This window comes from Mesoplodon densirostris, chromosome 13 (assembly GCF_025265405.1).
Source record: "Mesoplodon densirostris isolate mMesDen1 chromosome 13, mMesDen1 primary haplotype, whole genome shotgun sequence".
Classification (NCBI taxonomy): domain Eukaryota; kingdom Metazoa; phylum Chordata; class Mammalia; order Artiodactyla; family Ziphiidae; genus Mesoplodon; species Mesoplodon densirostris.
This window is the reverse complement of record NC_082673.1, coordinates 73,887,993-73,960,081: the sequence shown is the minus strand read 5'-3', so window position 1 is coordinate 73,960,081 and position 72,089 is coordinate 73,887,993. Positions and strand designations below refer to the sequence as shown.

Genomic DNA, 72,089 nt, shown 5'->3' with positions numbered 1-72,089 from the left:
ATGACACCTTTATGACGCTCTCATTAGCAATCTCTCTTTAATTATCAGTGCCTGTGTAGTGTGCCAGTGTCATCCCTCACTCATTAGGATACCCTGAGCGTAAAGAACATTGTAACAAACACACACATGCCCATCAATCATATTGAAAAACTAAATAGTTCTAACTTAGTTCTTTGTGGTAATAATTCTAGGTCTCATCTTTCAAATGATGGCACGCATGATATAGTCCTCAGTCTTGTGGAGCTTCGCTCTGACTGCCAGCAGTTAAGCAGCCACTCAAAGTTACAATTATTTTGAAGATCAAAGAATTTCCCTTTTTTAGGTACCAGGGATGGGGTGTTATAAATCCACTATGTTGTGTAGTATTTTTTTAAATAGAAGTATAGTTGATTTACAATGTTTCAGGTGTACAGAAAAGTGATTCAGTTATACATACATATATGTATATATATATATATATATATATATATATATATATATATACACATATATATTCTTTTTGAGATTCTTATCCATTATAGGTTATTACAAGATATTGACCATAGTTACTCCCTGTGCTAGACAGTAGGACCTTGTTGTTTATCTATTTTATATATAGGGTATTTATCTGTTAATACAAAATGCCTAATTTATCCCTACCCCCCTTCCCACTTTAGTAACCATAAGTTTATTTTCTATGTCTGTAGGTCTATTTCTGTTTTGTAAATTAGTTCATTTGTATCATTTTATTAGACTCCACATATAAGTGATATCATATGATATTTGTCTTTGTCTGACTTACTTCACTTAGTATGATCATCTCTAGGTCCACCCATGTTGTTGCAAATAGCCTTATTTCATTCTTTTTTATGGCTGAGTAATATTCCATTGTATATGTTTATATATATATATATATATATATATATATATATACACACACACCTATATATGTGTGTATATATATGTGTATATAGATATATTAAAAACCACATATTCATTTTTTTGGTGGATGACTAACATTTATTTCATACCTGCAGCTGCACATTTTTAAAAATTTTTATTGGAATATAGTTGATTTACAATGTTATGTTAGTTTCAGGTGTACGGCAAAGTGAATCAGTTATACATATACGTATACATATATCCACTCTTTTTTAGATTGTTTTCCTATATAGACCATTACAGAGTATTGAGTAGAGTTCCCCATGGTATACAGTAGGTCCTTATTAATTATCTATTTTACATATAGATATGTATATATATGTCAATCCCAATCTCCCAATTTATCCCCCCCTTACCCCCTGGTAACCATAAGTGTGTTGTCTACATCTGTAACTCTATTTCTTTTTGTAGATAAGTTCATTTGTACCCTTTTTTTAGATTCCACATATAAGCAATATCATAATTTTTTTTTCTTGCCTCTTGGCATGTGGATCTTAGTTTCCTGACCAGGGATCAAACCCGTGCTCCCTGTAGTGGAAGCTTGGAATCTTAACCTCTGGACCGCCAGGGAAGTTATACCACATCTTCTTTATTCATTCATCTGTCGATGCACATTTAGGTTGCTTCCATGTCTTGGCTATTGTAAATATTGCTGATATGAACATATATCTTTGCAAGTTAGAGTTTTTGTCTTTTCCAGATATATGCCCAGGAGTGGGATTGCTGGATATGCTGTGTAGTATTAAGGTGATCAAGGATGTCACACTGGTGCACTTGCTGAGAACAGGGGTGGGACGCTTGTTCATTGTTTATAAATGTACCTTTTTTTAAATTGCCTGAAATCAGGCTATAAAAACAATGCTGTACTGAAGCAAGACTACTGGACTAGGAATCTGAAAATCTGTCTTCTGAGAACTATGTAGAGCTAATGGTGTGATCCATTAGCATCCGTTTATTTCTTGGTAGAATGTGAATAATACCTGTCTTCTTAGAAGACTATTGTAAATAAATTACACTTTTGAAAATGTCTTGTTTAAATTGATAGTTTGATTTCTGTCTGCAATTTGCACATATAAAACATAGTGTAATATGCAAAGCATGTTAGAAAGATTTTCTTTATATTTGTGGTATTTGCTGAAAACATTGTTTCTTCAAGACCAAATTAGGTTCCTTTCTAAGAAGTAAGTAACCATTACACTCAGAGTCAACTGCAAGTAAGTATGGAGAACGTTTTTCATTATTATTTCTTGTTGCTTTTGCTGTTGGTATTCCTGAAGGGAAAGAAAGCATATGGAAGAAAGGAATTTTATAGAGAAGAGGTAATTTGAGAAATATGACTATTTTGGGGTGCATGAAAACAAATTTGAATTTTTCTCCTTTATATTGAAAACTGACTTGTTTGATAAAAACCAGATTTATTTGGGCTAACGTCTGTGTTACTAGAACAATGCAAAGGCTGCACTACCTCTTGGAGGGACGTCGCAGGTCTTTACCCATCTAGTTTGGTCAAATAACAGTGGCAAAATCAGCAGCAGCAGCCCCTGCTTCAATTCTTACTGCTCAATAAAATCAGAGCACTGCTCATCTTCCAGACTGCAGAAAAAACTGACCCAGAAATTACGAGACTGGCCCCAAATCTCACGACTGAGCCAAAATATGAAACAAGTTCTACCTGGCTCCCAGCTCTGTGTTCCTTCCATGGCACCACCCAACCAAGCTGGTTGTGAAAATAACTGTGACTTCAATCAAGAGGGCAAAGACAAAAGTAGAAGGTTACTACAAGATGCAGCATTTTTTCTTTTTACTTTGCTTATTACATAACACGCATGTTGGCCTTAAATGTGTTATTAATAATTCAATCACCGCTAAGGCTGTAAGTGAAGGCTGACAGAGCAGTGCCCATCCTCAGTAGAAGGAATGGCCAAAATTTGCAAACGGGGAGCCCAGTGACTATGTTCCCAAATCGTATTTTGATTAACCGTGAAAAATATTGAAAGGTGTTGAAAAAGATGATTTGTAATTGTAATACAGTGAGTGTCTCAAGGACATGAAAGGCACTGATGTTTTTAGCGTCTCCCCTCACACCCCTACCCCCACCAAGTGGAAACAGGCATTATGATGACATTTATTGCTCTCTATGTTTTTAATGATTACGTTTTGGCTTAATGACTTAAAAGGAGCCGTTAACTCTCTAAGCCCTTACTTACAACAGCATGTTACATATGGCCTGAAACTGTGGGTTTACATGTTACCTTGAGGCAAGGGACTCAAGAGTAGGTCATATTAAAATGGAAAATCTTTCTGAAATTTCCCACCCTTAAGCAGCTGCCTATCGTCTCTAAAATGTACTCGGACTGCCCTCTCCTGGTTGGATGGGAGAACAGCGAAAAGAAAAGATGATGAACCTTGGTTTCAGCATTGAATGCTCTTTGATTAATCTGAATTTAATAGAAATGGAAACTACCAAGTCGTCAAGAGAGAAAAAGAATTCTCACTTGTCACTTTGCAGTGTAAATATAAACCCAGACTCAACAAATTGCATGAAAAAGCACCCCAATGTTGGACTGAAGTCTTGCTTTAGGGTCATTTGATCAGTAAGGTTGTCCCACAGCTATCGACTGTGAGTGACCAGAGCTCATCTGAGTTCTGAGTAGATTTCTCTCAGGTCCCCTAAACTGTAGGACAGGTTGCAATGGAGCCTCGGGACACCAATGTTGCATTTGTTTTCATTCATTTTTTCACTTCATAGCCTGGTGCCCTTTGTTGAACCCTGATGGCAGATGAAAAGATTGGTATCGGGGTGGAGTGCAAAAACAGAGGTAGCTGAAGATCCATGGAAAATGTTATGTGTTTGACTGTAAAATACTCTTGCATTTCTCCAGTGTTTATCTACCAAATTCATGGCCATGATAAGATCTAAAAAGTATAAATTTACTCAACTCATTGCACTAGAATTGTAAACTGTCTTAGGTACCAGTACTTTCTGGCTTCTTGGATCATATTGCTTGGGTTGGAGGTGTGGCTGTGCTCCTAACTGCATGCCTTTACACAAGTCCCCAAATTTCAGAGAACTCAGTTTCCACATCTGGAAAATGGTGGTCATAAGGGTATGTCTTGGGTTATTTGGAGGGTTAAGTATGATACATCCAATATTCTTGGATCAGTGACTAGCACATAGTAAATGTTCAATAAATGTTAGCTGCTAATATTATTCTACAGTCGAAAGAGAGGGAACTTCTGTTAAAAGCTTCATTCACAGAGGAGCCATAAAATCATTCCCTAACATTAACATGTCTAATATTCAGAGAGCAAAAAAAAAAAAGAAAGATGCACATTCAAATTGGTACAGCCACTATGAAGAACAGTATGGAGGTTCCTTAAAAAACTAAAAATAGAGCTACCATATGACCCTGTAATCCCACTCCTGGGCATGTATCTGGAGAAAAACATGGTCCGAAAGGATACATGCACCCCAATGTTCATTGCAGCACTGTTTACAATAGCCAAGACATGGAAACAATCTAAATGTTCATCAACAGAAGAATAGATAAAGAAGATGTGGTATGTGTGTGTGTATATATATATACACACACACACACACACACACACACACACAATGGAATATTACTCAGCCATTAAAAAGAATGAAATAATGCCATTTGCAGCAACATGGATAGACCTAGAGATTGTCATACTGAGTGAAGTAAGTCAGACAAAGAGAAACATTGTCTGATACCCCTTATATGCAGAATCTAAAAAGAAATGATACAAATGAACTTATTTACAAAACAGAAACAGACTCACAGACTTAGAGAACGAACTTATGATTACCATGGGGGATGGGTGGTGGGAAGGGCTAGTTAGGGAGTTAGGAATCGACAGGTACACACTGCCATATTTAAAATGGATAACCAACAAGGACATACTGTATAGCACAGGGAACGCCGTTCAATGTTATGTGGCAGCCTGGATGAGGGCAGAGTTTGGGGGAGAATGGACACATGTATACGTATGGCTGAGTCCCTTTCCTGTGCACCTGAAACTATCACAACATTGTTCATTGGCCATATGCCAATATAAAATAAAACGTTAAAAAAAAATGGCCAGGTTGGGCTTCCCTGGTGGCGCAGTGGTTGAGAGTCCGCCTGCCGATGCAGGGGACACGGGTTTGTGCTCCCGTCCGGGAAGATCCCACATGCCGCGGAGCAGCTGGGCCCGTGAGCCATGGCCGCTGAGCCTGCGCGTCTGGAGCCTGTGCTCCACAACGGGAGAGGCCACGACGGTGAGAGGCCCGCGTACCACAAAAAAAAAAAAAAAAAAAAATGGCCAGGCAATGATAAGTACCCCTCAAGGGCTTCACTTATACACATGGACAGGAAGTTGGTCCCATATGTGCTTGCCTTTCATCTTAGCATCATTCCAATCGTTTAAACTAAAGAAGACTTGCCACGTGACTATACCACATATCAGATGTGCACATTTGCTCTCGAATCTGTTAGCAAAAATTGAAAAGGGAGAGGGATTTCTGGCCATTCTTCATTTCAGAAACAAAAAAAAAAAAGATAGTTGTGTGCTAGGTGAGGTTGCCATGTTAGAATACCAGGACACCGGACAGCTGGCAGCCAATCAGGGGGTTAGGAGAGTGAGTTAGAAGAAGAGAAAGGAAGATGGACTTCAAAAATAGGACCTGCTATAAATCTGATTGCCAGAGGATGCACTGCTGTATGTTCCCGAAATGAAGCACTAAAATTCTCAGACTAACGTGGTACAGCCAAGACTTTTGGACAAACTTCCAGGGCAACCGGGAAAATTTCAACAGCACTCGCTTGAGGCAGAAGAAAGTTCTATGTGTGAAGAAAGAGAATTTTATGACAAGGTGCCTGGGCAGGTGCAATTTGGTTTAGAGTGGGCTTAAGCCTCTTGGGGCAAAGCCCAAACTCCTTAGCATGACACGGCAGGACCTTCATAATGGGAGCCTGCTAACAGCTCCAGCATCATCCTTGCAACCGTCACTATCTCACATTCCAAGCTGCCTCCACACCGAACCACTTTGCTTCCTGAACACAGCATCTCTTTTTCTGTTGGACCTCTACACAAGTGAGTCTGATACCGAGCAGGACCCTGTGGGGCTCCAGAGCACAAAAGCCTTTCTCCATCCCCCATTTCTTGATTACAGGAAATAGGCTTCATTCAGCCTCCATGACCTTCCATGAGTTCCAAGGGCAGGTTCAAACAGACACTAACTAGGGAAGGGAGAAGACGCAGAGAAAAGGGGAGGAACAGTCAAAAGAAACAATAGTGCAGTCTTGGGTCAGGGTCCTGGTTCCCCCTCAAGGGATATACATAGCGATATCTTTGAGCTGTTTTGCAGGTACTGAAACCTCCACCAGGTGGGAGAAATTAAGGGTATGGTGCTCACCAGCATGTAGACCCCAGACCTGGTGGAACCAGAAGGTTGATGATGCTGACTCCCACTTACCTCACCATCAACCAATCAGAAGACTGTCCACAAGCTGATCACACCCTTTTTGAACCCTTACTATAAAACTCCTCACTACGCCCTCCAGGTTGGGACACACAGTTTTTGAGGGCATTAGCCTGCTGTGGCTCCCTTTGCCTGGCAAATCAAAGCCATTCTTTTCTACTTCACCCAAAACTCTGTCTTCAAGATTTAATTCGGTGTCAGGGTACAGAAGCTAGATTTGGCTTCAGGTCCTTCTGCCCGGAGTGCCCTTCTCCTTATTCTCTTGATACTTTCTCAACTAACTCAATTCATTCTTCAGACCCCTTGCATATCACTTCCACCAAGAAGCATTCTAACACCTCTCCCCTTTGCAACCAGGTTAGTTAGCCTTCTCTCGTGCTTCCACAGCATCCTGTGCTTATCTCTAAAATTAGCTTTTTCTATCTTTATTGCACATTTATTTATAGACCCCCCTCCTTATGGACAGTTGCTGGGTCTTACTCATCATAGTTTCATCTCTTGTACAATGCCTGTCCTAAAATAGGTTCTCAATGTATATCTTGAATGGTTGAAAAGACTCTCTTACTTTCCTTAGGAATAATCCAGAATTTCTACTTGAGAGGTTCATCTGGTGGTTGATTTTACCTTAGTGGTGAGGTCACCCTTTGGGCATTGCTTAAGGAAATGTCAACACTTTAAAAGCCCTGACGTCAACAACTGCTCTAGAATTCTTCTCTTTTATTTTTAAGAATCTCCACCAACGTATAATTTATCATTATTTGTATACAACAGCTGCCCTGAAGCAAGCTGACATTTTAGCTTTAAATACAACCAGTGATGTACTAAAGCATGTTATACTCTGAAAATACTTGTTCCAACTAATGATAGCTGCACGCAGAGCTATCTACAAAATACGAGGGGCTTTGATTCATTTGCTCGGCGGTACTTGAAACGTCTTAGAGAGCTTCACATTCACTGTCCTATTAGACTCTCACAATAGCCTTTTACAGGAAGGGATTGTATTTTCCAATCTTATAGAGGAGGAAATTATGATTACTGTACAGTTTTCCCAGACTTATTCTGTAAACGAGTGGGTGCCAGAGTTGACAACCCTTATCATCTCTAACTTGGATCTTGCATCTGAACTCCAGACGTGTATATCCAACCACTTCTCAACATGGATACCTAAGGGATCTCAAACTTAGAGAAACAAACTTGACGTGTCTGTATGGGTTAAATTGTGTCCCTCCCCCCTGAAAAAAATTATGCTGAAGTTCTAACCTCCAGTATACCTGTGAATGTGACCTTATTTGGAAACAGAGTCTTTGCAGATGCGATCAAGTGAAGCAAGGCCATTAAAGTGGGTCCTAATCCAATGTGACTGTGTCTTTTTTTTTTAACATCTTTATTTGAGTCTAATTGCTTTACAATGGTGTGTTAGTTTCTGCTGTGTAACAAACTGAATCAGCTATATGTATACATATATCCCCATAGCCCCTCCCTCTTGCGTCTCCCTCCCACCCTCCTTATCCCACCCCTCTAGGTGGTCACAAAGCACAGGGCTGATCTCCCTGTGCTATGTGGCTGCTTCCCACTAGCTATCTATTTTATATTTGGTAGTGTATGTATGTGACTGTGTCTTTTTAAGAAGAAGAGACAAACATACAGAGAGAATGCCTTGAGATGACAGAGGTAGAGATTGGAGTGATGCAATTGCAAGCCAAGGAACCTCAAGATTGCCAGTCACCACCAGAAGCTAGGAAGAGGCAAGAAAGAACTCTATCAGAGTCTGAGAGAGCGCAGGGTCCTGCCAACATCTTGATTTCAAGCTTCTGGCCTCCAGAATGTGAGTGAATACATTTCTGCTGTCTTAAACCACCAGTCTGTGGTACTCTAACACAGCAGCCTTAGAAAACGAATACAGTGGCCCAAACCTAACATTTCATTCTCTTCTAAACCACTTGCTCCCATAGTCTCTTGTAAAGCAGAAGATGGCAACTTCATCCTTGATCTCAGTTTTGTTTCCTCTCTTGCTCACACTCCAAACCCAAACCATCAACACACTCTGCTGCCTTTACCTTCACAGCGTGCCTAGAGTCCAGCCACTTATCACCACCTCCACTGCTGCCACTCTGGTCTGACCATCAGCATCTCTCTCACCTGGTTTATTGCAATAGTCCCTTAATGAGTGGCTCTGCTTCCACCCTTGTTCCGGTACAGCCTGTTCTCAGCCCAGCAGCCAGCATGATCCTGTTAAAACTTAAGTCAGATCATGCCACCCTTCTGCTCATGACCCTTCAATGGCTTCGCGACCAACACAGAAAAAGGTAGAGTCTTTTCATTTGAATACAAGACCCTATATAAGCTGCATCCGCCAGCACTGCTTCCTGCCTCATCTCACCCCACTCCTCCTGTTCACTTCTCTCTGGACCCACTACCCTCCTTGCTGAGTCTGGATCACACCAGACGTGCCCTGAACTCAGTCCTTTGCGGGGAGTGTTCAAATCTCTAAGGCCTTTTCCCTTAGACACCTGCTTGTATCCCTCCCCTAGCGTCAGGATTCTGCTCATTGCCTCTAAGCTAGGCTTTCCCTACCCAACTTATTTAAAATGATAACTCTGCTTCCTCTGACCCTCCTATACTCTTTACCTTGTTTTGTTTATCTCCGTAGCACTCATGAATATCTTAACATTTCATATATGTGCTTTGCATTTGTTTATTGTCTCTCTCCTCCCATTAAAATGTGCTGTAGAAAAAAATAAATTAAATTAAATTTTAAAAAATTTTTAAGAAAGAAAATAAATAAATAAAATGTAAACCCTATGAGGACAGGGACATTGCTTTCTTCCCTGTCTCTGTAGCCTCTAGAACCATAGCTGACATGTAAAGATATTCAATAAATATGTGTTGAATAAGTGGATGAATGAATAGTCTCTTAAATCAGGCTGCTACTTTTTCCATTGACACAAATGACAAAAAAGAAATCCAGTGTCAGTGACATAAATGACCAAACTAGGTTAGCTTTTAAAAAGCTAGTGAATGCATTCAATATACTAACAATTTATTTGCATTCCCCTGAATTAACCACCATAAAATATTTAAACAATTTAAATACCCTTGTCAGACTTACCTGAAATAACCAATAGATTCAAAAGTGGAAGAGGAGAAAGAAAAGAGAGAAGAAAGAGGCAGGAGGAGACCTTTTATAATTTATCAAGATGAGTGTGCTCACTATCAAAACAAAATGAACAAATACCATAAGTAGATTTAAAAGTGAAAGGTTTCAGGTGACATAGAATTGTCTGAAGGAGATTGATGCTAATTTGGGGAAGCCCTTATGTCTTTCCTCAACTTTGTTTTAGCGAGTCATCTGGATTTCTTTACTATGTTTGGAAACCAAATCTACTCAAATCTCTGGACTAAAAACATGTTATGGTTAGTTATTGGAATCTTAGCAAATTTAGCAATGATACCCTAGAGTGAAATAGTGCTTTTTTGGATTAGTAGCAAGCACAATTATACATTTATATTCAATTCTGTAAGGATAGTCAGTGGTGCTGATAAAATAAAAACACAAATATCTTATTGGGTAAATATAATCTCCCTAACATAGGAGAATGTCCCAATGGAGAGGAATACTCTGGGTGATATGATAATTCAGGCCTTTGAAAACACAGAGGAAATAACACATGGAATGAAACAATGGGAGAAAAACGCAGCTAAAAGCACACACTCAAGATCTGACAGGTTTACTGAACTTCAAAGGAGGCTCCACCAGGGCAAATCTGTAACACTAAGGTCAGCATCCTGGTGAGGAAAGCCTGGGACACTGAAACATGGGATGGGCATGTTTGAACAGATACTGTCAAAGACTGTGGGCCTCTGGAATTCCCTGAAATACTTGGAGCTGCAGAGGTGACTCATCTCTCCTTATTTAGAGTTAGTACTTTTCCCTGCAGAGACCTCTGGCCGAGGACATGTCCCCACCCTTCTCCTGGACATCTCCTTCAGGGTAGCCCAGCTGAATTCATGTTGGGTCTGATAAAGAATAAAGAGATTTTTACCCCAAAGCAGTTGCAAAAATTAACTAGCATGTGTTAGCAAGAGCCAGTGTACCAATGGCACTGGATTTGAAGGATGCTTGATCAAGAAAAGAAGAACATAAGACTGTATAAGAAAGAATCCCTTAACCCCAGGGGATGGTGCAGACCCCTCAGAGATGAGGATTTGGGTCCCAATACTGGAGAGATGACCAAGATCTGGAGAGGAAGGTGATAGCTGCTGGGGGAATTCAAGGTGGATAATCACAGAGATTACGAGCATCGGTTATGGTCCCAAGACCACCTGCAGTGCTGGGGTTAGTAGTTTGTCTGACTTCCTTGCTCTAATTCTTCCCTTAGGACAAGAGGCCCACAGGAACCCTGGAGAAGTGGCTCCTGTGACATGCATGGAGAGGTGGATTTATTTGGCACAAGGAATGGAAAGTGGCAGTCACCAAGGGTGCAGTTCAGAATTCCAACAAAGAGCCATCCACAGGGAGAGCAGGTCTCTGACAGCCTCCACTTGCAGGTGCCTTCAATCTTCCTCTAGCTTTTAAGGCAGTGATCTGAGGTCCTACTCTTTCTGGGCAATCCACAGCCCATGCCTGGAGTAGGTACAAGGGCTCATCTCTTCTAGCTAGTGTGGGATTCCTCTATGGGCAACCTTGGTGCTGGAGCTCCATAGTGCGTTTGGTTGAGACTTTCTCAGAGCTGGAACCCAGTCTGGAGCTCCTCCTGCCTACTGTTACTTCCTTTTCCCTTTCCTCTTTATCTTTCATAGGCATTACTTCCAACAATTGCTTGTACTTTTGACTCTGTCTTGGCTTCTTCTTCCCAAAGGACCAACTGCCACAGGTCTGTAAATATGCTCCCCATTGATCGATGAGAATGTAGGCTTGGATAAATGGACTCACCTCAAACCATACAGCTCTTAATTGAACATTTTTTCCTATTTGAATGTTTATTTAGTTTCATGCTGAATAATAACCATGAAACTATGCCTTTGATGTGCCAATTATACTTTCCTAATCAACACTGAAAGCATAACTATAAAAAAAACTGTCTGCGGCAACTCATACTCAACTAGCATTGGGAGAGAACGTAGCATATCCATGTGCCGAGAATTTATTTGTCCCATAAAAGTTTATTTGGCCTAGAGTTAATTTTTGAGATTTAGACAACTTTTCCACTCAGAAGAAATGGAGTAGCTATCATCTCACCAGGAAACCAAAGCAAACGTATTGATAAAAGTCAATGCCTATGGCTGCCAGACCCTAAAATAGACACCTTCTCTCTCTTATCTAAATAAGTGTCTAAATAAGACATTTATTTAACACATCTTTCAAACTAGGAAAGGAGATAAATCCACTTTCCTGACCTCCAAATCAATGATCCATTTCTGTGGCCTCTAAAATGAGCATATGCACCTTAAGAAATATTGAAGATAACATCTTACACAGAATGATGAAAGAAAATATTTTAACTATGTTTTATGATTTAAAATTAAAATGCTTTACTAATATTTAATATAGGTTGACACTAGTTCATACATTTCATAGACATAAATAGGGTATTATGTTCAAAAATTGAGACAACTGTTAAAATAAATTGCCTAAAAGTAACAAATCTTTATTCAACCACTGTTAAATATTTTATATGCTTATGTATATAAATAAATGAATTTACTCACACTTCAAAAACTTTCCACACAGAAGTTTTAATGTATTCAGCAAGATAGCATATTTAACGATAAATAACATGCATAATTTCATGAAAAAGCAATGCGGCCCAGTATACTGATGCATCAGAATGTCATTGCTTCAGCTAAACTGTACATTGACTCAGGACATCAGGGCTATTTAGAATGGCACATTAAACAATATACAGGGAATTCAACAATAGCCTTCATCTAGAATATCTCTCATACATACATATCCAAGGATAAAGCTTGGGGTTGGGAGACATGAAAAATCAAAATGCCACATTATACAGATACCTCCACCTCTTGTTAGGTTTACAACAGTAACTATCATAATTTCTGGCCAAAACTACTAGCCACGGCCCTCCACTCCCATCATAATTATAGAAAAATGACAGTCTTTGACAATTAGTTCTTAGTTCTGATGATGCTTTCAGGATTATCTAAGTCAGTTGAGTGCACAGTGACATCTGTGAAAATGTTTGAATAAAGACCTAGTGAGTTTACATGGAATGTTTCACTTTTATATGTTATTATTTTCTCTGCTATAGAAGACTGATTATATAACATTTTTGTAATATATTGATACATATATTTAATTAGTAGACAACCTATAAGGGTAAGATTCACTTGAAATAGATTCAGAGCTAGGTGAAAAACACCTAGCCATTTTGTACCAGAAATTTTCAAGTGCTGATAAGATCCACTTTTATAGAATATATGGATTGGAACACAAGAGTAAGGTATTGTCGTTAATATTCATTCATTCTCTGATTCAATATATAATTACTGAGTACCTGCTATTTGCCATGCTCTATTCTAGGCACTGAGCATAAAGCTGTAAACCAAACAAATAACTCCTTTCTGTAAGTCTTACACTCCAGTGGAGGAGAAACAAAATAAACAAAATATATATGTTATACATGCTATATTGAACATATATAAGTGCCATGGAGAAAATGCAGAAAATAAGAACAGGGAGTGCTGGTGTGAGATTCAAGTTTAAACTCAGTTCTCAGGGAGGGCCTCCCTGCAACGGTGACAACTGACTTCAGACCCAAACAGGGCGAGGAAGCAAGCCATGAAAAACTCGAGAAAACAGGGCTCTGGAGAGAGGAACTTGTATTGACCTACTGCCTGGGGCACAGCTTAATACATGCTCCCTCTAAAAAGCTGAGCTTTCAAAACATTAAAATACACACGTACACACACGCACACACACACACACACACACACACGTATGTTCTAATGATCACCTCTCTCCAAAACCCTGGACCCCTCCCCCATGAATACATTAAGTTGCCACCTAAGACACTGGTTCACTTAGTCACAAACTTGAAACATGATGTTGAGGATAGAACCTTTGTGATTATGACCCAGAATTCCAGATTCTGACCTAGACAGAGGTGTAAATTCATACTCTATGTGTAAAGGTCTAATGGTATATCTCAGACTAGAGAACCCTTCTGATGTCAGTTCCAGGGGGTGATCAGAAAGCCAAGCCCATTCAGGAAAGGACTGACTTGGTGCAAGGCAATGGAGCAGACTGAAGCCGCATAGTCCATAACCAGAATTAATGGACCAGAAAAATAATCCAGGCAGCTAAGCGCTCTGGAGAACTTTGCAGACCAAAGTGGCCTAACTTTTTCCCTATCATGCAGGTTTCGCCTAAGTTCTTACAGCTAAACTCATGAGCCCTTGGCTGTGACAAAAAAGAAATTCTAAAAGATGACATCTGTCATAAACAGTTTTGTATATTCAACATTCTTCTAAAAACTTCTTTGGGAGAAAAGGGTTATATTTTTGGATATATAATATACGTAAAATCCGGGAGAACTGAGTGATACACAACCATGAAGAGCCTGGACTTTGCAGCCAGACTGCTGAGTTCTAAATCCCAGCTTTCCTACTTGCTAGGAACGTGACCCTGGGTGTTCTTAAGGTCTCTGTTTTGGTTCCCTCGTCTTTAAAATGCAACAATAATATCTATTCCATAGAGTTGTCACGATGACGATTAAATGAGTTAATATTTGAAAAAATGCTTAGAACACTGCCTGGCATATATTATACCTATATAAATGCTTTTTAAATAAAATAGAGTAAATTTAAACTTCCTTTATAATATTACCTCCAAAGACTCACCTCCTGAACCTTCACCAAAGAAAAAAGATTTACTGGCATTTCCTGAGAGACTTTCTTTTTACATAGAAATGTTTAAAGCAGAACTCTTATATATTATGAGTCTAGAAGCTCCAAATCTGTCAAGTTCATATCAAACCTTTAACTGAATTTCAAAGTAAATTGTATAAAAAATAGATGACCCCAAAAGATTAACAAATGAATACTTTATTAGAGTCATAACACTTATAAAATAAATTTCTTTTCATCATGGAGTTACCAGATTTTAAAACCAACCAACACTTCCTCCTTTTTACAGCTAAGATATATAAAGAAATTCTCAAATGCCATAATTTTTGTTCAAGTGCTTTGTCAGTCAACTCACAAATCTAGATCGTGATTAATTTACAATTCTAAGTATTCACAGTTAGATGAGTTTTAGGCTTGGTTCTTAATGTTCTAGAAGCAATCCGTTTACAAAAGTGTCACCAAAGCAGTTTCATGAAATCATTTAATTTAATGCCACCAAGCATGGACCTGTTATACCTTGGAAACAAAAATACAATCTCACAACTAAATCTAGCAGACTAACTTTTAACAATTCCAGCCGGAATGGACAATATATCCTTATGGCACATATATGACTCTGTAATATACAATTCATAATTCAGGGTTAAGAGTGTGGCATGGAGCTAGAAAAACCAAGGAAGTTGGATATTATAGAAAAGCTATGACATCAGTACAAAGTCACAAGACTGATATCGTCTTGCCACATAGTAAATATACCTTTTATCTCTGTAATTACAACACAAACCAAACCCTAATCAGATTCTTCTAAGGGATTATCACATAAACAGGATTTGATCATTGAGCATTGATTATGCTACTCATTCAGGATTGTTCTATGTTCCATGAAATCTAACAGCCCAGCTTATACATGGCACTTGTAGTGGATGATTCAGCCAAAAAGCAAAGGGTTGAAAGTATAAAATATTCAAAAGCCCTCTTTTCCCAGAGGTAGCCCTCTTGAGGCAAGAGATAAGTATCCTGTTTGGGCGGGTGGTGTGAGCTGGAGGCCCAACTCTAACTTGTTCTCCCCTTCAAGCCATTTTGGCATGTTACCACAACCAGGGTCTCTGAGGCAGGTTAAAATACTTTTCTGTGCTATTCATATTCAGTAGATGTCAGGACTGTTCTCTAAACATGTGAGGATCTACAACTTCAAGTTATATTTCGTACTCTATTCAAATTTAACTCAGAGTCATGTAAAAGAATTAGAAGTAAAAAGTTCACCCTTTGGAGAGCTCTACTGGGTAAAGCCTTACATATATCCACACATAAATATTTGTATATTCACGCACAGGGTAAACAGCTGTATTGGAAGCATAAATAAACCCAAAGTAAGACATCAGGAGCTAGATACCAGTTCCAGGAGTGGTTAGTGGTCTCTGGGGCCCTCATTTTAAGGATGCCAGATGAGCAGTTTGCTCAGTTGTTAGGAAACTCTTAGGTGGATTAAGAAACTAGGGTTCACTTCATAAATTACTTTTTCCTGTACCCAAGACTCTGCTTGAATTAGCTTGAGAAACTATAGCCCCTTCAAGGGTAAGTATTTGACCGCTGACCTAAAGGCAATGTAATTACTGCATGAGACTAAATACTATGTGGCTTCTCTAACTCGCTTTATACCTTTCAGGATCAGTTCAATAAAATACAGAACCCATAACCAAGGTTTTACACCAGAGGTCTGCAAACGATAGCCTGCAGCCCACAGGCCAAATACAGCCTGCTGCCGGTTTTTGTAAATAAAAATTTATTGGAACACAGCTACACTTACTCGTTTACTTACTGTCTATGGCTGCTTTCATGTAGTAACAGCAGAGGTGAGTAGTTGTGACAGAGACTGAATGGCCCACAAAGCCTAAAATATTTACTATCTGGGCCTTTAAAGAGTGTCGATCTCCGACACTAAAACACAGAGTTCAGTGGGAAGTTTATTTGAAATGTGTTTTTCTTCAGGAGTTTTAGTTACCTATTAAAATTAAGGTTCAGGTGACTCAGTAACTAAACACAAGAGATACCCCTTTTTTCATGAACGATATCTGTGTATTTTATGGATGTAAAGGGAAATTTTCTTTAAAATAAGAAAAAAAAAGAGAAAGACACAGTTGTAAAACTAAAGGCTATTTCTCTGTTTAACATCATACTAAAATTCCATCCATGAAATGAACCAAAACTTATACTTAGATTCTCTCCATATACTAAACAAATTACTTTGGGGATGCTGTTATATCTGGACAAAACGGTATCCAAATTGATGAGACATAAAAAGTACACAAATGAAACTAACACACAGGCAGGGAGTTTGTAAGGGGTGTTACGGTCGCCATCGTCGTAAAGCCAGACCCAAACTGCAACCGTAACAAGCTGTCGTCACAAAGGCAAAAATCTAAGAAAAAAGAAACAATTCACATCAGATTCATAACTCTGACTTGAAGAAAACATTCATCCAAAGGAACAACTGTCTGAAGACTGACCGGCCTACTTAAAGATACTTCAACGCTAATGAAAATCGTTTATATTCCTCTCTTTTCTTGATGATTTTATCCCCTCACACCATTAACCTTTCTTTTAAACATTCTAGCCTCTAATAATTTTCTCATTTGTGGACAGCCTTAGGTTGAGCCTTTTTTCACATACTGGACTCTCTTGTTAAGCAGTGGTGAAACCCCTAACATGGTATATATTCAAAACTTCACGATGAGATGTCTATTTGCACAGTGATCTCACAGCCAAGCAAAGTGCAGCTATCAGGACTTGAGGATGTAGCAAATCATTTCTGTGACAATGGAAAGTGACCTTAGAGCTGAAGAGAGAAAACCCACAGAAATGAATCATCAGATTGGTGTGGGAGATAGTCCTCAAGTCTGTATTTAGCTCTGAATCACTGTCCTTTGTGTTCAACAAGGATTTCTTTAGCACCAACTATGCATACATCAGTACATTTGGTACATATAAACAAGTGATAGGTATTGTCCTCACCCTTTTGGGGTTTATGATTCATAGAAAACTACCAAAGCAGTTAAATATGGTAAAACATTATATGTAGTACAGGAATCCTTTACAAGGAAACCAGAGCTCTGAGAAGGAATATCAGATCCACCTACAGAACATTTTTACAGCATAATTACCATTCTGCTATTTTCCCCACCCTTCTTCTGCTGGTTGTCTCTCTGACACATCTCTGATCTAGGCATTTTCTGTTGAATGAGAATGACCACTTTATTTTAAAGTACAAATGTGAACATTTAATTAGAACAAGAAATCACAACAACCATGAATTCTGAAAAGCTGACAAATGTCACAAATATTCCCAAATCTAAAACAACAATATTTTTGTTTTATTACCTGCCTGATACATCTTATTTTTGGAAACCCACTTTCTTTGATATCCTTTTCACAAGACAGTGTGCTCTTCATAAGACAACGGCATTAGAGAGATTTTGTAATCTTGGAGAAAATCTAGTATTTCCTCTTCCGTGGTTGATCAAAATTTTTATTTCAATAACTTAGAAAAGTTTATTTCAGTTTTATACCATATTTGTAATGACATGCAAACAGTGTAGGTTTGTCAAATTTGGGAAACCCCCTATCAAATTTCATACACGATTTATAAAATTTCAGGACATTTCAAAATTTCTTGAGCAATGCTACTCTTTTTTTTTTTTTTTTAAGACACCAATTGTACTTGAACATTTGTTACTTTTTTTTTTTTTTTTTTTTTTTGGCCTGTTGGGTCTTCGTTTCTGTGCGAGGGCTTTCTCTAGTTGTGGCGAATGCGGGCCACTCTTCATCGTGGTACGCGGGCCTCTCACTATCGCGGCCTCTCTTGTTGCGGAGCACAGGCTCCAGATGCGCAGGCTCAGTAGTTGTGGCTCACGGGCCTAGTTGCTCCACGGCATGTGGGATCTTCCCAGACCAGGGCTCGAACCCGTGTCCCCTGCATTAGCAGGCAGATTCTCAACCACTGCGCCACCAGGGAAGCCCAGCAATGATACTCTTAAATGATAAATCTCAAAGTGTAAATCTTAACTACACTCTGAGTTGCTCACATGTAGTTACAATTGTCCTCCATGTCTTCTTTGCAGTGGCAGATTATGAATTTATGTTATCCTCATTGATATCAGAATCCTGCGGGGCTGCATACATGTGGCTCCCCCCAGTTCTGTTTATAGTACTGCTCTTGTTTGTGCCTTATAAGCACAGGAATTCTGATAAATTCTATCTCTAATGATCCCCATCAAAAAAAGAAAAAGAAAGCCTGGTGCATTTTTAATTATATGTTGAGTATACACCTGAAAGGAGAGAGTTTCTGTTTTGACTAGGAATTCGCTTACGCTTTTGTTCATCTGATGATCTGATCAGCGAGGTTGTTCCCCTGTTGTGAGTCAGCTCAGCTTATTTCACTCACCCACACTGGGCTGCCTGGCCCCTGCATGAATGACCACTTTTGATACCTATTACTAGAGAAAAGGAGTTTTCCTCTCTCTAAGGTATATTGAAATAAAAAGAAAAGTGAAGAACTCAATGGAATGTCACAAATGAATGGCTCATGCATTTAGTTTCTGTCATTAAAACTCAGAAACTAAAGATTTACTTCTACTGGAGTGGATGGATGAAATGGGGATTAATGTAGAACTTGAAACATGTAGAGGTTTACTAGGGCAGCTTCACTTAGAGAGAGAAAGGGAAGGACAAATCTCCCTAACCATGTCTGAAGTTACACCAAGTAGAAAGCACAATTAATTCTATTCACAAAGTAGACTTTGTTGTGCAAGGTCAACTACTACCACTGACAGGTATGATCTTACATGAATGTCAGCCTCCTGGTGCTTCCGTTTCATCATCCACAGCACTGGGGTAACAATTTGGCTCATAAGGTTATTGTACAGATAAACAGCTATTATATGTCTAATGCTGATGGTTATTATTAAAGAAAACTATTGTTACCAAAGGGCTTTCTTGGAGACCTTGACAGGGGAGGGGAAGCGCTGGTAAACTGTATTCATCAAACACTTACTGTGGCTGCCACGTTGATGTTATACTGGTGATCATTCAAGAGTGGCTGCAAAGCCACGGTTCGATTGCAATGTAGATCGTGCAGCGATGTGGCAGCTGCTTCCAGCAAAAAGGCTCCAAAGTAGAAGACGAACACTGTAAAATGGTAAGCGAGATCCTGAAAGAGGGTGGAAAAGGGAGACAGCTACAATGAAAAGAAGAGATTTTTCTTCCGTTCCTTATTTCAAATGAAGTTTATGTTCAGGAAAATTAGAACACTTAAACAGTCTTTAACTGCATTTGCCATTTATTTTGGCTCCCTCAGCAATGTCAAGCTGTTAGAATCCCAGTGAAAATCAACTGACACGTTGTAATTGGCCCAGTGGCAAACCTTCAGATCCACTGAATTTTAGAATAAAATATATAATTTCAGTTTTGATTAAGGTACCATAGAATTCTTATCCTTAAAATTCAAGTAAAATAGCATTTAATTACATCTTGTTAGAGTTATTATATAAATCTATTTTATTATTGTATATTATATAGTTATATAATTATATACACATTTTATAATCATTTTATTTTTGAGCAATTACTATTTTTATCCATTAGATTGTCATCCCATACACTATGGGTCTATGAAACCACTGAATTCAATACCATATCTCCCGATATTCTAAAAAAAAAAAAAAAAAACAAACATATACTTCTACAAAAAGCAGAGGAAATTTTCATACAAAACTCAGTTGTGATTAAGTTATTTATCTCTCGCTGCATTGATGTGACACACAACTCTTAAAATTCACATCGTCTTAGGTGAATTAATATACCATCAACACAACGCTGTGTATTTTTGTTAACAGTTCCTACAGCAGGTACTTACCATTTATTAGTATACACCTTACAATCACCATTTGTTATTTCCATTTGAAGTTTTCATCTTAAAAGGAACGGGAAACGTTTGGTGACATGGCCTGCGACTCTTGGTATGATATGCCTTCTTCACCAGCCTCATCTGATGCCACCCTCTTTCCTCTTGGAATATCAGCCACTCTGGTCTCATCTTGGTCCCTAGAAATCACTCTATATCTCAGGGTTGATACTCTTTATGCATGGTAGCGTTTCTGACCGGAAAGAGGCTTCCCACAACCAATTACTTGAGCCTGTCCCCCAGCCCTCCACACCATCCCCCCCAATAATACCACCTTCCTACTCCTGCTTAATTTTGCCTCCTTCCTCCTTTACAGGAGTCTCATACAGGAGTACCAGAACTGAGCTGTGCTGAAGGCTTTCCCTGTCCAGTCCTGTTTCCTCCCCCTTCCGCTTTCATAGGTGTTACCATCTGATAAACTTCCTACACGCCCAACTCTGTATGGCTTGGGTCATACTATCCAGCTATCTGTACTAGCCTTTGGGTCCTATGCACTCTAGAGTGATGGAGGAAAAGACGTAGTAAGGAACTCATGGCAATGGTGGTGACAATATCACTACATAGGCTCCTGGGGTTCTAAAGTCAGGCATGTAAGTTGTACTGGGGAATTACACGTCTTGGAAAAGCAGCTCCCGGTGTCCTCCTGGGCCATCGGAGAGAAGAAACACTTGATCTTGAGACACCAAGTGACTAAGTATCTGGAACTGCTCATTAAGAATGGAGTTCTGGGCCTCCCTGGTGGCGCAAGTGGTTGAGAGTCCGCCTGCCGATGCAGGGGATGCGGGTTCGTGCCCCGGTCTGGGAGGATCCCATGTGCCGCGGGGCGGCTGGGCCCGTGGGCCATGGCCGCTGAGCCTGCGCGTCCGGAGCCTGCGCGTCTGGAGCCTGTGCTCCGCGACGGGGGAGGCCACAGCAGTGAGAGGCCCGCATACCGCAAAAAAAAAAAAAAAAAAAAAAAAAAGAATGGAGTTCTATCAAAGCCACCAACTCATAAAGTCAGAGCACTGCTTCTTCAGATGGGAAGGGCACATCAGAGATCAAGCTGAGCTGGGCTAGAGGGCACAAGTCTGCTGTGTGAGCAGGTAGTGCAGGCCCCCATGTCACCCACCAGGATGGGACCGCCCTCCTTCCTCAGCCCACACCTATGGCCACATGGGGGAGGGGAGCCCTTAGGTCCAGATGAAGGAGAAAGAAAACACCTGTGCTTTTTCTGATGGCACGCTATGCTGTTGCAAGGTGAAAAGGGACAGCAGCTGCATTACACGTGCATTATAGCCACACTCAGGGTTGGCTTTGAAAGACAGAGGTTAGGGGATATTTTCCGAATGGATGCAACGATGAGTGGTGCAGCATGTCATACACTTTGTTAAGAAAGCAAAGCAGCCCAAGGTAAGAACATACAGAGACTTGTGGTCAGTGGTGAATGGTCTGGCAGGGTAGTCAGGGCCGTGGAGAAAAAAAGGCTACAAGTTTAGAGACAAGGAAGTATGGAGCAGGAAGATGGACATATGGGATTAAGCATACAGTGTGAAGTGTGACCTTTCTGTTACGTGGTCACGCCCACCAGAAGTATCCACCATGGGATGGCATGTAGAGAAAATGACCTGGCCAGCTGATGCAACCAGCCTTTGCCACTAGCTACCCAGTGAGTGGCATTGTGGGTACAAGAACAGAGTGGTCACGGCTGGGAGGAGGAGGCTATGTCAAGGCCCAATAGCACGGACTCCCAACTGCCAAAGCTGACCCAGCTACCGCCTTTTAATGCTGAAACTGCCAGCAACAGAGACTGACTCTGAGACCCTGATATGGCACTATTCACACCTGGTACCAAATTGATGAAACTCAGTTCCTACCTCCCTGGGAGACATAATGGTTCATTCTCAAAAAAAACAGACACTCATTCTGAGTATGGATTTGCTTTTCTTCCCTGCAGAACCTCAGCCTCCAAGACTATCCAGGGACTTACAGAATGCCTGATTTATAGGCATCTACTCAACACAGCATCTGACCAAGGGACCAACTTCTCAGCAGAGGAGTGGGAATGGGCCCACGACGATGAGTTGTCTTGTATGCTGCACCATCTAGAACTCGCTGGCCTGAGAGCACGACAGGATGGCTGGCTGAAGGCACACCTGGAGGCACTACCCTGTGAGGATGTGTGGCCATCTTTCGGAATGTGATAGACATGGTGAAAAAGAGTTTTCAATATGGTGGTGTGTCCTCATTGGAAGAGTGAGAACCAAGGGGGGAAGGAGTTTCTTCTCTTATGGTCATCACTCCCACTGACCTGATGAAAGACTGTGACTGCTGTCCCCACAACTCTGGGCTCTGCATGACCAGAGGTCCTGGTCCCCAGGGCATGTACTCTTGCTAGAGGATACAGCAAGCATCCCATTGCACTATGAGCTATGGCTGCTGCCTGTGTACGTTGGATTCTTTGTGCTCAGGGATCAAAAGGCAAGAGGAGGCGTCACCATCTTGACAAGAGAAGGTAGGGTTGCTGACACACAGGAGGGCAGGAAGGAGTCTATGTGGAATTCGGGTGATCTACTTGGGGCCCTGTTAGAACTCTCTTGCCCAACTGCGACTAAAATGGAGAACTGCAGCAATACTGACCTGAAAGGATAAAGTTACCAGGGGGCTTACACTCTCTCACGAGGGAGGGTTTGCATTACACCACCAGGTAAACCTCGGAGACCAGCAGACCTGAGTGCTGAACAAGGGGAGTTTAAAATGGTCAGTGGAGGGGGGAGGTGACCAAGACCAGCTGTGGCTCTGAGACCAACTCCAGTCAGAGGGGCTGCAGTTTGTCCCTCTAGCCTCCCTCTTTTAAGTTCTGCTTCAGGAAGACAGGCACACTGGAACCCCGGAGGAGCGAGGCCCCAAACACGTATGGAGAAGTGGAACCACATGGTGCAAGCAGAGGTCTGGAGCATCCACGGCACACGCTGCACACGTGTCCCTTCCAGAAAGAACCTGAGTTCTGCTGCGAGGAGCATGGTTAGCTGACAGCTTTGGCTTCGGTGGATTTGAGATCTGCTGCTGTGTGTGAACTAAGGTCACATTCTTCCTGGGCCGTCCTCAGCCAGTGATGGCCCAGAGCAGATACTGGTGCCTGGCCACTCTCCCCCAACACAAGAGTCTTAAAGGGAAGGCTGTGCTCTGGAGCTTCTCACTAATTTGGCCAAGACTTTATCACTCTCTAAGACTTTTCTGCTTTATCCTACAGCCTCCCTCTTTTGCAGGTGTTATCTCCTCCCCTTTCCCTCAAAAAAAAAAAAAAAAAAAAAAAAAAAAAACTCTTATACTTCTAAATCCATCTTAGAGTCTGCCTCCCAGTGGCCCAGAGAGGATATGTACACTCTTCTTATTCCCTTCTTGGCCATTAACATAATTGTAATTGTTCTGTCAGTTGTGTAATCGTTTCCTCACTGCCACTGTCTACTCCAACAAACTCTTTGAGAGCCACCACCAGGCCTGTCTTGTACACCATTGTATTTCTAGGTCTTAACATAGGATCAAGCATATACTAGGTGCTCATTAAATATCCCCCACCACTGGAGAGCTACACCCACATTTATATTTGGCCACCCTGGACATCTTATTCTAATTCCTGCTATGTGTGGGATGTGTGCATGAAGGTCTTCCTCACTCACAATTTCACTCATTGTTTTGGACAATGCAGATTATTTGCTCTAAGCCAGAGGTTCTCAAAGGTTAGTGTGTATCAGAAGCACCTGAAGAGCTTGTTAAAACACAGACTACTGGGCACCAACCCCAGAGTTTCTGACTCTATGTGTCTGGGTGGAATCTGAGAATCTGCATTCTTAACAAGTTCCCAGGCGATGTTGGTGCTGCAGGGCAGGGACCACCCTTTATGGACCACCTGTCCGAAGCCCTTGGCCCTCCCCCGTTAGCAGAGGACCCCATCCCCTTTCTGAGTCTCCGTCACATGCTCTTGCTTTTCTGCCAATCTTCCCAACACCAATCTTCCCTGCACCCCAGAGTGCAGCTCACCTGTCGTCACCTCAAGTAAACTCAGCCTCAAGCATGCCTTGAATATTTTCAGCAGCAGGTAACTCTTTCCCACATTCTTATCTCCAGCCCATGTTCTGCTTCTCAGCTCAAGGTCAAACTTTCACTAACTATTAAAAAAAAAAAAAAAAAAAAGGCCATGCTGTATATAGGGGGATCTTGTTTTACACAATGGCAGCATGAAAAAGGGACAACAGTCATGCTGAGCTGTAGTTTTCTCATTTGTAAAAATGAGGACAACGATCATTTTCTGTAAGGTCAAATAGGTAAATGAATGTGGGGACAGAAAACATAGCTCAGGACATTTTAAAAATATTAAGTGATTTCCACACTAGGCAGATGGTCACGTGTGCCAGCTACACTTTTGGGGAAGAAAGGGAAGAAACATGTTTAATTGTACAAGGCCCTTTTTTTTTTTTGGTATCTTTTATTTCTCTAATATATATCTTTCCTTAACACTCCATCTTCCAAAAAGGGGAAAATAAATATGACATCTGTTTAAAGTTAGGTGAAATGGTATTATTGCCAGTCCATATAAAAACAATGAAGAAAAAGCATCTCAAAATTAAAATCTGCTGCTTTCCTCAAATTAGAAGGGGGCAAGTTTTTAGCACTTAATATATGTTATTACATATCATATTTTTATCTCACCATTTACACCAACAGTAGAAAGCTTGGGAAAAAATATTGAGGACATCAGCCATGAATACTAATTTAATCTCATGATCAATAAAAACTAGAAGCTATACATACTGTAGGTAATATCTCACAATGAATACTTAGAGAAAACAAATTCTTTATCAACACGCATTCTTCCTTCATGCACGGCATACAGGCGACATTAAACTGTTATCACGGGGTGGGTGTGGAGCAATAATTTTTTGAGCAATTAATGTCAAACAATTCCAGAATGCAGCAATTAAAAATTGCTACCATCTGGTGACAACTCCATGGCTCATAAATGTACCTGGCTGAGAGTATACAAGATAAATTTAAAAATCTATCAAAAGCAGCCATGCGGTCGAAAATGACTAAGTATGTAGAAAATCACAAAGTATGTCCACCGTATGACAAGATCGGTATAACAACCACTGTACTGTGTCCTGTGCGTCGCTGTCCCCGTTTTTCCCTCAGTAAGAGTGGACTACTCCAGCTAGAAAGCTGTAAGATAAACTTTGCAGGTGACCTACGGAACAGATTGGCAGTTTCAATTGTCCCTTTCATAAAGTGGTTTAATTAAAAAAAAAAAAACCAACGTTTTATTGCCTGAACATCAGATACAATGCTACAAATTGGAAAGAAATACAAATTTAGAAAACCTAATTAAACCTAATAAATTTAGGAAACCTAATAGTAATGCTTATACTCAATACCGAAGATAAGACTCAATGTAAGCAAAAGGAAAGAAGAGGGCATGGACGTATGTCTAATAAAACCAGGAGTGATACTGGAAAAATATTTAAACATTGGTAAGGCGTGTGCATCAACCAGTTAGACAGAACGCTGAGCGCTGCAGGATCCTGGAGACTCACTACTTTTCCAGATATTAACTCTTTAGTTGCTGGGCTATTAGGAGGTCCAGGAAGGTCTCAAAGAAAGGGCCAGGGTGAGAGAGAGCACAGCACTTAGGAAGAGGCAGTCGATTGGGGAAATGGCTATGTATTAACCAGTACCAAAGTACCAGTAGGGCTATACTACTACTGGTACATACTGGCCAAATACCATCTTCAAGCCTGATATTAAAAGAGCCTGGTGGCACTCACCAACATTAGGGATTGAGTGATTCATTCATGCGTTATTTTAGGAAAGCCAGGCATTTAGAAGAAGGAGATTAAGCATCTATTTGTCACTTAAATAGGGATTTTTGATCTTCGTCACTTGAGTAATTATTAGAAATATTTTCTCATCGTTAATGAGAAATCAAGGCAAAAATGCAGAAATACGTTGTATCAGCAACCTAAGAAATAGGACTTTCAAAGTTTCAAACTGCAAGCCTCAGCGTGTTCAAGGACTTATGATGATTACTGATCACTTACTATAAATCAGACACAAAGCTGAGCACTTTATACTACATGAATTCCATTATTCCTTGACAGCATCTGGTGAGGTTGGTATTATTATTACTGTTTTTACAGAGGAAGAAATGAGGTTCAATATGTTGCCCAAGGCTACATGGTTAGTAAGCAAACCAGACGAATCTCAAAGCCTGTGCATTACTATAACCACCACACTACACTCTTCCTCCTTAGCTTTACACTAACCCGTGCCATCTGCCCCGGGCTGACTGAATGGACAGCCACATGTGCTTAGACTTCACTGCTGATAACATTTGGGATGATGGTTCTCTTTATGGTCTACAAATAAGACAAGAACAAATATTTTCCTTGCTGCTGAATAAAGTACTACCACACCGGAAAGGAACATATGTAAAGCCCGACTAAAGGTCTGATTTAAGCTCCTAACCACCAAAGTGTGAAGGAAACCTAATGGTGGTTCTTCATGAACTTCATTAAAGCACTGTCCACCATGCACTGGAATTCATGCTCCACTGGGGACCATTTTGAGACAGTCCAAGAGAATGAAGAACCACGAACATGAAAGAGGCTCCCTATCTTATATGAGAAAAAGGGAAAGTAAGTTGACCCAATTTAATGGTGTCATAATTTTTAAAACAGTGTCGATCGGAAATTCATTTCTTAAAACGTATCAATTCTTGCTAGTCTAGGACAGGCATGGAAAATAAATATAAAATATCCCCTTTCCTTTTCTAAGTATTTGGAGAGTAAAATACAGAGCTACTTGTTTTCTGAAAAGAATATATGTATTTAATCTCTGAAGCAGGAATCAATGGAAAATCTTAAGATGTATGGCACAGCATCCATGTCCCAAAGGCATCTGTTCAATAGTTCGATAACTGCAATGTGATTCATTTGTCGTATGAATTAAAACAGTCTTTGCGGAAAGGTCATCTAACTCATAAAGGAATAACAGAGAGATGGCTCAGCTCTGTCACCACAGGAACTGAACAAGCTGGGACCCTGCTGTCCAGCAAGGCCGGCCACATGGCAGCACAGCAGCCTCGGTGCTCTGACCTTTTCTCTCCCACTAGAGGCAACAGATAGAACAGGGCATCAGCATTTCAGGACAGAATGAGATATTTATAAGTTTCTCACATTTTCCTGAAAGAGACTTAACTACCCCTTACCAGGAAGTTCCAGTTGGCATTAATCTGAGTCACCACGCCAGAGAGGAACACGCCCAGGAAGAGGAGGGAACAGACGAAAGCCGTCACAGACACGAACATGACCCATCCTTGCAGCAGAGGTAGAGGAACATTGGAGGAGGCGACCAGGATCCACACGAGTCCCCCAAACACCTAAAGGGAAAACGAAACACGGGAATAGGTTTGGGCCATAGAACTGAACAAGCTTGCATCAGGCTTACCACCACCTTTGCTCCCGCCCAAGACTCCTGCACGTGTTCCTGCAGCCCAGCCAGCGACTTGTCTCTATCTCTACTGGAGAGCTTTCTTCTCTCAGGTGCAGGCCAGCACTTCTACTCTGGGACCTGATCTGACTCCACGCCTATTTCTGCACCTGCCTTCCTGTTGGACTCTCATCCTCAGCCTATGACCAGGCTCAGTATTCTTTCACCATCTAAAGGTATTTTCCTTTAAAAGAACTTGAAAAAGAATAGATACGTGTATACGTATAACTGAATCACTTTGCTGTACACCTGAAACTAACACAACACTGTTAATCAACTGTGCTCCAATATAAAATAAAAATTAAAAAAATAAATAAAGGAAAGTATTTTCTGTTGATCCTGCTGCCTCTCTAACTACTGCCCTCTCTGAGGGTTTCCCTTTTCAGACACCATGTTTACAAATTCATCTTTGCTGGGCCTCCACCTCCTCTCCTTCCTGTTACTCTTCAAACCACTGTCCACTGGCTTCTGCTCTCACCATTTCTCAGAGAGGCTATTAACAAAGATCAGCCATAACTTCCTAACTTGTCACTTCTAATGGCCACGTTTCAGTCCTTATCATGACCTATTTGTACAGGTGAGATTATTGCCTACATATAGAATAGCAGCTATTGTACATGACAGTAAACAATAAAATCTTCCATCATGTAGTGACACTCTTCTATGTACTGGGCATGAGAAGAGATACTTGAGATATTCACAGATCTAACAGTCAACAAATACCTACTGTTGGGCGTTGTGCCAGGTGCTAGGAATAAAACGGTAAACAATGGTCTCGACCATCACATAATTCACAGTCTCTTACAGAAAAGAGAAAATTAAGCAAGTCACTAAAACGCTGCTTCACACAAGTCACAATTGGGCAAACACTGGGCAAAGTCCACACAATGAGGGCTCTAAATCCACATTTGAAAAGTCAGGAAACACTCCCTAGAAGCAACAACCCAAAGGACAGGGCCAGGGAGAGCAGCAGAGGGCAAAGAAGGCTGTTCCAGGGCAGGGGGGTGAGTCTTAAGATGGTTTGGGGAAGCTGAGAAACAGCCTGGCAGAGCTGAACGGCAGAGCTCAGGGTGACAGGAACAGCGGGCACCATGTGCAGAATGGCCAGAGGTGTGAGCTGGACACGCCGCTGTGGGGGGTCCTGAAGGTCAGGTCAAGGAGAGGAACTTCACCCAAGGGCAATGGGAAGCCTCAGATCACCTTGAGCAGGAATGAGCATGATCAGGTTTGTATTTAGGAGGTTCTCTCTGGCTGGAGTGTGACAATGGGTTGGAGGGGAACAGGCGAAGGACTGAGGGACCACAGCGGAGACTGTCACAATAACAGTGTAAAGTAGACTCAAGGAGCTGAGGACAGACAGAAGTGAGTGGCTCAGAGAGAAACTGTGAAGTAGATGTGAGGGTGGTTGGTGGCTGATCAGATGTGGGACATGACAGCAAAAGAACAGATAAGGAAAATACCCAGATTTCTGGCTGGGACAGCTGGGAGTGAGTGAGAAGACACAGGAGGAGAAGTGGTTAGGGGTGAAGACAGGCAGTTTTACGAACCTGACAGCAACAGCCTCGTCCATACTACCACTAGAGAGATAAAGGCTACACACCCTCTGCATGGCATTCCAGGACCTTTATGAGCAAACCTGCCTTTTGCATACTTGTCTCTTGCCACTAAACCCCTCACATCTCACATTATAGAAAAAGAAATGAACAGTCCGGAGACAAAGCTCTTTCACATCTGAGTGGCCTGACAGATGCTGGCCCAGAACGTCATTCCCTCCCCATGTGTATCTGAGAAACTCCCATGCACAGCTCTTCCTGAAGTGCACATCAACCTAAAGGTCCTTCCTGAGCTCCACCCCAGGCTCAGGCCCCCCCTCTGCCCTCTGGGCAAGCTCCCTACTATGGATTTGTTACGTTGATGGGAAACACTGTAATTGATGCCCCTGGCTTTCAGTCCAACTGAACTATTAGATCTTCTTGGCAGCATGCTGCCTTCTAATGGCTTGCATCCCATGTCATTTATTAATCTACATAATAATTCTTTCCTAACTCTCAGTCAGGCACTGTGCTACAATTGGCAACACAAAAACCTAGGCTATGGTACACCTGCCTGGAGACACCGACAGGCAAATGGGAATCAATTCCCCCCGGCCCCCAGCCTCGCACACAATATAGGCAATATCATAGAAGCAGGTACGCCTGGCATATGGAAGGCGCTCAGATATTTGCTGAGTGAACAAACTCCTAGTTCCCATATGGGAACAGTTGGAGCACCAAATATTAAAAACCAATAATCATGTGACTCTTGCTAGATAATATCCAAACTGTGTAAGTCACTAAAAGTTAAAAATACAAGTATTAATTTGTTTCTTTAAAAAAGGCCTATACAGGGCCTCCCTGGTGGCGCAGTGGTTGAGAGTCCGCCTGCCGATGCAGGGGACACGGGTTCGTGCCCCTATCCCGGAAGATCCCACATGCCGCGGAGCGGCTGGGCCCGCGAGCCATGGCCGCGGGGCCTGTGTGTCCGGAGCCTGTGCTCCGCAGCGGGAGAGGCCACAGCAGTGAGAGGCCCGCGTACAGCAAAAAAAAAAAAAAAAAAAAAGCCTATACAATTCATTAGTACTTTGAAAAACATTTTGGAAAGCCTAATAAATTATCACTTGAGCAATGATAACAGAAGCACCAATCTAATAAATTGATAGTAGTGGTGGTATATCTCAAGTCCTTATTCCAAATCAAATATGAACAATCAACCCAGAAAGTTTTAGGAAGGAAATCTAAGTCATGGGTAATAATGCATATTTTAAAAAAATGTAACCACAACCTTATCAGTAGCTATGAAAGAAACAGTGTCCCTGGTCAAAGATTCTATACTCTTTCTTTCATACTGTTTAATAAATATTTGAAGGTGATAAGATCTTCCATTTTTTCTTTTTTTCTCTGCCTCTTCTTGGTAGACTTTTCTTACTCTCCCATCACAAATAAGCTACATTAAATACTGTTTAAGAACTATACATCATTATTACATATCTATTAATTCAAGAATCATTTATTGAAACTCTAGGTGCCAGTATAAAGAATAATAAAGAACAATTGGCCACAGTTTATTAGGGACAGGCAGACTCAGATAGATAAGCATAATTATATGACATCGAGATTATGATAATTTCACACCTCTGAAGAAGAGGCTATATGATCCCTTGGAATTAAACATAACATGTAATAAACCTGGACTGGACCCCAAACTGGTCAGCCTCAAATCTGCTGCCAGGCACTGCAGAAGGACACTGAGAAAAAAAAAAAAAAAAAAAAAGGCAAGGTTCTATCTCCAGGAGCTCTAATAAGGGAGAAATAGACACCATCATATCTGATTCAGGAGCAGATTGTGGCGAGTGCTATAAAAAGGGCTCAACACTGTGTGCTCAGAGAGGCTGCGAGAGGGAAGAAGAAACAGAACAGGAGGAATCTAGACGGTAGGCAGGGGAGGCAGCTTTTGTTTTGTTTTTTTAACATCTTTATTGGAGTATAATTGCTTTACAATGGTGTGTTAGTTTCTGCTTTCTATCAAAGTGAATCAGCTGTACGTATACATGTATCCCCATATCTCCTCCCTCTTGTGTCTCCCTCCCACCCTCCGTATCCCACCCCTCTAGGTGGTCACAAAGCACCGAGCTGATCTCCCTGTGCTATGCGGCTGCTTCCCACTAGCTATCTGTTTTACGTTTGGTAGTGTATATATATCCATGCCACTCTCTCACTTTGTCCCAGCTTACCCTTCCCCCTCCCCATATCCTCAAGTCCATTCTCTAGTAGGTCTGTGGTCTTTATTCCCATCTTACCCCTAGGTTCTTCATGAACTTTTATTTATTTATTTTTTTGAAGCAGGCTTTCAAGGCAGACGAGGGCTGTGACAGCGGATGCTAATGTGAAACAGTAGAGATGAACTCTTCTTGTCGGACTCAAAACTACAGCCCTTCCCAAACCTCAAAGGCTTGGAAAGGGAACTAAGTGTGTATATGAAAAGAGAACAGACTTGCTTCCCCATTTGTGGTGTGTGTGTGTGTGGCTGGAAAGGGGGCAGGGGAGGCAGGAAGGTGTATGGATGCCTCCCCCACCCCAAATACACACACACACACACTACATCCCTAGATCAGAGATGCCGTGAAATACAGATTTAAGTCGTCCTTACCACAGGAGCTTTGGAACATGGAGGATGGCCCAGAGAAGAGAAATAATCCCACGCTGCAGAGCCGCCTTCCTCGTTGCAAGACTGTCACAGCGGTGAATGGGTCCCTAGGGCCTTGACACAGTGATTTCTCCTTACTTCACGATAAGCTACCTTTGCTTTTGGCCAAGAGCTACCTTTTCTCCTGAGCTTCCCAATCTAGCTCCAACTTTAAAAACTGAGCTTTTAATAACATTACCAATGCTTAGTGTATTCCCTTCACCTAATTCTGCACATTACGAAGCTCAGAGTATTTACCACTCATGTTCATTATCAGCATCCCTGTTCAGTGGTAGCCTGTTTTTAGAAGTGAAACGCAGAGCACAAAAATGGTTAAAATCTGAGGGAAAATAGTGGATAACGTTTCGTAGCAACTGCAGAGTGCACACACCCTGAAGAAGGCTGGAATTCCTGTTCAGCCACGGTGAACTGAATCCACATTCTGACCCCTTGTCTATCACGGCCTTCCACCACTCTCTGGTGTCCTAAAAAGTCTGATAATTACACACAAAACTCCCAAATGCACCACCTTTTGAAATTTTGTAAGGAACCAAGTCAGGGCTCATGACTTTGAATCTCAAGCTCTGACAAAAAGACAACCCAACTTCCAGGTAATGCAAAGGCAAACACGTCTTCAAGTAGGTATCAGTCTTCCCCTGTGACCCCTCACCTCCTGAGCTCAAATTTAGGTGAACCTGGCACACACCTCAAGTGCTCAAATATATCCCGAGTTGCCGTGATTAAGTTGCTACCCATTCCAAAACCCACGGGTCTCCTTTGTGGCTTACTGTAGCGTATGCTCATCCCTTCAGTTTGGCTCCTGCAGGGCGGAAGGGTGTACCTTGGCTGAAGCCTTCCCATAAGAAAGCCATGGAAGTATTATTCATCCACACATCACACCGAACTGAACCCTCAGAGCTGGAGCTAAAACATGTTTTCACTAGAAACTGTGGACTGGCATAAATATGTAACCCCATGGGAAACCACGGTCTTGAGCAAGCAGCGATTCTGGCCGCGTGGATTACAGACTTCTCAGATTGAGTCCTATTTGGATGGTCTTCCTATGTCCCCAAAGGATTCCTTTTGCAAACACCCTTTTTCTTTTCAAATGTCACTTATTTCCTAATGGCGTGCTTTTAAAACATGCCCTCCGACATCTTGGCTAATAATTTTCAAACCACTTGGACACCTTCATCTTAGTATACTCTTATTATTCACTAAGTAAACAGGCCAATTCCTACTCTGACCTATTTTCAGTCAGCGTTTGGAATGAAACCAGGGAAAGGTAAGTGAAGCTGAAGGTATAAAGGACTGGTTAGACTGCCCTAAGGAGAAACATTTCAATACTTAGAACTTTCTGTGTATAACATAATGACCCTCTCTTTCCAATTCTCCTACTGCTTACATATTGGGCTTTTCATCACTTTAAATCAGTGAGGACGAACAAATCAGAAAGACTAGAGGAAAAAATGTCTCCCAACCTGGCTTACAGAGTTAATCTGAGTAAGAGGTCGAAGCTGGTGAGGGTAACAGAAATACGAGCTAGCGTTTATCTAGGTCTTGTGTTCAAGCACTATTCTAAGGGTTTTATTTGTACCAATTTAATCCTCTGAGATTAACACTGAGAGATTAAACACTGAGGGCTAAGTACTACTATTATTACCATTTTATAGAGAAGTTAATCAAGGTAGAGAGCCATTAATAAATTGCTCTAAGTTATACAGTTAATAAATGTTAGACCTGGGATTTGAACCCGGCAACTGGCTACCAGAGCTTATGCTCTTAACATTATGTTAGTTCGTCCCCATCAAAGTTTCGTGTTTATTCTAGAGCAGGGTTTCTATGCTTTTGCCATGGATTGGCTTGGGGCAGGGGCAGGGTTGATTCTCCAAAATCATATCAAATTGGGTAGATAAGTGCATATACATTTTTCTGAGGCCACAGTCTACAATATTCATCAGAATCACAAAGGGGTTTGTGGCCCTCCAAAAGTTCAGAATACCTTATCTTCTTGATAACCCCTCCTGTTTCAGTGGGTGCTACAAATGAAACAATAGGATTAAAGGGTGTCAAACATGCTCAGAGTATTTATCTTCTAGTGAATAGATTACCTATAACTCCATTTTACACACAACTTGTATTCCAAAGAACGTTTTTAAGTGGGAACATACTTCAGTCAACAGATACAAGAGCTGATAGATGTGTTTACAAGGCAGCCCATAAAAGTGTAAAGTCACTCATGATGTGACTGCAGTCCAGTGGTTACAGCACTGGTGAATACTCCTGCCTGCCTCTCCGAGCTCACCCTCTCCCCTGCAATGCTCCTTTCCCTGCCACCCTGTCTCTGCACTGCAGCCTCTGTCCCTCATCCTCTGCACACAGTGTGTCTATTACACTGGTCCATGCTTCTGCTCAGCATGCTGCCATCAGAATTTTCGCTGGATAACTAAACTCCAGTACTATGTCTTCCAGAAAGACTTCTCTGGCTGGATGCCATCTCTTGGTGCTTCCATGGCTACCAAGCTGATATTAATCTTAAAATGGAAAGCCCATATTATAAGGGAGAAGTACGCTCTGGCCCTTTTTTATTCTTATTTATAGTTTCCCTTGATTTTTAAAATCCTCTTTTCATGTTTATAGGTAACTAGTTATCACCTAGGTTAAAAATGTTCACGCGTGCCCATGCTTCAGTATCAACAAGGACTGTACAAGTCATTGCCTCTTTTCTTTCTTTTTACCTTACTTCTTCTGAAAGCTATTATACAAAAGCTAGGAATGTCATCTATGGCGACTACGAAAGGGCATGGCCCTTTTCATATAAAATAGGACACAGGAAATTCAGGTCAAACTTTAAACTCCTGGAGAGGAGTCATGACATTTTAAAAGTTGGGCAATAATAAATACTGAAGAGGGTGTGGAGAAAAAGGAACCCTCCTCACTGTTGGTGGGAATGTAAATTCGTATAAGCACTATGGAGAACAATATGGAGGTTCTTTAAAAAAAATAAATAGAGCTACAAAAAATCCAGCAATCCCACTCCTGGGCATATATCCAGAGAAAAGATACATAATACATAATGCATAATTCGAAAAGATATATGCACCCCGATGTTCATACCAGCACTATTTACAATAGCTAAGACATGGAAGCCACCTGTGTCCACTGACAGATGAATGGATAAAGAAGATGTAGTATATACACACATGGAATATTACTCAGCCATAAAAAAGAATGAAATAATGCCATCTGCAGCAACATGGATGGACCCAGAGATTATCATACTAAGTGAGGTAAGCCAGACAAAGACAAATATTATATGATACAGCTTATACGTCTAATCTAAAAATGATACAAATGAACTTATTTACAAAACAGAAATAGACTCACAGAAATAGAATATAAACTTATGTTTACCAAAGGGGAAAGGCAGAGGGATAAATTAGGAGTTTGGGATTAAAATATATACACATTGTATATAAAATAGAGAACCTGGGCTTCCCGGGTGGCACAGTGGTTGCAGGTCCGCCTGCCAATGCAGAGGACTTGGGTTCGTGCCCCGGTCCAGGAAGATCCCACATGCCGCGGAGCGGCTGGGCCCATGAGCCGTGGCTGCTGAGCCTGCGCGTCCGGAGCCTGTGCTCCGCAATGGGAGAGGCCACAACAGTGAGAGGCCCGCGTATAGCAAAAAATAAAAAAATAGAGAACCAGCAAGGACCTACTGTATAGCAGAGGGAACTATACTCAGTGTCATGTAATAACATATAATGGAAGAGAATGTAAAAAAAAGAATACATATATACATACATATATATGTATAATTGAATCTGCTGTAAATGAATGAACTCTGCTGTACATGTGAAACTAACACAACACTGCAAATCAACTATATTTCAATAAAAAGTTAAAAAATAAAATAAAATGCTAGAAGAAAAAAAAAAGTTGGGCAAGATTTAAGAGGGCGTACTCCAAAGCTGCTCTTCCCGGCTCCAGTCAGTTTCTCTAGAATATTTTCACACTGTTCAGTTTGTCCTACAGAACAATCACACAGCATTTGTTAAGTACTGAACGTGCATGGTATTGGCTACACCTGCCTGGTTCCTGTCCCATGTCATTACACAGTCTTTCCTATTCAGCTATATCAATGCAGATATGCCACATCCATGGCTCCTACCACCAGGTACGACATTTCTATCAGGCGCCACAAGACAAATCTCCTCTCCTTAACCTTCTGCTTTGGAGCTCAAGGTCAAGGTTTTCAACAACTTGGTTTGAAGTTTTCCATGTTTCAGTTCTTTCTATTTCTTACGGAACTGCCAGCCAGGGAAAATGATTGCTGAAAATAATCTTTGGCAGGGGCACTTTTTTCCTTATGAAGTTTTAAAGACTTTTTTTCACATGGATGGAGATTTTTAACCCAGACGCAAAGTAAAAAGTTTACCTATAGAATTAAAACCCCTTTGAAGCAGGGAAAACATACCCACAGATGGCCCCTCTTCACCACTGCAGACACACAATGTCCCTTTGCAACCGAAATCTATTTTCTGGGTGAGAAGAGAGAACTCTATGCAGCTGAACACTTACGTGTTAGTCCATCTACAGTCAAAGCTGCAGGTTGAAAATAACCTGAAATCCCTTCCATAGAATTATCTGCATGACTGCACATGCCTGCTGCACAGCCCCTCCTTCCCCATCATCCTTTCATTAACATTTTGTTTTTCTGGCGTAAGTCCTCTGTGTTACATCTTATACTTAAGTTTGGTCTACGATCATTTCAGGCCATGTCAAAACTTTACACATGCGGTTGACCTTCTAAATATCACCTCTGTGCCTCTTCTCTGCTTCTTTTCTTTGTCCTGCTTCTAGTTCTCAACACCCCTCATCCAAAGCACTGCAATAAGCCCTTTGGCTGATCTTCCTGCCTTCAATCTCTCTGCTTCATAAGCAAACTTATTACTCAAAGATTTCTGCAAGTCTGATCAAGTTATCCCTGTCCTTCAGCAGCTCCCCATCACAGACAAAAACAAATGCTATGCCTTGGCCTATCGTTTCTCAGCAAACCACACCTTGAACCCTACCTGATCTTTTTCCTCCACCTGCCACCTTCCCATAAGTCATGTAGAAAAACACACACAGAAAAACACCAACCATTGCCAGAACTTCATACCATGGTCTTTCTTGTCTCTGGGGTTTGCACATGCCCTTGTTTCTACCTGGAATTCTCTTTCCCACTTTTGTCTAATGAACCTCTACTCATCATTTCAGGCTAAATTCAAATGTCACCATCCCATTAAAGCTGCCTGTCCTGGCCTTCCCAGTGGCCAGATGTACTCCACCCTGTTTTTCAATAGTACTTTTCATAAACCAATTTATTATTATTATTTTTTTGTGGTACACGGGCCTCTCACTGCTGTGGCCTCTCCCGTTGCAGAGCACAGGCTCCAGACGCGCAGGCTCAGTGGCCATGGCTCATGGGCCCAGCCGCGCCGCGGCATGTGGGATCTTCCCGGACCAGGGCACGAACCCGCATCCCCTGTATCGGCAGGCGGACTCTCAACCACTGCGCCACCAGGGAAGCCCATAAACCAATTTTATCACTTCAAATGCAGCACTGTAATTCTTTCTTGGATTTATACTTTACTGTATAGGACTTTCTTTTAAGGGCAGGAGTTATGTTAATTATCCTATTTCCAGGGCATAAGATAAGGCCTGATGCATAGCAGGTTATTAATTATTTGTTGAAAAGATGAAAATGATTGTCGCATCCAAAACACTGCAGTTAGAAGCCTGTGAATAAGAGTCCTAGACCATCTCCCATAAAGAGAAATGTTCAGGAATATCATGGGGGATGTAGACAGTTTCCTAAATACTGAAACTGTGAAACACACTGAATTCAATAATGACCTTTATTCTTTTCCATGTTTAATACTGTTACTTCCAACCTTCTTGTGCATAATACTCATTGAGGACAAGGACCAGAAATAGCTTGTTTAGCCCAATAGCACAGATGTTCCAATGTCATTTTCTTATAATACACCTGCCTGGAAAGTGCTTTAGCTATAGTTCACTTTCCACTGTTGTGTCTTTATTCCCTGAATGGTGGTTATCTTGGGGGCTTATCCTCTCAACTAGGTTATAAGCTCTTTCAAGCGAGGCAGAGTGTAAATATCTTTGTTCCCAGAATAGTGTCTGGCGCCCAACAGGTATTCAATAAACACCTGATGAATGACTTACAAAACATTAATTCAGGAAACACTGGATCAAAACATTAGATTTTGAAAATGATAACTTTTGAAGGCAATGTTTTCCATCTTAAACTAAAAGGTTTCACTTTGCAAAACTAACTTAGTATTAAACTCTTCATAGCAAGCACATATTGGTAAGTATAGCTGAGTGCAAAAACCCAGAGGTAGACAACTTAGGTGTCTAGCAGTACAACATACCTGTCTCAAGAAAACCACACCATGCATGTGAAGTTGCAATATCTCCACCTATAAAGCCAGTGCTATAAACTACTTTACCTGGTGTTTGGAGGCTGGCAATATCTGTATCTTTTGAATTATCTCCCCAACAAATGCCGGACACTTGAGAGATTGTGAATGTGGTACAACAAGGCAAATTGAAACTAAATTATTGAGCAAAGTTACTGGTTAGTGCGAGAAGTGAATTCCAAGATCATGGTTTCATTAGCTTAGTCAACTATAGATAGCCCAGCATCTTTGTCAGATGCAGTTTTCAGGTGTTCAGTTTTAGACAGCAATGGGACATAAAGAAATTGCAAGGACAAATGGATTCTATAGAAAGTCAAAATTAAGGAGTTTGGGCATATTCAGAAACACTGGCAGAGGCTAAAACAAAGGGGTCCCCAGAAAGGACATCACCCAGAGCTTAGAACTGCTTCTGGTGAATTCTCACGTTTAATTTAGAGAGAAATTTCTGAAGAGGAGCCATGGGAGACTGAACAATTTCAAGGGATCAGAAAATTAGAGGGATATTAAGAAATCCGGGACCAAAGTGCTTCAAAAGTGTCTACTTTGCTTATATCTGCCCATCTCCTCCGTGTGGATGTTCTAGGTAGAGAGAGGGGACCAAGGTGGCCTCCACCTCTGCTCTCTTAAAGCACATGATCCAATAGCTCTAAGTGGCACAGCAGGATGAGGGCCAAGAAGGAGCTATAGTGTGGCTCTCATGTGGTCTCTTGTTTCTCTAAGGTCACCAGTTTCACTGGAATATTCTGGGCCTTTTATTTTTTGCAGGTTGGGTTGGGAAGGAAGGAGGTTGATATCAAGTAAAAGGTAATGGAGGCCTATGATTGAAACCTATCGAGATATTTGGCCAAAAACAGTGAAAATTAAACGGAAATGGCTTTCAGAAGTGATGCTGTTCTATCTAGATAAGGATCCTAGAAGTGTTCTGGGGCTAAGAAGCCAGAGGAAATGAAGAGACGAGAGGAAGGGATTGGATACTTCTGTGAGCCTGGGGTTTCCCCTGGGATGGGGAGTGGCAGAAGTTCTAGCAGAGGGAGAGGATTCACATTTGCAAGAGAGCTGTCTTGTCCACAGAGCCCCGAAAAGGCCTCCCTTGGTGGTTCCCAGACATGACCGTACATTAGAACCTCCGGGGAGCTTTTTAAAAAACCTAATGGACTCGGATGCTCCCCCAGAGAGTCTGATTTAATTAGTCTGGCCTAGCCACAGTATTTTAAAAACCTGCCCAAGCAATTAAGTATAGCAGGAGTTGAGAACTAACCAATGGGCTAGATAAATAAAGAGATATGGGGGTGGGAGGGAGGAAATAGAATAAACCACTTTCCGCTTTTTTTCTCAGAATTAGGTGGAGTTTCCAAAAGTGTCACATGGTCACCGGTGGCTCTTGAGATGGCATCTGATTTGCTAGCACATGGCTAGGCCTTCTTTGCATATATATACATATATGTATGTCACATTTTTTACATATGTACACATATATGTAAACATATAAGTATCTATTTGAATAAATATTAGAAAAATACGACCAGTATATCAAATTTGAGAATTCATGTTTTTATTGCTTAGGATGAGGCTAAGGTAAGGTACTGAAGCTCAGAAAGTGAATGCATTTAAAGTGCACAATCTGTAAATTCTAGAACAGGTGAATATGGCAGGCAAAAACTTCTAACAGAGGTAGGCAAACAACTGGAGTCTGAGGAACACGGAACTAAGGGAGCCCAGAACCTATAAAATCTTTCTTCCCAGGCTTCACTGGTCTTAGGCCGTCTCCCTCCCCACAGTGGGGCTGCCCACCCAAGGCCACCCTCTCCCCGCTCTTCTCACCTGGATGCCCGCACCTCAGCCCAAGCATTCAGTTGCTTCCGAACTGGGATCAGACTCAAACCAGTTTCTCCTAGCCTCGCAGTCACGATCCGATTACTGATGTCATAGCCTGTAACTCACTTGTCTCCTTTTTCAGATTCAAATCTGAGCTAAACTTAACTTAGGGTGCCTTAGCATAATAGGGCGGAAAACCAATTGTCACAAGGCGTTCCAGCCCCACAAGCACAAAAGTGAAACCGAAGCGACCCAAATCCAGGTTATGCAAACTCAAAGGTGTGGGTGAGGGGGACGATATGAAAACCCCAAACCGAGCAAAGCCAGCCTGCAGGCAAGTCACTGACTGGCAAACGTTTCACTCTGTATTTGCCATTCTCATGGCACGATGCAACCTCAGGTTGCCCAATTTATATTTGCACATTTTCCCCAGTGAGCTTCACAACCTCCCAACTCCATTAAAGTGCCTTTTAAAAAGTTCACGTCTGCAGCCCAAGAAGCCTGCACGACAGGCCGGGTGACCAGTGCGCTGAGAGGGTTTGGAGTTGCAAAGGTAGACTCGGAAGGGAGAAGGCGCACACGCAGGCGGCGAGGAGCTTGACAGCCACGTTTGTACTTTTACCCTACCATTCTCAGCCCACTTGATTAGACACTGCCCAGGGCACCGTATGGGCTTCACCTTTTCCCTGTCCTGCCCCCTGAGCCCTGCTTCTCTCCCCAATCCAAAGGGCGCTCATAATGGCAAAAGGTAAAAAAAAAAAAAAAGCCCACGTCTTCTAGCCCTCCTCCTCCTCTTCCTGGTACCTCCTGCCCCCTCTTTGCACATCCTGGCGGCCTCCTGGTCACCCGGTCGTTGGTTCCACCTTGCAGCACCCAACAAAATGGCAGGTAGCATCGGGCGAGGCCGAGAGCGCCGGCACCCGCTCCAGCCCAGCGCGGCCCCCGGCCAAACCGCCGGGGGTCTCTGACAGTACCCCAACTCCAAAGAGCCTTCTCCTCTCAAAGTCCCCAATCCTCGGCCCCGCGGGGCCTCCTGCTCGCTCTCCCGGGACCATTTCTGTCGCCAGCGGAGGAGCAGGTGCCAGCGTAACAGGTGCCAGGCGAGAGGGCCAGGGCTGTGGCGCCGTCGCCCGGGTGCGGGCTGCGCTGGGCATCGGGAGGACCCCGGGAGGGGCGCAGGAGAAGGCCACGCCGGGGGGACGGGAGCTGGGGGCCGCGCAGAAGGACGCAGCCTGGGGGCGGGATGCCGCTGCTAGTTCTCGCCACCCGGGGCGCGACCCTCGCCCAGGCTGCCCCACTTACAATCTCCAGGCAGACGAAGGCGCCCGAGTAGGTCCGCAGGATGGCGGGGCCGGCGGGCAGGGTGACCCGTGGCGCCGGGAAGGACACGGCGGGGTTCGGGGGCGGCGGGACGGGCGCTCCGCCGGCCGACATGCTGCCGCTGTCGCTACTGCGTCTCCGCGCGCCGCCGCCACCTCCCTCCGCCCGCCTCCGCCTGCCTCCGCCTCCCGGGCTCCCGCCGCCGCTGCCGCCGCCGCCGCTGCTCGGGTCCGCGGGCTCCGGGAGCGCCGCCCGGGAGGGGGGCGTGGCAGCGCTGTCCTCGGCCAGGCGGGGCCCCGCCCCGTCACGTGGGCCCAGGTGAGCGCACCTACGCCCCGGCGCCCGCGCGGGTCACGTGCACAGGTGCGGCGGCCACCTGGCCCGGTTTTTCCTGCTCTGCTCTTCTGGTGCCCTTTGCCGGCCAGCGGCCAGCGCTCCTGGAGCGTCTCGACGCCCGGCTCACCGCTTCTCTCTTTATTTGTTCCTTCTTTCCCTCCCCTGGTTTCCACCTATTCTCTTCCACCTGTCCTCCCCGCAACTCTCACAGCTCCCATACCCTACTTCCCTCAATTTAACTGCAAGACTGGTCTTGGAGCTGTGACTCAGAAGGTGAAATCAAGGTCATCAGTCACACCTAAAAAGTGGAGTGGATCAGCTTAAAATGGGACTCTTGTGGGATTTTAAAAACACCACTAGAACAGTGTCGCCTACTGAAGTCAGATGGGTCAGCTCCAACATCTAGTGGCAGTGTATGCCGGGCAGGTAACCAAATGCTGTGCGCGCCAGTGGTGTGCTCATCTGTGAAATGGGGCTGAGGTTAGCTACTCCGTATGGATACCCGAATTACATGATATAACATAAAAAGAGGAAACTCATAGTCAGTGCTCCTCAAATGGTAGCTGATATGATGACTACTATTTTTCTAATTTTTACACATGCACACATCACACTGTTGTGTACACATGATGTTGCATAGGTTATATATTCCACATAAAACTTTACTTATTGATTTCACCTGTCTGAAACTTACGAATTGCTGTTGTCTTTTAAACGCTTAAAAGGCAGATTTTTTTTTTTAAGGATTCTGTGTATCGTTTGGATTCCCTGCCCCAGTTTATCCCCATTTTATGTTTGGTTTTAACGTCCACATTTAATAAGTGAAATAAAGGAGATGAGATTAATTTTCTCAAAGATCAGCTGAAAATAAGCAAAACTACACACAGCAGCATACACATGTAGAGCAGGTTGGAAAAAGTATTAGGCAACATCACCAGACATTCTCCAAGTTGAATACTAATCTTGTCTGTCAGGTTTAGCCTTTGAAGAACTGTGTTTAGCTGTACGCGTTGGTCATCAGATTTTAGTCATTCTATCTCTTTATTATTTTAATAAGCGAAACTCATAGGTGTGGTGGCAGCATCGGGGTAGATACCACAAAACAGGGTGTGAGTGAAACGTTTTGTGTAAGTCTCTGATCTTCCCCACCTCTAAAAATCACTACTTCTTGACATTTAATGTGTGATATTTATTTAATAGGAAATTTCATTTGTTGATCAATGAACCCTCTCTGTGTTTCGATCCAGATTGTCAGGGAATGATCTTTCGTGATTGTTTTATTTTATTTTATTTTCTGCCCAACAGCTCTCAATAAACAAAGTACATCCAAAAGGAAGACCTCTTCAAGTTCTTTACCCTGAAGATGCGCAGCTATACTGATGGACCCCCAGAATTTCAATGAATAAGCCTACAATGACTTTGAAGTTCCCAGAAGTGCTCGGCGACTCAGAAAAGCCTCAACTGTGCTTGTCTTAAAAATTACCACCAAGGGGAAAACTTCACTGTGTCCCTTCCAGCACCCTCCTTGCTGCACCATGCATCCCCCAACATCCCCGACTCTACCTGCTTTCTACCTGCTTCCACAATGACCAGTGGATTAAAACAAATATCGTTGAGGCCTCTCCTATTATTGTAACATATTATTTAAAAATGTTACAATAATAAAAATGCATTCCTCTCTAGAATGATTTTCCAGTCTCATGACCACTACCAAAACCTGTTTAACTCTTTTTTTTTTTTTTTTTTTTTTTTTTTTTTTAGCTGTGTTGGGTCTTCGTTTCTGTGCGAGGGCTTTCTCTAGTTGCGGCGAGCGGGGGCCACTCTTCATTGCTGTATGCGGGCCTCTCACTATTGCGGCCTCTCTTGTTGTGGAGCACAGGCTCCAGACACGCAGGCTCAGTAGTTGTGGCTTACGGACCGTGACATGTGGGATCTTCCCAGGCCAGGGCTGAAACCCGTGTCCCCTGCATTGGCAGGCAGATTCTCAACCACTGCGCCACCAGGGAAGCCCCCAAAACCTGTTTACTCTTGATGATACCAATTTCCTTCTAATGGACGGCAACAGCTCTGGAATCAAACAAAGAAAAGCACTCATCCCATATCTCTCTCTTCCTCCACACAGTCGACTGTGAGCTCTTCACAGTTTCACTTTTCTGCTCTTTCCCCATCCTGTTTCCATGGTTTACTGACTTTCAACATGACCTTTACCTTGCTCACAGACTTCCTTTGGACCCCATTTTTTGGAATGTCATCATTCCTATTCATGACACTTTCAACAATTTTGCCTTACAACCACTTGCTTCCTTCAATGAGCTGAAATCACATCTGGACCCACCTTATTGCTTGGCACTTCACCAGCACTATTCCCTTGAATGCTGATATCTGTCCATCTAACTCTTCTTCCTTTCTCAGTCCCTTGGCCTCCAGCCTTTCATTCCCTCCTAATTCTCTCATTGGCCCCATTCTGGCTTTTCTGGTTTCTATCCATCCTGTGCTTATGAGAATGCATTTTAGAGATACGTGTAATAGTCCCAGATATTGCCTCCCATTTTATACTTTACTATAAATTTATCCACACTGTAATAGTCCCAGATATTGCCTCCCATTTTATACTTTACTATAAATGTATCCACACTGCCCCATATTCTGCATCATGGATTCAATCCATCATCTGCATCTGCTCTTTGATTCTACTCTCACACTGCCCAGGGGGGCTGAAAAAATGTCATAATTAAGACTTTTGTTTCCATTATTAATTCATGTTACCTAATCTTGACTTAGGGATTCTGAGGTATCAATTTCCTCCACCATCCCTCCCCGCTATTTTTCTCACTTATTAACCCGTACCTTCTTTCACTGTGCCTGTCTTTGTGCTTGGCACAAGTAGACAATATGTTCAATGTATGAAAACAAATCTAAGCCATTCCAACCTTCCCTACTTTCTCTTACTTTACAAGGAGTTTTAGGATATCTAACAGTAATCCTGTTTCATTGAAAACAGGACCATGAATCCAGTTATCCAACACAAACATCGGGGTGTTTCCCTTGATGGTCACATATTTAACCAGTTATAAGGTCTGGCAGTCCTACGATCTTATTCTCCAGGATATATCCATTGGGATCTCTCCATTCCCATGTTCTCACTCTATCTCAGGATGCTATTCCTTCTCATGATGAATACTTTAGCAGTCTTGTTTCCCTCTCTTGTATTTTCTACACTGTTATCAGAATGATTTCTAAACACAAAGTTGATTGCAATCACACCTCTACTTAAAACTCCTCTAGGGCTTCCCTGGTGGCACAGTGGTTAAGAATCTGCCTGCCAATGAAGGGGACATAGGTTCGAGCCCTGGTCCGGGAAGATCCCACATGCCACGGAGCAACTAGGCCCGTGTGCCACAACTACTGAGCTTGTGCTCTAGAGCCCAAGAGCCACAACTACTGAGCCCCCACGCTTAGAGCCCATGCTCTGCAACAAGAGAAGCCACCGCAATGAGAAGCCTGCACACTGCAGCAAGAGTAGCCCCCGCTCACTACAACTAGAGAAAGCCCGTGGACAGCAACGGAAAACCAACACAGCCAAAAATAAATAAATAAAATAAATAAATAGGTTTCAAAAAATCTATAAAAAAAAAAAAAAAAAAAAAAAAAAAAACTCCTCTAGGATTCCCTACTGTCCCAGGATCCATTTCAAACACCCTGGAATGCATTCAAGGTATTTCTGGGGTATAGCTTCTGATGCACTGTCTTACCTCCACCAGACCTGTTAATCCACCTCCAGTTCCAATAACTCTCCTGCCTCCAGACCTTTACACATTGTCTTCCCTCTAATGGAACATGCTTTCTTCTTACCATGCTACCCCATATCTATTTTCTGGATAATTCCTTTGGGTCTTAAAGGCAAATTCATTATGGCAGCATTTCTCTGGCTACTGAAGATTATGTAGGGTCCCCTCCCACCCAACGTGTTTCCCTAACTTGATGTGCTCCCTCCACGTAGAACACTTGCTTCACTAAATTGATATTATATTTTCACTTGTCTCATACCCCTTAGCTACATTCTAGGATAAGAATCCACCATAGATAAACAGATAAACAGACCAAGAAATGATACAGATGATTATATTAGTAGAAAGAACATTATGACAATTATTATAAATGTATTCCATATTTAAAAAAATAGAGTGAGGGCTTCCCTGGTGGCACAGTGGTTGAGAGTCCACTTGCCGATGCAGGGGACACAGGTTCGTGCCCCTGTCCGGGAAGATCCCACATGCCGCGGAGCAGCTGGGCCCATGAACCATGGCCGCTGAGCCTGCACATCCGGAGCCTGTGCTCCACAATGGGAGAGGCCACAGCAGTGAGAGGCCCGCGTACCGCAAAAAAAAAAAAAAAAAAAAATAGAGTGAGATTGAGCATGTCATGTAAAAAGGACCCAAACTGAACTTCTAGATATGGTAACTACAGTGTCTGTGATGAAAAATAATTTGCAGAGGATTAGCAGCAGTTTGGACACAGAAGGGAATATCAGTTAATATGAAGACGTAGAAATAGAACATAAAATGAAACACACTGAGTAAAATAAAAAGACTAAAAAATGAACAGCATAGTGAGCAGTGTGATATTCTCAAAAGTTTTAATATATTTGTAATTAGTTTCAGATCTAGTAAATTCAATCTAATAAATTCAGTGAACCCCAGGAATTAGAAACATGAAAAAATCTACAAAAAAATAATAATCAAATTTCTTAAAAACAATAATAAAGAGAAAATCTTCAGGCCTTCCCTAGTGGCACAGTGGTTAAGAATCCACCTACCAATGCAGGGGACACAGGTTCGAGCCCTGGTCTGGGAAGATCCCACATGCCACGGAGCAACTAAGCCCATGCGCCACAACAAATGAGCCTGCACTCTAGAGCCCGAGAGCCACAGCTACTGAGCCCACGTGCCGCAACTACTGCAGTTTGTGTGCCTACAGCCCGTGCTCCGCAACAAGAGAAGCCACCACAATGAGAAGCCTGCTCAACGAAGAGTAGGACCGTTCACCGCCACTAGAGAAAGCCCAAGTGCAACAACAAAGACCCAACACAGCCAAAAATAAATAAAATAAAAATAAATAAATTTTTTTAAAAAAGAAAATCTTCCAAGTAACCAGACTAAAAGACACATGACGTACAGAGAAACAAAGAATGGAAACTTTCAGACTTCTCATTGGAAGCAATGCAAGCAAGAAGAGAGTACAACACCACCCGTAAGCTACTAAAAGAAAAAAAAAGAGATAGGGGAAAAAAACAACAAACTGTCAACCTAAAATTCTATTTGCAGTAAAAATGCTTTTCAATAATATTGTATAATAAGCACACCATAGTAAGAGTAATCAGAAGAAAACCTGAGGGGCTATTTTAATATCAGATTAAATAGGTTTCAATGCCAAAAAAGTTATCAGAACTAAAGAGGGTTATTTCATAATGATAGAAGGGTCAATTTATCCTGAGGACTTAAAACTCCTAAATATTTGTGCACTGTATAACAAAGTTTTAAAAATAAGTGATGCAAATTCTAGATAAATGGCAAATTGCTTATAACTCTGTATATTCCAACCTCTGTGCCTTTGTTCACACCTCCTATTGTCCAGTTCCTTGAATAATCCCTCCTACAACATTTGAATCTATGCTTCAAGCTTCTTCCTGAAAGTCAGATCTTTCACAATGCCTTCAGTTCTCCTTTTGACCTATCTTTCCAACATCTTTCATGTTCTATCTTATGTAATCATCACTCATTAGTTCATATACATATACCTATGCACACATGCACATTCATAGATAGATGTCTGTGTATGCACACACATTAATTCATTATAAATATATCTTTCCAATCGAGGATCATGTTTGTGATTTTCCTTTGTATGCCCTAGTCTCCTACCCTCTCTATCATTTAGGCACAGTGCTTTGCACATGTTAATTCACTCTTTCATTCAGCAAACTTATTGTCTATTTACTATGTGACCAACCCATGCTAGGCACTAGAGATGCAGTGACACATACAATAGATGGAATACAAGTCTTCTTCAAACTTAGAGTTCAGTGGAGGAGGCAGACATCACTGAAATAAGTATTTATTTTAAATCATAAGGCTATAAAGTACAAGAATGTTTTTTCAGGGTCCTAAGCTGCAAGCAACAGAAAATGAACCTGGCTGACTTAAACAGAAATAGAATTTATCGAAGAGATGTGATAGTTTATAGATCTGGCAGGAAGCTTGGGAAACCACTCTCAGAAAGTGGATGGGAATAAAGGTGGATGCATAGCCAAAGCCATGCCCCAAATTAAGCTGCAGACCTACTCCAGTGAGGGCACTACTTGCGACCCCATTAATCACTGGAATCCATGACTTGGCACGCCTTACATTGGCAGAACTGGATCAAGGATTCTACCATCAGCACCAATGCTGTGGATGCCTCTGTGAACCCTCAAAACTGGATGTCAGCATAGCCACTCTCGCCACTTTGGAATAAATCCTCTTTTGTTTATGCTTCTTGGAGTTACTAGCTTCTCATTTGAACCTGGAAGCAGATGTATATAATTTGCTAAACCTAGTCCATTCATCTGCACTCTAGCTGAAAGGAAATCTAAGAACGTGAGGGTTCCATAATGGGAGGTGGGCTCTCTCTCTCACTATAACTCATACTTCAGGAAATTGACCACATAGGGAATTGGTTCATCTACAGCACAGCCCAAAAGACCTTGACAAATGTTTTCTTTATATATTGAGTGTATGCAAGTAAATTATAGAGTCTTCTAATGTGGGAAGTTGGGGAAACCTTTGATGAGTAAGTGACTTAATCATAAACCTGAAAGCTGAATAAAAGCTGGCTTGACCTAAGGGTGGAGGAGAAAAGTGTTGTTAGAAACAAAGGGAAGAGCATATGTGAAGACCTTCCTTCAAGAAGGAGAGAAGGAGCTGGGGTTCAGAAACTGAGTGAAATCCACAGACTTTGAGATGAAGCCAGGGAGTTAGGGAAAGGTCTGGTTTCTTTCCAGGGCCTTCTAGGCCATGCTTAAGTCTATGAACTTTATCCTAATAACTCTATAAGGACAGTGCAAGTTTAGAGCACAGGACTAAACTTATGAAGCACAAGCTTTAAAGACGTAACTCAGGGTTCTAGGTGAAGAATAAATTGACACTCAAATGTTGAAACCATCCAACAATAAATGGGCAAGCAGTGGGGTGAGGAAGTAAAATTAGAAAACTTTGGAGTGAAAAGACTTGCTTATCTTGGACAAATTAATTAATTTTCCTGAGGCTCATTCCTCATCCATAAAATGTGGGTTATTTTCCTGTATTTATCTACCTTTGAGGTTACTGTGAGGTAAAATGAAATAGAAGATATGATTTTTAATTGTAGAATGCTTACAAATATGATGATCTAATAAATATGTAGTGAGCACTCAATTATTTTGCTAAGCATGGTGGAGGGTATACAAATTTATTAAACTTATGGGAAAATATTCTAATTTTATATTTTACAGAATGTCATTTATTATCATTAGTCCCTGGTCTCTATGTTTTTAACTACACTTCTATAGGGCAACAGTATTATTCTGCAGATTGACTGATATATGTACAGCATTTATTGTAGTACTTGACACACAGTAAGCCGCTATTAAGTACTAAACATCATTAGTAATAATGTATGCATCATAGAAATTATTCCCGAAATATATATATATATAATATTGGTTCTTCATTTTGGTAACTGTTTAAATTTCTCCAATAGAAAATGACTTTACAGTCCATAAAGTAGAGAAATGGGTTAATGTTTACAAAGACAAGAGAGAACAGGGTTGCCAATATTTTAGAGAAAAAAAACCCAATAAAACCATTTTGAACGGCCAGTTTTGCATTGAGCAACTCAGCACACGGAAGTGGGAAAGAAATATTTCCCCAGCGAATTTGTGCCATCAATGTTCTTCAAATCTTAGACATAATCAGATCTGACCTTACTAAAAAATTATCCAAGGATAGATATAGCCTATTAAGCTAATTTTCCTCTAATTATTGTACATATGAAGGCATAGCCCTTTGAAAGATTATAGCAGAAATCTGTAGCTTGCGGTTTTTAAGGAGACAAACAGATGCCTTTTTTGAAGTGAGGAAAAACAATTGACAGAAAAGTTAGGTAACATGACAAATATTTGGCACGTATTATACTACTTACTACCTGGTACCCATGACAGACATCAGTGATAAATCAAAAGTTGGCACTTGGGGAAAAAAATCTTTTATTCTTGTCCTAGGTGTTCATAAAAGGGTATTAATTTGCTAATAATCATGCTGGTAGGAGGATGGGATATTCTAAAATGACTAGGAAATAGGCAGCAGAAGACCTTTCTTCTTTAAAAAAAATCCTTGAGTTTCCGTACAATAGAGTCTAATTAATGTGTTGATGAACTCATCTTTTACATTCCCAGAATCTCTTATATTCCAGGCTATATGGCAATGAGAAATAAGGATAAATGAGTCTAAGAACAGTACTCTGCAGACTAGCCTCCCAGGAAAGGAGCTGGCCTCCCGCAAACTCCATAGTAGCTGGTCACACCTCAGTTCTTAAGGTGAGCAATCCTAGTCAAATGCAAGGCTTGGGCTTCAACCTTTGGTTGAAGGATTGACTGATGCTTTCCCAGGCATAAACCTGATATTGAAACTCCTACTGCTAGTTTGGTGTATCATATACCTGGAACTGTAAGGTCTGGACCCCAGCACCTGGAGCAGAGACTGTTTCCCACCCCCCATAAATACTAAACAGGCAGGATACAGTTGAAGCTAAGTTTCTGCACCACTGCAGCGGGGAAACATACCAGAGAAGAATCAGTGCTTAAAAGTTAAAAATGTATAAAAGCCAGTGCTATTCATGCAGCTTACAAGTTCACGGCTCAAGGTTTAGAGTTGTCTGAGTCATATCTGGGCTTGTTGTAATGAATAAACAACTGGGAACCTAACTATATGCCACTAATTCTATATCCAATAGTTTTTCCCAGTGAATGCTTTCTAGCTGACCTGTATGTGGGGTGTGTGAGTACAGAGGTGTGTATTCATGAGTGTGTGTGTGTAACATCTGCTCTAGTATTGAAGAATGTTAATGACACCTTCATGTAAATTGTTTTAATCTGGCTTCTTTCTTTTTTAATGTGAGGTCAAACACTGAAGGTTTAAGAGCTTTGAATAGAGAAGGAAGAGAGAATTTCAGAAAAATAGGGTTTTGTTCGAAATGATGTAGGGTAAATGTGGAGATCACTGTTCCCTGCCTTTTAACGTTTCCTCCCTGTCTGTGCCTAGGATCCACCTTATAAAACCTGCTAATCTACTTAGTTCACTCATTTTTCTGTGGTTTCACCACCCACCCAATTCTTTGGACCTTCTTGCTTTTTTTGCTTTTCTAAGTTCTCGTTTCAACAGCTCCTAGCCAGGATTCTGATTTCTCTCTACCTAGCTTCTGCAGAATGACCACAGATTTAGATCACATCTGGTTTCTTCTGCAGACTCACCTGTTATCACTTTCTTCCTCTCCACACAGCAACCAGAGCTCAAGTGCCACCCTCCAAATGCAGGCTTTTTTCATCATGACTTAGTTCCCAGAATGGCCTCTAGCCAGTGTGCTGGTAAGTGTTTAACAAACATCCAGGGCAGAGGGGAGCTCTGATTTGTAGCACATGCTGATTTCCATGGTGCAAATATTTCTGCCAGGGTCAACTTCAAATTACCAACGTGAAATCACTGAAAGTGGAGTTATAAAGAGGTGTGCAGCAGCACATTGTATATTCACTGTACAGGTATGATAGATGGAGATAATCTCAAGAGCACAGATAATAAAAAATAGCAAAATAATTAGGAATTGTTGAGTATTTGTTACCTGTATTTCTAGCATAATTTATCTACCTGTAAGTTTACATAAGTTAAATTTTAATTATGGCTATATGTAATAAGCAGCCTGCAAGTTTCTTCAGAAATTGGCAGTCAGCTCTGATGAGCAGGTATAGGCTGGCCCCAGCACACCACTGATTCCAGAACAATACTGCTTCTATCCCACCATTCAGGAAGAGGCAAGAGAAGTGGGTGGTTCAAGGGCAGAAAATGCCCAGGAAATGAATCATGATGGATTATCCTCCAGATTAAAATTTTCTTGAAGCTATGTCTGATAACACTACCCATACTCCAACACTCAGACATGCACACTATTATATACTCATAGGAGTCAGAGGTGGAAGGGGTCACATTTCTGTAGCCCTGGATCAAAACTCCCAGTTCTACTCTCTTCCAGCTGCTTTAAGTAAGTACACTATGTCCACTGAGCCATCAGTGGTGCTGGGACTGAAGTAGGCATGAAAATGTGCTTATACCTTATTCCTAAGTCCCACCGCAAATTGGAGCTGTAAGGGCTTGGTTGATCTTTTGATTCCATGAATGGATTTTAGCACCAATATCCTGGATGAAAAGTCTTAGAATTTCACACTTTTCTACAAATGTGTATGAAAATGTATTTTCTCCAAAGTCACATTAAAGTGTATTAAAATGATATTTGTACAACTTTCTTTTATTTCCAAGTACTCTTTTCTCTGTTCAACTGAGCATTGCCTTAAAGTATATTAAAAGAGCCTAGGAGTGCTATATAGAATGCTAACTTTAAATGACAGTTATAAACACACTTATTTACCCTCCTCGTGTAAATTTTCCCTGCAACCTTTATGTGTATTGTCTTTATCAATCTTTGTGGTTTTCCAAAGTGGTGTACAGTCAGTATAATTATTAGAAAGCAGACTTCTTCTTCTTCTTCTTTTTTTTTTTTTGCGGTACGCGGGCCTCTCACTGTTGTGGCCTCTCCCGTTGCGGAGCACAGGCTCCGGATGCGCAGGCCCCGCGGCCATGGCTCACGGGCCCAGCCACTCCGCGGCACGTGGGATCCTCCCGGACCGGGGCACGAACCCGTGTCCCCTGCATCGGTAGGCAGACTCTCAACCACTGCGCCACCAGGGAAGCCCCAGACTTCTTTTTAATTAAACATATTTCATTACAATAATTAGTCTGTGTACTCATTAAGTAGAATTATCTATCATTTTCTTCTAAACACTGGATTTGTTTCACAGCCTGAAACTGTCTCAGGGATCCTCCCACGCCAAGTACGTATTAACCTCAATTCCAACGCATCCTAATTTGAACATTAATGAGCTCAGTCTTTTTCTTTCTTTTTTGGAGTCACCAGTAGTCACCAGTATTACCCAAAAAAACAGTTTCACTCATTCCTTTTTGTTAAACAAAAAGTGACAGTGTAGCTCTACAATTTTATAGAAACTGGTTTTTCAACTGTTGTTACTAATGGATGTCAAAATACCAAATGTATACAGTTGACAGTATGTACATGTGTATGTATGTTTTCAATTACACACAGGTGGCATTTTGATATCCACCAGTGAAAAGAGTTGAAAAATCAGTTTCTATGAAGTTTTGGAGCTAAATTCTATATATAAGCTGAATATCTGTATCTATATCTAATTAGTTACATAGTTTGTATGCATGTGAAATATAATATTTGAAATGCATGCTATCTGTCATATAGGCTATATATTCTATATTTTGTATGTATATATGATGTATACTAGATGTGCATAATATATATTGTATCTGTCTATATATACCTTTAAGGAAATTATATAATACTTCTCTATATATAAAAATTCTGCTATGACAATAAATTATGGTAATTAAGGCAGCTATTCAATCAAAATGCCTGGGTTTAAATCCCACTTCCACCGCTCAGCAGGTGTGTGACTTTGGGCAAGTACCTTTACCTCTTTGTGTCATGTCACAGTTTCTCTTCCTGTCGAAAAGGAATAATAATAGCACCTTCCTCCTAATGTCAGAATGAGTGTTAGCATTTAATCAGGGAGTAGATTCCAGTGAGTGCTATGGAATAAAGACTGCACTGCAGGAACTGTTACACACAGTGGGAAGAATTAGGGGAATAAAGGTCGGAAAAGATCAGAAAAAAGTTGTTAACCAGCTTCCCCAGCTTGGGTGAATGAAGAGGAGTTTTCCAGAAGCTGGACACCTCCAGCTGATAAAAGTCTATGGGAGGGGCTTCCCTGGTGGCGCAGTGGTTGAGAGTCCGCCTGCCGATGCAGGGGACACGGGTTCGTGCCCCGGTCCAGGAAGATCCCACATGCCGTGGAGCGGCTGGGCCCGTGAGCCATGGCCGCTGGGCCTGCGCGTCCGGAGCCTGTGCTCTGCAGCGGGAGAGGCCACAACAGTGAGAGGCCCGCGTACCGCAAAAAAAGTCTATGGGAGGTTGTTGACTCTTTGTGGTTGCTGCCTCTATGAGTTCTAGGAGTGACGCTTGAGGTAGGCCTATGACAGTTTACCAGGTAAACTGCAGGATGCCCAGTTAAATTTGAATTTCAGATAAGCAACAAATAACTTTTTGGTATAAGTATGTCCCAAATATTGTATGGGACATATCAATACTTAAACCTTTTTTAAAAATTGCTGCTTATATGAAATCCAAATGTAGCTCGACCTCCCTGTATTTTTATTTGCTAAATCTGGCAACCCTAGCCTGTGGTCTCTTTTGGTCAGCAGGGCCAGCAGTTGGGATGGAGAGCTGGCATGGAAGAGGAAAAATCAAGAATAGACTGGAATCCACCAGCACCTCTGCCTCTAACCCTCATCACCTTTAATCAATGATGACAGAGCACAGTGGCTGCTGCTTCACTTGGACCACACCAAATCTCACCCAAATCTTTCTTGTGGCCAATCTTGACCTGGAACTCTATAAGCAAAGGACTCCAGGAAATGAAGTTCCAGCTTAGCTAAAATTGACCAGCACAAAATCCCACATTGTGCAGTAAATGAGATAATACACGTGAAGTCTTAGAGCAGCAGCTACACATAATACACACAAGGAATACAAGGAATCATTCCCTAGTGTTGTTTTTTGTCTTAGCAATTCTGCCAAGTGGAACCTTGGGTTGAGAGGGTCGTGGGATTTGATGAAGAGCTGTAAGAGGGAGGAGGTGTAGCATAGGATTAAACTCACAAAAAGTTTCTGTACCGGGACAAAAGTCAACTTTATCTTGTGAGAATAAAAGGGCACTCTCTCAGGGAAGTAAACAGTCTCACCCAGATGGGGGCTGGGGCCTGAGGGACAGGCCAGGAAAGTGTGTGGTACCTCTGATCCTGTCGTAGTGTTTGCGTTGTAATGACTTCTGGACACTTTAACCTTGGTTTGTGTCTTTTAATCCTTTCAATACAAACAGAAGTGTTTGAAAATAGGCTGTGAAGAGGTTGTGCAGCACTGTTTTACATACATCACCCTAGGTATGGGGATCCCAGACAGCTGTGGCAGAGACAGATTCTACCTGAGCACCTTACTACCTAGGTCTTTGCAGGACCATTCAGCATCCGTTGTCCCTCCTCCTGGTACCAGCAGCCTAATTTTGCTTTTAAGGAACTGCCTTTCCCTCATTGATACAAAGGTTAATGTTCCTTGGCTAAGGAGTGACCGACCATGTGATCCACGATTGCCCAATCAGATATGTGCTCCCTTGCATAGAGACCAAAACCAGCAACAAAAATCAGGATTTGATTTCCATCGTCAGTGAAGCTATGACTAGACCATCATAATTTTCTGCCACCTAGATCCTTTTTTAAAAAATTTTATTGAAGTATAGTTGATTTACAATGTTGTGTTAACTTCTGTACAGCAAAGTGACTCAGTTATACATATATACATATATACTCTTTTACAAATTCTTTTCCATTATTGTTTTTCACAGAATATTGAATATAGTTCCCAGTGTTATACAGTAGGACCTTGTTGTTTATCCATCCTATACATAATAGTTTGCCTCTGCTAATCTCAAACTCCCAGTCCTTCCCTCCCCTCTCCCCCCCACCCCTTGGCAACTACAAGTCTGTTCTCTATAACTGTGAGTATGTTTTTGTTTCACAGACATGTTGATTTGTCTTGTATTTCAAATTCCACATATAAGGGATATCATATGGCATTTGTCTTTCTCTTTCTGATTTACTTCGCTTAGTATGATAATCTCTAGGTCCATCCACGTTGCTGCAAATGGCATTATTTCATTCCTTTTTATGGCTGAGTAATATTCCATTGTATATATATATATATATACCACATCGTCTTTATCCATTCCTCTGTCAATGGACATTTAGGTTGTTTCCATATCTTGGCTATTGTAAATAGTGCTGCTTGCCACCTAGATCCCTTTAGCATCCCTTTCCCCCTCTGGTAATAGGCAATTACATTTCCTTTAATGAGCTATACTTCCCCAATCTCAGTCCATGTAGCTTGGGCAGGGAAAATACCATTCTTGCCTACAAGGGTAAGAACATGGCAGAGGCTTAGCCTATCTTCATATTTCATTCATAATTCAAATCAGTCCTGTGAGGTTCAGTCTTGTGGCCCCTATTGGAATGTTTGGGAAAGAGAAATTCTGTTTCCACTGGATTATTACCTCTAAAGATTTTGTGAACCTGGATGTCCCTGGGACCATCTTGTGGCACTAGATAGTGTAAAAGCAATAACAAACAGAGGTAAACAGTCTGTAATGAGGAGAGAGAATGCATCATAATTTAATTTGAACACTGGGATCCAGTTTTCAGTTAAAAGGGTCAATTCATTTCCTCTTCTTTGAGTAGGTTTGGGTTGGGCACACATATAATACAAGGGAAAGCCAGGGATGGTGACTAACTGATATGACACGTAAAGATACAATAAACCACTTTTAGATTTAGACAGTTTATTACTTACACAGAGAACAATCAGAAGAGTAAGCCAAAGGTGTCAGCTCCCCAGATCTTTGTGCCACACACCAAAAAGGATGACATCAAAACAAAAGGAGCAGATGAAAGCAACCCACGCTGTGAAATACACTGCTGCTGAAGAGCCAGGTCTAGGTGACAGCTAATGAGTTTTCTATTCTGCATCTCAGTTCTGAGGAGGGTGGAGCAAAAGTCCTACACTTCATTAGAAACCCAGGAGGCAAGGAGGGAGATGGGAAGGCAAATGGTCGATGCCCTAGTAGCTGTTTCTTAGAGACCTTTCATCTCCTCGTGTACCTGGGGAACCACATGTTCTTCTGCTAAGACTCAGATAAACTGTGGTTCAAGCCTTTGCCTCTATGGATGCATGCTAGGTCTCTAGGGCACCATGATGTAGCTGTTCCCTCATAAGTCCTGAGCAATACGTCACTGCTGTGGACATTTGTTCTCATTTTTGTCAACAGTACAGAAATCGCCTTCCTAAGTTTCAGGACTTCATCCCTCATTGAGAAAGAGCCCACCTCCCATTGTATAAGCTAAAAATGCTAGATACTTTCTTTTTTTTCTTTCTTTTCTTTTTTTTAAATTGGGAAATAGTTGCTTTACAATGTTGTGTTAGTTGCTGCTATAAAATGAAGTGAATCAGCTATATGTATACATATATCCCCTCCCTCTTGGATCTCCCTCCCCCACACCCCCCATTCCACCCATCGAGGTCACCACAGAGCACTGAGCTGAGCTCCCTGTGCTATACAGCCAGTTCCCGCTGGCCACTATGGAGAACAGTATGGAGGTTCCTTAAAAAACTAAAAATAGAACTACCATATGACCCAGAAATCCCACTCATATACTTTGAGAAAACCATAATTCAAAAAGACACATGCACCACAATATTCATTGCAGCACTATTTACAATAGCCAGGACAGGGAAGCAACCTAAATGTCCATTGACAGATGAATGGATAAAGAAGATGTGGTACTTAGATACTTTCTAATCTCCCTTGTAGATGGGATGGAGCAAGTTACATAGGTACCACCTATTACATGCACTCATTTCCAACTTTGACATAGAACTAGTGTTAAAATGAAGCTGAGACCATACAGACTCTATCCTGACGAGAGTAACTGTCTCTGTAGCATAAATACTGAATTTGCAGTGGCTGCAGTGGTAGCTTTCATTATCTGTGAAGCAAAGGGCAGTGAAGCAGCCCAGAGGAGGCAGCAGAGATGTCTTCATCAGGGATTTAGAATGATTTTCAGTGTCATTTTTGGGTGCATCACTTACTACCTTTATTCTTGGGTTCTCCTGGAGATTCAGTGAGCTACTCAGTATCCTTTAAGAAAATCATTTTAAGTTTAAAAGAGCCAAAGTATGTTTCTCTCAATTGCACACAGGATACTTACTTGATACATCCTCTAACACAAAATTTCTACAACCAACCTATTACCTACCACTTTGCACTTGCCATTGATATTAGTCAGGCATCCATCCATCAATCACTAAGCCATCTGTATATGGGAGTTGGTTATCTAATACTTCAAGATCTAAAGAAATGCAATTCTAATGATGGCATCTCAGGTTTCATGATAGAAAATGTGTTTCAGTAAAAATGATACACATAAATGGTTCTGAAGAACCTAGGGGCAGGACAGGAATAAAGACGCAGATGTAGAGAATGGACTTGAGGAACGGGAAGGGGGAAGGGTAAGCTGGGATGAAGTGAGAGTGTGGTATGGACATTTATACACTACTAAATGTAAAATAGATAGCTGGTGTGAAGCAGCCACATAGCACAGGGAGCTCAGCTTGGTGCTTTGTGACCACCTAGAGGGGTGGGATAGGGAGGGTGGGAAGGAGATGCAAAAGGGAGGAGATATGGGGATGTATGTACACATAAAACTGATTCACTTTGTTATAAAGCAGAAACTGACACACCATTGTACAGCAATTATACTTAAATAAAGATGTTAAAAAAAAGAAGGGAATGGGGAGTTAGTGTTTAATGAGTACAGATTTTCAGTATGGGATAATGAAAAAGTTCTGGACATGGATAGTGGTGATGGTTGTACAACAATGTGAATATACTTAATGATACTTAACTGTACATTTAAAAATTGTTAAAATGGCAAATTTTATGTGGTGTACATTTTGCCAATTAAAGAAACTTATGAAGAGTAAAAAAAATGATACACATTCATTTATAGGCAATATGGAAAACACATTAAAGAGGAAAAAAAATCATCCATAATCCTATCAGCCACTGCTTGTATTTTTTCTTCCCAGTCACATTCCTATGCTTATTTGCACAGTGGTGATAATAGCATCTAAAGAACTTCTTTCTTCTTTTAGAAAATATAAGCATTTCTCATAGTATTTAGAAAACTCATGGGAGGTTAGTTTGCCTGTTGTGGCTTTGTAGGCTGTTTTCAGTATTGCATTATTGTAAATACTTCATATTTTGAATACCTCTGTTCATTAAATATTTTTATGTGCTTCAGGTGAGTTTCTTAGTATATATTCCTAAAAGTGATATTATTAAGTAAAAGGATATGAAACTGTCTTGATACATAAATCAGATTGCTTCCCAAAGTGTTATGTACTCTCACCAATCTTGGATGAGAATGCCAGTTTCACTGCTTGCTAACTAGTATTACATGATGCCATTTTAAAAAACTGCTTGATAGTCAAAATGGTATTTTAAATAGATGAATGGCAAAGGGTATGAAGAAATGATTCATAAAATAAGGACAAAAGGTTTAATAAACAGATGAAAAGTATTCACCCTTATTAGTAACAAAAATTAAAATTATACTGATTTCTAAACTATTTTGAGGTCAAGGTTTTTAGAAACATTTACATTTCATGGCTGTATCTGCCTAAGAGAAAGTCTGATACAGTTTCAAGTGATTATTTAAGCTAAAGAAGTGATGTATTTAGGGTTGTACCTATTTGTATCGGGTGCATCTGGCCCACACATATCTGCTCTTTATTTTTTCTTTTTCCAGTAACCTTGTGAGGTAGTGATAGATTTTCTCCTTGTTAGTATCTCACTGAATACAGTATGCCTGATGTAAGTGGGACAGGATTTTTACAGCAAGAGATTTATTCTTCTAGATCACATTTTTCTTTGCTGCAGAATGATGTCTCATCCCAAATTCCTTGTCAATGACAGTAGCCCAAAGTTTTTGTTACTGTTGTTTGTTATTACAAAATGTCTTCCTCTTCTCTTTGCATTTTGGCTGGTATTACTTGATTTTCTTCTTGATGCGTATTTGACTGACTGCTTATTTCTTTCTTTCTTTTTTTTTTTTTTTTTTTTTGCGGTATGCAGGCCTCTCACTGTTGTGGCCTCTCCCGTTGCGGAGCACAGGCTCCGGACGCACAGGCTCAGCGGCCATGGCTCACGGGCCCAGCTGCTCCGCGGCATGTGGGATCTTCCCAGACCGGGGCATGAACCCATGTCCCCTGCATCGGCAGGCAGACTCTCAACCACTGCACCACCAGGGAAGCCCTGGATATATATTTTTAATTCTCTTGAGTTTTGGTGATTTTTCATTTGTATCTTTCATCTCTAGAAATTCCATTTAGTTCTTTAATATATTTCCCATTTTTCTTCTTTTACATTTATGTTTTTTCCTTTAGTCCTTGAGCATACTGAACATATCTACAATAGCTATTGTAATACTCTTCTCTGCTAATTTCATCATCTTTTTCATTTCTGTGCTTGTTTCAGTTGAGAGACACTAGCTTATGGGTTACATTTTTCTGCTTCTTGGTGTGGCTAGTAATTTTTGCCTGGTTGGTGAACATTGTCAATGTTATATCATCGTCTAGATTTTGTTTTTCTCCTTTGTTTTGCGACAGGTAATTCTGTTAATTGTGGATGGACTTGTTACTTTTCAGGGATATTCATAAGTCTTGCTAGAGTGAGTCTAGAGTAGCCTTTACTCTAGTCCTACTTTAATCTTACAACTCAGATATGACCCTTCTGGAGTCTCCACTGAATGCCCTAGTCATTATCATAGTGTGGTCCCTTGAACTAGCAACATGGGCATCATCTTATTTGTAATGCAAAATCTTAGGCCCACTCTGGACCTACTGAATCAGAAACTGTGGGACTGAGACCCAGTGATCTGCGTTTTAACAAGTACTCAGGTACAGGTTAATGTCTGAGAACCGTTTTACTAGAGCAATCCTTCTCAGTGCATTTTCTGATTCTGTAGTCTGGATAATGTCTGAGATTCTAAATTTTTGACAAGCTCCTAAGTACTGGTATTGATGCTGATACTCTGACCTCAGTTTGAATAGCAAGGGCCTAGAAACCTTACTTTCAGTCAAGGAGTCCAATTTCAATGGCATAAGAATGTTTCCTTTTTAAGTAACTGCATAATGATAAGCAGACCCATTCTGGAATTTCTATATTGAGGCTACACATAGGAGCCTTACTGGATATACTACCCACAAAAATATGTATTTTAGGTGGAAATAATGTAGGTTTTTTTAAAATTCCTAAATCCAAGTGCAAGTATGAGAAAAACATAGAACTAGTAAATAAGGATAAATTGTCATTTGCTGAAAAAAACTTTTTATATGCTGGACACCGCCTATTTCTTGACATTAACCCTGGGAAGTCAATATCATTATTTTTACTTTTTTGTATTTCATAATTTAATCTGTCCAACAGAAACTCAGATTAAATTACTTGTTTGATGCCATCCAGCTAATAATTGACAAAACTTTTACCTATATCCAGGTTTGTCCAATTCAAATCCTGATACTACAGTGTTTGTGTTTGTTGTTTTGCTTTAGTATTTTAGTTTCAATGTTATATTAAGGAGAAAAATATTCCAAATGAGCTTACTATGTATTGGATTACCATGATTACTATAACAAATCTAAGTTAAACATGGGTTCCAAGTAATGCCACATGACAAAGGGTCTGCACTGCTGTGAGTTCATTACAACCAATTTTAAACAAGAGCTTCTGTACCAGACTTCCATTACCTAAAAAACTCATGTACCAACACAGGCATTGTGTTATTTTCTTTATATTAACTAGCAAAACAATGCTTTTGTTTTAATTAGAGGGAGGAGGTTGATCTTGGCAAAGACAAGAAAGACTTTGAAAGGACTGGCAAAAAAAATCAGAGCTTTGTATACTGTGGCTAAAGCTATATCACCTCTGTTTCAAAGTCAGGGCACCATGGTTGGGAAATTGGAGTGGCTCAGTGAGGGCTCCAGGGAGGGAAGCTGGGTTTACACAGTATGCACTGTGGCTTTCTCTCTCTCTCTGTCTGTCTTGTTTAAACACAGGCAAAGGAACTCTGTTCTCTGCAGTAATTATTCTGTAGCCTGAAGCATGAGATTTGATCATTAATATCTTACCTTGGATCAGAAAACACATTATTATTCGTTAAAAAGTTATCCATCTTTAAAAAAAATAGTGAACCAGAAGTATGCCCTGTAGTTTTGGCCATTACATACCAAATTTTACACATTGGGTAACTGCCACTGGAAAGACTCTCTCCCTTTATAAAAATTATTCAAACCTTGTTTTCTTTGTAGCTAAGACTCTCTTTCTTAAATCTCGTTTCTTAAATCTCAGGTATGAATGGCCTGGGGTGAAAGATGTCCTAAATAGATGATCCCCTGAAGTTTTTTGTAAAACTGTGATTCGTATTCTCTCTCTCCCTCCCTCCCTCCTTCACCCCTCACCCATACACCTTAGCCATGTTCCTACCTGAAGATAAAAAGCAGGCTAAAAGGCCATTCAGAAATCTCATAGCCTTGTGATTCTGTATCTATATTCTTGGACCGAATCTACTCATAAACCAGATTTTACTGTCTGTGTATTCAGTTTGTAAGAAGTAACTGGGTCTAATCGAATCCAAAGTCCTTAATCAAAACAAAGAGCATTAGCGTCACATCATGAAACTCTTTATGACTTAATTTGGAAAAGTAAGACAATATCTTTTTACATGCCTGATGGTAGGAGCTGTAGTAAACAGAGCAGTTTCTGAAGATGTTTCTTGTTAAGGGTACGATAAAAAGGACAGGCAGGCCTTGGATTGGAGAGCCCTACAGGCTCTTGGCAACTGGGAAGAAACTGAGTTCTGCAGGTTCTGGGCGGTGCTTCACAGATCGGGGTTTGGCGGGGACAGCGTGAAGCTGGGACACTGGAGCATGAGTAGCCCAGAGCTGGGCACAATCTGAAGAAGAAATGGAGCATACCTGGGTGAGCAGTCAGGAATCGGGAGGCTACAGACACCCAAAGGCAAAGTAATATGAGGACTCCAAAGGCTGAGTGGGCAGGTAGTCATAAACTGAGAATGCCACAGGGAAGGGAAACCAGGGAACCAGAAACTTGGCAAGCTGTGTGAGCACTGGCCCCTCGATAACAGGGGCCACACCCTGTTTGTGGTGTAGTTCGAAAGGCACCAACTGGAAGAATCTGACCTGAAATCCACCCCCCCACACCATGCCCTGTAACCCTGAACTTCTAGCCCAGTGCCCTGGTGCCTGCAACAGTGAAAGGAGAAATGAATCACCAGGAGGCCCAGTTTCTTACGGGCAGAATAGGGATTTTACCTGCCTCACAGGGTTGCTATAAGAACAAAATGAATGTAGTGAAAGTATCAGGAAATACTTAACATGTCTTGGACAGGTGTTCCATAAATACCACTACCTCTTTCTTCTTTTCAATAATGATCTTCCACATTTACATCAGCTGGGGCAGGTGACAAGGAATGATGAGAACAGGTAAAGGCCAGTGATTCACACAGCTTGAAAGGGAATGAGAAGCAGGAAAGAGAGACTGACACAGGGCTGGGGACTCGCCAGGGAATGTGGTATAATTAAATTGTTGGTACCTTTTAGAAGCAACTTCCAGCTGGAAATTCCTGGTAGGACAGCATTGTGGGACATTTTCTATTTTGAACTAAAGTAACTTCTTGCTTTTAAAAGTCCTGGTCCATTTCTGTTTGTGGTCCCTTGACTTTGTTTCAAAGGTCAATGAAGTTTTCTTCTAGGAGGAGATGACAGTCTGGTGGGAAATGTGTATGTATCCATGTGCAGTGACCAGGATGGAGAGATGGAGGAAATGACTTGAAAATGTGTTTGCAAAGCAATTCTACTGACTTTACTTACATAATGTGTTACTTAGGGTGGGTTTTCAAAGGGAGGGGGGGTTGAGGAAGATAACTTTCCACTACAAAAAGTTGTTCTGAAATTAAATTCTGATGTTATTCCCTTGGTTATAACCCTCAGTGATCTCGCATCTCCTCCTCCCCACACTGGTACCCCAAGGATAAAATCCAGACTTCTAATATGACAGATAAACCTTTATGATCTATCTTTATCATTCTGTGTGGCCCCATTAGTCACTTCTTCACTCCTCGCCCACTAGCCTGAAGCCAAACTAAACTTTTTTAGCTTCCAATAGTATCCCATGTTCTCTCTGCATCTTTGTAAATGGTATTCACTCTACCTGCAATATTTTTCTCCTTCTCCCTGTTTATCTTTAAGTTTCTACTTGTGCTTTACAACCTAGTTTGGAAGTCACTTCTTCCAGGAAGCCTCCCTGGAATCTCCTAAAACTAAACCAAACTGTCCTCTTCACCATGGGTGTCGATATTACCCAGTGCTTATTCCTATTGCAGCAAAAAAAAAAAAAAAAAAGAATTAACGCTGTGTAGTAATTACCTAAATACTGATCTTTCCCACAAAACAGCAGTTCTTAGGGGACAAGAACTGCCTGGTCAACCCCATACCATGAGCACCTGAAAGATAGTAGATGTCCAATAAAAATTTGTTACATAAGTAAAAGAATGAACTCAGCTCAAAGAATTTGCCAACAACAACAAAAATTACCCAAAGCAATTTCAGTGATAATAAATCACATACTGGAATATTAGTGACTCTTGAATAAAACTAATTTAAAGTTGTGCAATGGCCAATAGGCACATGAAAAGATGCTCAACATCACTAATTATTAGAATGGCCAGCATCAAAAATCCTACAAATAACAAATGCAGAGAGGATGTGGAGAAACGGGAACCCTCCTACACTATTGATAAGAATATAAGTGGGTGCAGCCACTATGGAGAACAGTATGGTGGTTCCTCAGACAACTAAAAATAGAATTGCCATGTGATACACTCCAGGGCATACATCTGGACATAACTATAACTCAAAAAGATACATGCACCCCTATGTTCATAGCAGCACTATTCATAATAGCCAAGACATGGAAAAAACCTAAATGTCCATCAGCAGATGAATAGATAAAGAAGATGTGGTACATATATATATATAATTGAATACTACTCAGCCATAAAAAACAATAAAATAATGCCATTTGTAGCAACATGGATGGACCTAGATATTATCATACTAAGCAAAGTAAGTCTGAAAGAGAAAGACAAACTGACAAAGGATGAATCTCCAAAATTTACAAGCAGCTCATGCAGCTCAATATCAAAAAAACAAACAACCCAATCCAAAAATGGGCTGAAGACCTAAATAGACATTTCTCCAAAGAAGACACACAGATTGCCAACAAACACATGAAAGAATGTGCAACATCACTAATCATTAGAGAAATGCAATTCAAAACTACAATGAGGTATCGCCTCACACCAGTCAGAATGGCCATCATTAAAAATCTACAAACAGGGCTCCCCTGGTGGCGCAATGGTTGAGAGTCTGCCTGCTGATGCAGGAGACACAGGTTCGTGCCCCGGTCCGGGAAGATCCCACATGCCGTGGAGCGGCTGGGCCCATGAGCCATGGCCGCTGAGCCTGCGCGTCTGGAGCCTGTGCTCCGCAATGGGAGAGGCCACAACAGTGAGAGGCTCGCGTACTGCAAAAAAAAAAAAAAAAAAAAAAAAAAATCTAGAAACAATAAATGCTGGAGAGGGTGTGGAGAAAAGGGAACCCTCTTGCACTGTTGGTGGGAATGTAAATTGATACAGCCACTATGGAGAACAGTATGGAGGTTCCTTAAAAAACTAAAAATACAACTATCATACAACTCAGCAATCCCACTACTGGGCATATACCCTGAGAAAACCATAATTCAAAAAGAGTCATGTACCACAATGTTCATTGCAGCACTATTTGCAATAGCCAGGACATGGAAGCAACCTAAGTGTCCATCAACAGATAAATGGATAAAGAAGATGTGGCACATATATACAATGAAATATTAGCCATAAAAAGAAACAAAATTGAATTATTTGTAGTGAGGTGGATACACCTAGAGTCTGTCATACAGAGTGAAATAAATCAGAAAGAGAAAAACAAATACCATATGCTAATACACATATATGGAATCTAAAAAAAACAGAAAAAATGGTCATGAAGAACCTAGGGTCAAGATGGGAATAAAGACACAGATGTAGAAAATGGACTTGAGGACACAGTAAGGGGAAGGGTAAGCTGGGACGAAGTGAGAGAGTGGTATGGACTTATATATACACTACCAAATGTAAAATAGATAGCTAGTGGGAAGCAGCTGCACAGCACAGGGAGATCAGCTCAGTGCTTTGTGACCACCTAGAGGGGTGGGATAGGGAGGGTGGGAGGGAGGGAGATGCAAGAGGGAGGGGATATGGGGATATATGTGTATGTATAGCTGATTCACTTTGTTATAAAGCAGAAACTAACACACCATTGTAAAGCAATTATACTCCAATAAAGATGTTAAAAAAAAAGATAGTAAGCATTGAAAAACATAAATAAATAAAATATGGAGCTTGGCTAAAAAAAAAGAAAGAGAAAGACAAATGTCATATGATATCACTTATATGTGGAATCTAAAATATGACACTAATGAACCTATCTACAAAGCAGAAACAGACTCACAGACATAGAGAACAGACTCGTGGTTGCCAATGGGGAGGGTGTGGTGGGAGGCATGGACTTGGAATTTGCTGTTAGTAGATGTAAACTATTACATGTAGAATGGATGGACAACAAGGTCCTACTGCATAACACAGGGAAGTATATTCAATGTCCCAGGACAAACCATAATGGAGAAGAATATAAAAAAGAATGTATATATATATATGTGTGTGTGTGTGTGTGTGTGTGTGTATAACTGAGTCACTTTGTTATACAGCAGAAATTAACACAACATTGTAAATCAACTATACTTCAATTAAAAAATTGTAAAAAAACAACAGTGCCAATGCCAAAGAAAGCCTTTGCTCCTGAGCTGTTCTATCTCCAGTCTTGTCCTCCAATCATTTTTCTCTACATGATAAACAGAAAGAACTTCCTACAACATAGAACTGATCAAGTTATTTTCCCACTTTCAGCCTTTTGATGGCTGCCTTCTAATTTTCACAGGATGAAGTCTACCTAACATAACTTACCATGCCCTTTGTAAGCTATCTCCTGCTCACTCCCATGCCTCATCTTTTACCACTCTTCCCACCATAGTTACACTCTAGGCTCAAGTCAGGCAACACTTCTTTCGGGTCTTTAAATATGCCATGTTCTCAGCCCCTGGGCCTTCACACCAGCTGTACCATCTACCTTGGCAGTACTTTTCCATGTTTTTCATTTGGGTGATCTCAGTTTAGCTTGTAATATTCTCCCAAATCTCTTTGCTGAGCTCCCAAGACTGAATCTTCATTTGTCCCTGTAGCCACAACCTATTAACTGCTTTTTTTCTGCAATTAAATCACTTTCAACACCTGTATAATAGGCTGAATAATTGGCCCCCAAAGATACCCAGGTCCTGATGCCTGGAACCTTCAACTGTTATATGGTGAAAGACTTTGCAGATGTTGTTAAATTAAGACTTTTTTTTTTTTTTTTTTGGCCACGTCGCATTTCGGGATCTCAGTTCTCCGACCAGGGATTGAAGCCTCAGCAGTGAAAGCCTGGAATCCTAACTACTAGGCCACCAGGGTACTCCCAAATTAAGACTCTGGATGTGGGGAGATTATTCTGGATTATCCAGGAGGTTCTAAATGCAATCATAAGTATCCTTTCAAGAGGGAGGCCAAAGGAGATTTGACAAAAGCAAGAAGAAGGCAGGTGACGACCAAAGCAAGATGTGCGATTGACTTTGAAGATGGAGGAAAAGGTCCATGAGCCAAGAAATGCAAGTACTGCGCTCTTGAAGCTGAAAAAGGCGAGCAAATAGATTCCCCCCAGAGTCTCCAGAGGGAGCTCAACCCTGCCTATATCTTGACTTTTGCCCAATGAAACCGATTTTGGACTTCTGACCTCCAGAGATTTAAGAGACTAAATATGTGTGGTTTTAATCCACTAAGTTTGTGGCAATTTGTTACAGTAGCCACAAGAAACTAAAACACTTCCCAAACCACTTATGGTCCACTCCTTTGGTCTCCACAAGGACAGATTTTTCTTGAACACTCCTGGCCTCTTGTTCTACCCTAAACTCTTTGAGTTTGTCTCTTTTTCTGCCTTATACTCTTCACTCTCCCGTCCCTCTTAGCACAATGCTTGTCTGCCTCACTGCCAGGATCAACAGCTTTGTGAGAACAGGACCCACGTTTGTCTTGTTGACCTTGGCATGTTTAACCCTTTGCCTGTGGCATGATATTACATCAAGTTGCGTAAAATTACCCAGGTTAGACCATTGACAATTTTGTGTGATCCAGCCTACAAGGTTCTTAATAAAGATGGTTGAACACACACATAAGGAATAGTTTTTATTAGTCTCAGGGGCTGGTCCTGAACCCCATTGCCACCTCTTGCAGTTCCCTAATCAGGGAAGCCAGAAAGATCACATGGGTGAGGGAGTCCCACTGCTAGAAGCCACTTTTCCTGTAACTCCTTGCTCTGTAATTATAAAAGCTACAACCAATTACTGAATGTGAGCAAATCCATAAGACAAAGACCGGGAGTCTGGATCTCATCTTATAAAGTGTTTTGCAGGAATTAGCTCATTAATCCTGGCAACAGCCCTACAAGTAGATGCTATTCTATTCTCACTTTACAGACAAGGAAATTGAGACAGAGAGTTTAAGTAGCTTGCCCACGGTCGTGCTTCTTGCTAGTGGCAGTGCAGAGATTCAACCTCAGTGTGACTCCAAACCCCACCCTCCATTGCCTTTGAGAAGCCCCAGTTGTGATAGAGACATTAGTAGCACAAGGTAACACATGAGAAACATGTGTGTGTCCGCCTGCCCTTGCTGGGGTGAGCCCCATTTTTTTTTTTTTTTTTTTTTTTTTTTTTTTTTGCGGTACGCGGGCCTCTCACTGCTGTGGCCTCTCCCATTGTGGAGCACAGGCTCCGGACGCACAGGCTCAGCAGCCATGGCTCACGGGCCTAGCCGCTCCACGGCATGTGGGATTCTCCTGGACCGGGGCACGAACCCATGTCCCCTGCATCGGCAGGTGGACTCTCAACCACTGCACCACGAGGGAAGCCCCTGAGCCCCATTATTTGTGAAAAAGACATAGTTCTGCTGATAACTCTTTCTCCTGCAAGAGATGTTTTCTGCAAGCACAGGAGCTAATATTTATTGCCATAAAACTGACATTTTATAAGACCTGTAAGTTAAAACAGTTTAGAAGGGTCACAGGAAACAAGAGGCCAAGAGAATGGGTCTGTTTGAAAATAAAATAATTGTATACAAAGTTTCTTGGAGTACTAATATATTATTAGGGTAAAACTAAGAAATTTAATCTATTATTGTGTCAACATCAAGATTTTTTTTAGGATAATACTCCTTGATATGTTTATTTCCCCCCCAGACTTATTAAGGTAAAACTGACAAGTAAAACTGCACGTATTTAAGGTGGGCAATGTGATGATTTGATTCATGTATAATAGTGAGGTGATTACCACAGTCAAATTAACTAACACATCCATCACTTCACAGAATTACCTTCTTTATTTTCGTGGTGGGAACATTTAAGATCTAGTCTCTTAGCAAGTTTCAAGTGTGCAGTACAGTATAATTAACTCTAGATACCATGTGATATTGACACATCAGATCCCGAGAACTTATTCATCATAGAATTGGAAGTTCGTACTCTTTGACCAATATCTCTCCATTTCCCTCACCCTCAGCTCCTGCCAACTTCCATTCTAGCCTCTGTTTCTATGACTTTGACACTTTAGGGTCCACAAATAAGTGATACTGTATAGCATTTGTCTTTCTTTGTCTGACTCATGATAGATAAATTTTCATATTTTTATGTTGCAGACAATTACCTGAGCTCTACCATTTTGCGGAATCAAACAAGGTCTAGCAAAGCTATGATTGGTGGGTTTTGAATAATAACAATGGTAAATGTATCATTGTCTTACTTGCAACTTGAATGTGCTAATTGAGAACTCAGGGCTTTTGTTATAAGGTTGTTGATCTAGTCTTATGAGACTAAAAACATGGCTGGTACATTTCTCATTGTAAACAGTTGAAGGTATAAATGCCTAAGATGTTTTATTCTGGTGTATTTAGTTGCATTTCTAAACATCGAGAGACCAAGTTTACAAGGCAAATGAATAATGCCAAAGGTAAGGGAATCTGCTGTGTCTCGCCTCATGCAATGTGCTTTACCACGGAGTAATATCTTTTTTATTATTGAGGGAAGCACTGATATTCAGACTCTCATTGTAATGCCCAATTGCAACTTCCTTCTTTATCATTCCAGAAATGAGACAGAGGGTGAGGGGGACTCAGGACCCACGTTTACTGTATGTGTAACACTGTGCAAGTTAAATGGAACTTTCTATTCAATTTTATCAAACGCAGTATTTGTTGAAAGCCACCTATTTACGAGATGCACTGAGGGTCACTGCAAATAACTAGAGCTCGCTATTATTCAACCTCTTCTTCTGGAGCACGTCAAAAGTAGAAAGGACTAGCTGTGAACATTTATACCTGGAGGTTGGGATTGTGAATGCAGCTTAGTCAGAGGTGTGCTTCTCTGGACCTGAGTCCATGCTCAGGAATTCACTCAAATGAGTGAGTTTGGTATATATTTATTGTGTAACTATTCTGTGCCTATCTCAAAATGCAAGTGCTAAATAATTAACTCAGTGGGCATGCAATGTGTATTTATAGAACTCCTGTCAAATACCAGGCACTGTTGAGTGTAGGGGATTCAACATACGACAATAGAGTCTGCTTCAAAGAATGCACATGACAACAAGTGCAACAAAGAGATGACAAGAAAATGAAGTCAACAAAGGGGCAGATACCAGACAGCAGAGCCTTGGTCAGCTCGGTGTTCAGCACCGGTTATTTTCTCAAGCCCTGTATCTTTGTGCTTTGCCTCAACTTACCGACATCTTATAAATGGTTCCTTTCTTCATCTGTTCTCAAATGTCTCCCCGTATGCCACTGACACCCAGATTGTACAGCCCCTAAATTACCAGGTGAAGGTCACCTTCTGCTGACCTACAATAAACCGTTGTTGGGTTTTAAGCCTCTGAAGTTTGGAGGTTAATTTGCAACATCGCTGGGCTTAATACAGCCACTAACACGGCTGAAGCCATGTGTGAAGGTCTAAAACACCACCCAGATCTATAGGATTAGAAAAGGTCATCCCAAAGAGAGTGGCTTTCTCTAAAATAAAAGAATACATTTTGGATGGGAATGAAGTGTGTAAATAGGCTGCACGCTTGAAGGATAATCAGAATTTGACATACATGGTGGCTGAAAAAAGAATTTGTAACAAGTTGCCCCCCTTCAATAGCTCTTTGAAGAGCTGGACACAGTAAGGCACTAGACATTTAGATATTTCTTCTTTTGACGCCACCTCAGGGGCTGTCTGTCAGATATGCTGAGGCGCCATGGCCCTGACAATCTCCCAAATATGAATACAAAATGGGCGGGAAACATTGCTTATCTTCCTTTTCTGTTGTTTTCCTTCAGTGGAGAGTGGAAGCTCACTAGAATATAAAGCAGTTTAATTCAAACAGAGGAGTTAAACTTTTGCCAGAAATTTGGCTTAAGTCACTTCAATCCACATGGATATTTACACAAATCCGCAAACTATTAAAGTAAAACGATCAGGCTTTGAATTACCTTAGGCATGAGTATTATTTATTTTTTGTTTCGTCTTCAGCACATAGCTCAGACCCTAACATAAAGACTCAGTAAAAATTTATTTAATGAATGAGCAAATTCAGGACTAAAAGAATAAGAATACAGGCAAAAGTAAATTAGAATAACTTTCTTTGTATTTCTGCACGCTTTTATTTTTAAGTAGATGTACAAGAATGTATCCAGGTAAAAGAGTGTTTTCCCTTAAAGTATCCCTTAAAGTCGCCTTGGGGTCAGGGTGAGTAGTAGGTAAAGACATTTCAACAATGCTACTGCTGTTTGTA

The 72,089-nt window shown here is 41.3% G+C and overlaps 1 protein-coding gene across 1 annotated transcript; it reads right to left on the bottom strand.

Annotated features, from left to right (window-relative positions):
* Positions 1–16,619: 16,619 nt before the first annotated feature.
* On the bottom strand, positions 16,620–41,710 carry MAL2 (mal, T cell differentiation protein 2). Its single transcript, XM_060116481.1, has 4 exons — positions 41,579–41,710; positions 27,472–27,642; positions 19,323–19,478; positions 16,620–16,691 (listed from the first exon to the last, which is right to left on the bottom strand). The coding sequence occupies exons 1-4, from the start codon at positions 41,708–41,710 to the stop codon at positions 16,620–16,622; spliced, it is 531 nt and encodes a 176-aa protein (XP_059972464.1).
* Positions 41,711–72,089: the final 30,379 nt, after the last annotated feature.

Coding starts and splice junctions, on each gene's coding strand:
- MAL2 (XM_060116481.1), bottom strand. CDS start 41,710: ATGTCGGCCGGCGGAGCGCCCGTCCCGCCGCCCCCGAACCCCGCCGTG. Junction 27,643..41,578: donor CCTTCGTCTGCCTGGAGATT/GTAAGTGGGGCA, acceptor TTTTCCCTTTAG/GTGTTTGGGGGACTCGTGTG. Junction 16,692..19,322: donor ACATCAACGTGGCAGCCACA/GTAAGTGTTTGA, acceptor CTTTTTTCTTAG/ATTTTTGCCTTTGTGACGAC.